The sequence below is a fragment of the Thermobia domestica genome, chromosome 4 (genome assembly GCF_964235325.1).
Source record: "Thermobia domestica chromosome 4, izTheDome1.hap1.1, whole genome shotgun sequence".
Lineage (NCBI taxonomy): Eukaryota > Metazoa > Arthropoda > Insecta > Zygentoma > Lepismatidae > Thermobia > Thermobia domestica.
The window spans coordinates 172,206,502-172,278,590 of record NC_137457.1 but is presented as its reverse complement, the minus strand read 5'-3'; positions in this window follow the sequence as shown (position 1 = coordinate 172,278,590).

Genomic DNA, 72,089 nt, shown 5'->3' with positions numbered 1-72,089 from the left:
AATATACGGGCAAACAACTTACGCCGCACTGCAACATACCTCCTACTATATGGCTTACCAAAAATACATACAGCAGGGATATCCTGAGACAAATTGATAGTTGCATAGGAAGCCCAACCTACTTTTTGGGCAAGTATCTTACAACATTACTCCAACCATACGTTGGCAAGTGTGAAACACCATCTGTAAAAACTCACAGAGTTTGTAAAAGGCCTGAAGACGATGAAGATCTCTTTCAAAGATATGGTTAGTTTCGACGTGGTATTGTTTACCAGAGTTCTGATCAAGGATACAACACTGCTTTTTGGGAAACTCTTCCGCCCTGAGATATTCGAACTCTTTCAACATGTTCTCACTTCAACCTTCTTCCTATACTGTCATCAGTGCTATGAACAAAGAGAGGGTGTCGCCATGGGTTTTAAGCTCTCACCTACAGTAGCCAATTTTTATATGGAGCACTTCGAACAGGAAGCACTGAAAAAGCACCACTTGCACCCACATATTTCTATAGATATGTTGATGATTCGCTCACCATCTGGCCACATGGACGCAACTCCTTACAGGAATTCATGCAGCATCTCAATGACTAGCATCCAAATATTAAATTCACGATGGAAGTTGAACAAGAAGGACGTCTACCATTTTTGGCATCATGATATACAGAAGACCGGATGGCAGCCTAAGCCATAGGGTATACAGGAAACCAACACATACTGATTTATATCTGAAAGCAAACAGTTTCCATCACAAAGCTCAACTGCTTGGAGTTCTCAACACTTTAGCACATAGAGCATTCTCCATCCGCGTCAAGGATTGTTAAATAGAGGAACTTAATCACCTTCGCAGCCCTATACTACACAATGGATACTCAATGCGAGATATAATTATGGCCCTGAAAAGGACCAGAACGAAGGACACTAACAACAAGGACAATGGTGCAGAAGAAACTGTGAATGAAGAACGGAACAACAAAATCTGCCTCCTATACACCGGGAACACTTCTGGAAAGCTCAGTAGACTGTACAACATCAGGATAATACACACACCTCCAGGAAAAATAAAAAACATAATATGACCAACCAAAGACGACCTGAGCCTCCGAACTCATTCCATGTGAATGTGGTAAGTCATATGTTGGACAAACAGGACGAACCATTGAAGCCAGATGCAAAGAACAGAACAGTTACATTAGACTAAACCAACCAGAAATTCCGAACTAGCTGAACATAGCATCAAACAGCAACATAAGATTTTGTTCGCAGATGCCCAAAAATAGCAAAATGCTCAAGAGTTTGGGAAAAGAGGATAAAAAAAACCGTCCCAATCACCCAAGAAAAAACGAACCTTAACAGAGACACACGATTCCAACTGAGTAAAACATGGACACCAGTCATATCGCGCCATTTCAAGCACGAATCAGAAGCCGCCATTTCAACCACCAATCAGAAGAATCCAATCATACATACATGAGTATATATATTCCATACACTCTATTGCACCATCATATTCGCCTGAAGATGAGGACGATGACAGCCCTCGAAACGTCACAAGATATCCTAACTATATATAAAACTACATGAGCTGACATAAATTATTAAGCACTTCCTGTAGGGATACAATGATTAAATGTGGCACTATTGTAGCTTTCAGGAACTAACCTACAGGAAAATTGTCAAAAGTGAATATTTTTAATTTTTAGGGGGTCTAAAGAGGGGATGAAAAATGTCCCCATATTATTTAAATGGACCTTTTTTGGACATATAATCTCATGTTTTAGGTACTTAGAATTAGAATAGAAACTTGAAATTCGGTACGCTTACACATTTTCGTTAGCACTACCTAAGTAAATCAGTACAAGTAAAAAATTCCGACCTTAAGTGGTTTTATAGGGAACTGAAAAATCTTTCCCATGTTATTTATATGGGACACCTTTTACAAACTCAAATTATTGAGTACTTCCTGCAGGGCTACAATGATAAAATTTGACATGATTATAGCTTATCGGGACAAACCCACAGGAAAATTGCCAAAAGTGAATATCTTTAATATTTATTGGTTCTAAAGAGGGGATGAAGAATTTCCCCATGTTATTTAAATGGACCATTTTTTGACGTATAATCTCATGTTTTAGGTACTTTGAATTGGAATAAAAGAATGAAATTCGGTATGCTTGTACGTTTTCGTTAGCTTTACCTAAGAGAATCATCAGTATCGAAAATTTCTAACCGTAAAATGGTTTCATGGGGAACTGAAAAATCTTTCCAATGTTATTTATATGGGACGTCTTCTATACCCCAAAATGTTGAGGCACTTCCGGGAAGATTAGAATGATGAAATTTGGCATGATTGTAGCCTTCCAAGACTAACCGACAGAAAAATTGCCCAAATTAAAAAATTCCAACTTTAGAGTGGTTTTATAGGGAACTGAAAAATCTTTCCCATGTTATTTATACGGGACACCTTTTACACCCTCAAATTATTGAGCATTTCCTGCAGGGCTACAATAATTAAATTTGACATGATTATAGCTTTTCGGGACAAACCCACAGGAAAATTGCCAAAAGTGAATATCTTTAATTTTTAGGGGGTCTAAAGAGGGGATGAAGAATTTCCCCATGTTATTTAAATGAGACTTTTCTGGACTTATAATCTCATGTTTTACGTACTTTGAATTGGAATAAAAGCATGAAATTCGGTATGCTTGTACGTTTGCGTTAGCTTTACCTAAGTGAATCATCAGAAATGAAAATTTCTAACCGTAAAGTGGTTTCATGGGGAACTGAAATATCTTTCCAATGTTATTTATATGGGACGTCTTCTATACCCCAAAATGTTTAGGCACTTCCGGCAAGATTAGAATGGTGAAATTTGGCATGATTGTAGCCTTCCAGGACTAACCGACAGAAAAATTGCCAAAAGTAAAAAATTCCAACTTTAGAGTGGTTTTATAGGGAACTGAAAAATCTTTCCCATATTATTTATATGGGACAATTTTTACACCCTCAAATTATTGAGCACTTCCTGCAGGGATAGAATGATTAAAGTTGACATGATTATAGCTTTACGGGACAAACCCATAGGAAAATTGCTAAAAGTGAATATTTTTAATTTTTAGGGGGTCTAAAGAGGGGATGAATAATTTCCCCATGTTATTTAAATGAGACTTTTTCTGGACCTATAATCTCATGTTTTAGGTACTTAGAATTGGAATAAAAACTTCAAATTCGGTATGCTTGTACGTTTGCGTTAGCTTTACCTAAGTGAGTCATCAGAAATCAAAATTTCTAACCGTAAAGTGGTTTCATGGGGAACTGAAAAATCTTTCCAATGTTATTTATATGGGACGTCTTCTATACCCCAAAATGTTTAGGCACTTCCGGCAAGATTAGAATGACGAAATTTGGCATGATTGTAGCCTTCCAGGACTAACCGATAGAAAAATTGCCAAAAGTAAAAAATTCCAAATTTAGAGTGGCTTTATAGGGAACTGAAAAATTTTTCCCATGTTATTTATATGGGACATCTTTTACACCCTCAAATTATTGAGCACTTCCTGCAGGGCTACAATGATTAAATTTGATATAATTGTGGCTTTTCGGGGCAAACCCACAGAAAAATGCCAGAAGTGAATATTTTTAATATTTATTGGTTCTAAAGAGGGGATGAAGAATTTCCCCATGTTATTTAAATGGACCTTTTTTTGACGTATAATCTCATGTTTTAGGTACTTTGAATTGGAATAAAAGCATGAAATTCGGTATGCTTGTACGTTTTCGTTAGCTTTACCTAAGTGAATCATCAGAAATGAAAATTTCTAACCGTAGATTGGTTTTATGGAGAACTGAAAAAATCTTTCCAGTGTTATTTATATGGGACGTCTTCTACATCCTAAAATGTTATGCACTTCCGGTATGATTAGAATGATGAAATTTGGCATGATTCTAGCCTTTGAGAACTAACCGTGAAAAAAATTGCCAAAAGTGATTTTTTAATTTTTCAGGGGTCGAAAGGGGATGAAGAAATTCCTATGCTATTTAAATGGGCGTTTTCTTGGGATAGAAAATCTTATCTTTCAGATAGTTGAGATAGGAAACAGCGAAAGTCGGTATAATTCCGCTCCGCTGCAGCTGCCTTTGTCCCAACTTTGAACTCGTATTGCATACACCCCCTTATGACGCTCTGTGGAGGTCTCATTCACTCTGTTCTCACGCAAGTTCACAATGTAACTGAACTACCATAACCAGGTAGTATGCTGCACATACGCAGAACAACAGCTGACCTTCGTCTTATCCTCATTCGCATTCAACTCACGGTGGGTGTCCAATTGAACACAGACCTGCACAAAAGCGACAGAACTTTCTTGCTTACCTTTATAAATTAACAAAAATAAAAATTCCTGCTTTGGTGGGGTTTATTTATAGGAACTCCTTTTATATCTCAAAATTATTGGGCAATTTCTTTAGGATTACAATGATTTAATTTTGCATGTCAAAGGAAAATTGCCAAAAGTGAATATTTTTAGTTTTTAGGGGATTTTTGAAACGGGTATTACGGAACATGTTTGTTACAGTTGCTTTATATGTTGTATTCTTGTTGTTCTCTTGTTAAAATGCACGGTTATTGTTACCTTAAGTTATCATTATAGCGGTTGCTGTTAATTGTTTAATTTCATTTAATGTTATTTGTTTTAAACAGTTGTGCACTACATATCAAATCAGTACCTCCGATAATTGTAATCGTTCCGAGGACAAGAACCTGCGCTCTCTACAAAGCGCATCATTCGCATATGAGCATGAATCTCCTTCACATTCCTGGAAACATCTGTACATGTTCATTACAGACAAAAGTTATAGACGCCGTGATAAGAATTGGCAAATTATACTATAAAAGGGAGATTTTTTCGATTATTTTTTCAATATCTCGGACCGTTTGCAAGATTTGAGACTACTTCCGTTTGAAGTTTCTAATTCATGTGTGATAAGTGTATTCTTTCTTCTTGCATTCAGTATTTAATAAGCAAACAGATTACATACACAATTAATTACAATGTCAGTTATAGATGGTGTTCAATGGACAAAACACTGAAAAAATAGAAGTTCGTCTTAGACTGCAGAAGTGGTTATCGTTCTTTTTCAATTATTTGGCCATAAAACAAACGTCTGAGACATATACAACCCCAATATACAACGATGTGGTGTTTCAATGCATAATGCTTAGGATATGATGCTCTTTTTTTAATTTCAACACTTCCAGTGTACCCGTAAAAATGTAATAAAGAAATAACAACTATGCTTTTTAAATATTCAATCGGAACTGGACAATCTACAGAAAATTTGCAATCGATCAGTGAAAATGCCATCTATTTTGAGCCTGCTGTTTCCGAGATCTCATTTTCGAAAGGTTTTAGCACAAACATATAAAGTGCACTGCACGAACATATGACATGCAAGGCCGTAGGCGGAGCAAATACGGGGATCTGTTGGCGAAGCCCCAGCTGGCCAAAGGCTAGTGACAGTATATACCTGGCTGCTAGCCCGAGATGACCTGTTCACAATACGTCGCCAGGAAAGCTTCAATAGATAATCTATCCAATTGTTTCAGACTACAAATGTGTACATGATTCTTTATTTTAAACGTGATGATGGTCTTTACTTACTATACCGCTCTTTTGATTTATATTTGACTCAATCAGAATTTTCCGATAAATCGTCTTCTGAGTTTAAAATGGTCACAGTTAGGGATGCCAGACAAGAGACACTTGGATTTGTAACTTTTTCAAGAATCCTCGTGTTTTTTTCTTTTTCTTTATTTCTTGCCTTCTGATGAAATAACTTTACTTCTTTCTGGAGGTTAATTAGATTACAACTTTCTTTCTTCATCTACTCTGCTCTTGAAATGATGTTTCACGATTCATTTTGGGTACCAGCCACACTTGTTTTATTTTTTCAACATCAACCATTCAGAGTAGTTTCACATTTTTATCAACACAATGTTTTGTCAGTCTAATAGGTATAGGGGCATTTTGCACACTGAATTAATTCGTTTGCGGCGCATTGGCTTGTATTTATAATAAATTTCTTAATATAGGAAAATTGAATCTGAGAAGACCTTGCTTTAAAGTTGGTAACTCATTAAATCTAGATATAGCTTCTACGTCTTTCAGAGCTATCACAAATGCATTGTCCACTTGATGTGTTGAAGTTGATGGCAAACCTGTATTTTCACAAACAGTCCATATTCTATGTTACACACGTTACATGTTACATGTACATATTACATGTTAGAAGAGTTACATGTTACACAACAGTCCTCACTGTGAAATATTGCACTTCTAAGTTTTTCACTTGCTTATACAGTTGGCTTCATATTTATTTCACAAAAACAGCATCTGGAAAAAGAAATTAATAATTAGAAATTTATGTTTCAAACATAAAGAATTTAACGCAATTTTCCAAATTTGAAAGACGTTGAGCACTGCCTTCTGTTCTACTTAGAACATTGAAATTTAGGCAATTTACCACTATCATTTGCAGTAAAAGAATGAGATGGTGTCCAGACGGGTATGAGAAAATTTGAATCTTTCAGGCCACAAGCACATGTTGGCCAATTTAATGCGGAAAGTAAAAGTTTTCCTTTAGCGGGAATATTATTAGTTTTCTGCGCTAACTTACACATATGGTTCTCGATAATGACAAATTTATTTTTGGTATTTAATAAATTTTGTAAATGACTACCACAAGATTTTCATTACGTGAACATTTAAAACACTTTTATTTCCCATTTTATTATTATTTATAGAATCAAAATTGAATAAGTTTCGTCTTCAATTTTAACATGTGCATTTCAAATATAAATTAACGCTTTCATTCGGTTTATTAAAAAAATACAAATTGTATTGTAAATCTTTTTGCAAGAATAACTGAATAATCAATTTAGCATATTCGTTACTTTTTAATATATTATATATGGCATATGCAAACTCTCAGTCATTAATATGAATATGGCTATGAGGGGAAAACAATAATTCATATAACACATTGAATGTCGTATGAATAATTGGACACTAACCATGGTGAGCTAAACCTTGCAGCACAATATCTCTTTTGACATGTAAATGCATTCATGTTCATTAAAGTCACTAGGATTTTCAAAACTTGCAATACACAAAAGTGTATACTAAGGTCGCCATTTAGAAATACATAGTAACGTACATTGTTCACTTACAGAAAAAAATACACTGATATTCACATTGACTATACACATTAAGGAAACACATTGATGTTAACATAGGTTAACATATTCTTGATGTTTTAAAAATGCGTTTGCTCTAAATCAGAAATATGCGTCCACTTAAACCTGTAACATAAATTGTTTATAAGATACGGAATGATTATATATTTATATATTTGCAATGCGTTTTTAAAATTATTTTAATATTAGTTGACAGGTTTTTTCTTAATTAAGCAATTCCATACAATGGTATTATTTGTTTCATCTGTTATACTCACAAATGTATGCGTACTGTGAATTTCACAACGAATAGCACATTCTTCACAAAATAATGGGTCAAGAAGTTTGTAATCTTGTAATAATAGTAAGAAAAATGAGAGTTCTGCGCCACTGACCCTGTACCCACTTTTTCAGTCCCGCCTGAAGTAGACAATGAATTTCCCAGTGCCACCTGACACACTATGCCGGACGACACAGGGGGGATATGGGTAATCGAGCATCTTGAACCGTCCACCCACGGTCTTTTACGACCTCCATTTTAGGGGTGTTTTGTTCCCTTTTATTAGCACTTTTAAGGGGTGTATTCGTTCCCATTTATGAGCACATTTAAGGGGTGGACTCGTTCAACCCCTATGAACATAGAAGAGCTAATAACCAATATTTAACACATAGCTGAACAGATAATAAGGTGTATTCGTTCTCTTTTATGAGCACTTTTCAAACTCCTATTTTAACATAGCAGAGAATCCATCCCTAGTTGAACATACGTAACATAGCAGGGGTGTACTCGTTCTCTTTTATGAGCATATTTTCCAACTACGAACATAGCATCGTTCTTTCCAATACATAGCAATTGGCCTATTTTTCCACCCCTATTTGAACATAGCCCATTTTAGGGGTGGACTCGTTCTCTTTTATGAGCATATTTTACATCCCCTATTTTAACATAGCATCGTTCCAACCCCTATTCAAACTTAGCAGAGAATACATAAGATTCGTTCCACCCTTATTTAAACGTAGCAGAGTATGACTTATTTTCCAACCAGAAGAAATGGTGTCCAGACATGTATGAGAATACACAAAACTACGAACACACAACTATTTAACATAGTAGTGCTGTATTTGTTCCACTCCTATTTAAACATAGCAGAACTAGTAAAAGTGTATGGCCAGTGCCGCCTGACACACTATGCCGGAGGACACAGGGAGGATAAGAGAAATTGAGTCCTCTGTGATAGGGATGTATTCGTTCTCTTTTATGAGTTCACTTTAGGGGTGTACTCGTTCAACCCCTAACGACTATAGCAGTAAAACAGAACACATAGCAGACATAAGACTACGAGGAGGTATATTCGTTCTCCTTTATGACCACTTTTCCACCCTTACTCGTTCCCTTTTATGAGCTTAGCGGAGAATACATAAGATTCGTTCCGCCCTTATTTAAACATAGCAGAGTATGACTTATTTTCCAACCCTCATTTTAACATAGCAGAGATCACATAAGACTACGAACGCATAGCAGAGCAGAGAATGCATAAGATTTAACCCCTATTTAAGACAATGAATACCTATGTAACATAGCAAAGGTGGTGTACATAAGGAAACATAGCAGGGGTGTATTCGTTCTCTTTCATGAGCACATTTAGAATACATAGCAGTTGGCCTATTTTTCCACCCCTATTTGAACATAGTCCATTTTACGGGTGGACTCATTCTCTTTTATGAGCATTGTTTTTAACCCTTATTCGAACACAGCAAAAACTAGAGAATAATGGGGATGTACTTGTTCAGTTTTTAACCCCTATTTAAAATTTGGCTTAGCAGATTGTTCACACCACTATTTCCCACAGAGGCTACGGACATAGCAAATTTTCCAACCCCTCTAGCAGAGACACATATCAAAGGGGGTGTACTCGTTCCAATCCCTACTTTAGCTTAAAATAGTAGATAATGAAAGTAGCAAAGAATTCGTTCCACCCCTATTTAAACAGAGTAAAAAGGGGTTTAACTGGCAATGGCGGGGTTAAAAGGTCTTTTTAGCATTGACCTTTGACTTCAATGGTCAGTACTTTGGGTTTTGGAAACCGTATACCTATAGCTGTACCAGTGAGCCAGCAATTGTCGATTATTTGAAATTTTGTCAAAAAATGTTCTACCCCTGTCGTGGCAATGTTAAATTTGGCGACGTCGAAATCCAATAGTGATATTATCTTATGTTGGGACCCAGGGTTCCAAAGCTACAAGAGCTGTTGGTAATTATAAATCATCGCAACAGATGGCAGTAAAATACAGACAGAAAATAATGGTTGATAGTTTTGCTAATAGATGGCATTGCTTGATTACTCTGCCGGCAGATAGGAGAAAAGAATGATTAATAATTCTCCTAAATATCTTTTATTCAGAGATTTTTTGTCTTTCCAACTGTGGCGCAATTTGTAAAGGCAGCAATCTAAAGAACAGAGATTCGGTCGATAATGTAGGTTCGAATCCTGTTCGGAGCCGTAATAATTTATAACTTTGGCCGGGTTATAAAGGATTACATCTCCATAGATTGTCGAATAAAAACTCAATCTTTCAATTGGGAGATTAAGAGCTCCAATGCAGTGCCATAGCAGGGAGTTTCAGTGCCATAGTTACAACCTGCCCCCAGGCAATCATCTCCAAGTTATGAGAGATAGCGTTTCTCCGAGAGGAGTTTTGCAAAAATTTACAATAACTAATTATTATTATAAGTTATTAGGAAAAAGATTTTTTATTATAATATAGTTAGAAAATCCATTTACAAAAAATAAGGGACTTCTTTGATACAGTAGAAATGCTATAAACATTGCTTTCAATATTGCGTAAACGTTATTAGAAAAAACACTATTTGTCGTTCTATAGTTGGAAGCCCCAATTAAGATGAAAACAGCAAACATTAGTTGGTGATCGTTGTAAAAAACAGTGAGGGTTAAGAATAATACGTTATTAGAAAAAAATACTATTTGGTATTCTGTAGTTGGAAGAGATAACATTAACGATATAATATGGATTCAAAGCAACTGTGTGGTATGTGTAACAATTGGATAACAAAGACAAATTATGGCAGACATATGAAAAGTATTCATTCATTATCATCATCAGGTAATATTGTGAAAAAACCAAAAAGCTAATCAGGGGATAAAGACTGTATTCGAGCGTACCCTTAGAACATATTTTACCAGATGAAAATACTGAATACTATTTATGTGCCACACCAACGTTTTTAAAGCGTATTAAGCCGCAATTTGAATCAATTATAAAAGAAGCTTTGAGTATTGATCATTCAGTTAAAGTCAATTGCAGTTTAACAACAAGATTTATACAAACTTCATCACCAGATGTTATAACATTTTTTTTGTTGTATCCGGATATCAAGTAATCCAACCGATTGATGGTATCATCAAAAAACTGAATGAAATATTCCAGGCCTTATGCCACTTTCAAGAAAAAAGATGTATTCAGAAATCAGGCTGAGTCTATGTTCTGAGCCAGAACATAAATTAGAAATTGATGTTGATAAATATATTACATTGAGAGCATCAAGTTATATAGATTTGCCAGATTGGATTAAAGCTAAAAAATGCGTACTTAATGTAAAAAAATTACAATCATTGTTTTGTATTGTGTGTATTGGCAGCGTTACATACAATTTCACGACAAAATCATCCTGATCGTGTGTCTTGCTATGTTCAATATCAAAATGAACTCAAAGGTATATTTCAAGGTAAAGAGTTTCCTATTGTATTAAAAGATATTGATAAGTTTGAGAAACAATATTATGAGCATACTCAAAAGACTATTTCGGTAAACTTATGTGGATGTGACAATAATATTTATCCATTTCGTGTAAGTGATGTTAGCGAACAATGTGATTTACATGTTGATCTGCTATACTTGACTCACGAAGATGGTCGAAAACATTATTATTTAATTCGAGATTTTTCACGTTTAGTTCATAGTCAATTAACCAGTCATAGTTGTAAACCATATATCTGTCGACGATGTTTTCAATTCTTCAATACAGAAATGAAATTAGATAATCATTTGGCTCTATGTACAAAGCATAAAGTATCACGAATCGAAATGCCTAATTTTGATGAAATACTTAAATTTAATAAACTTCTGGCCACTTTAAAATTGGATGCAATAATTATAGCAGATTTTGAAAGCATTTTGATACCAATTAGTAATTCTGATAATAATCCTGATATATCGTATAGCCGTCCTGTTCAACATCATGAGCCTTGCAGTTTTGTTTACAAAGTGTGCTGGAATGATAATACACCAACGAAACCTGTACTTTACAAACGAAATAAAGACGATGATCGATCTGCATCCGATGAACTTTTGTTTCGCATAGAAAATAAATTATATCGGGTGTTGCAAAATAAGTGTTACAACTCTTGGGAGGTGGCTCCTGCCACTTAGACCAGAAAAAAAGTTCTCTTCAACTCTCGGCTATCGGACATAGTTTCAGATCTACAAGGTGCCGAAAGCGTTGGAAAATTACTTTCGGACGCCTATAGTTCGGAAACTATCCAACATAAAGATTGCGGGTAAAAAATTCACTGAAGAAGTCATACCTGGTCTATTGAATTTTGCATGTTTCACAATCCTACCATGCAACGCGCAAGGGATTCCCCAAAGGAACGTAGGGAGTCCCGGATAACCTGCCAAATGAAACTTGGTCTAAATGGATATGAATTGATAGGCTTTCTACCAGGTAATAATAATTCGTTTGTATTAAGTCTATATCTGGAACAAATACAAAATGGCGGACACCTTCAAGCCCGTTGTGTGTGGTTGCATAATCGCCAGGTACGAATGCTGGCCAACAGTGAAGTTTTGAGTATTAAGTGTAGCGAATTTGTACCAAATGCTCTACAATGACATCTGGAGTGTCGGTAGAGCATAACAGATGAAGCAGGGTGATTCACATGTGTGGTAACACTTTACGAAAAACGCTCAGAAATGCACTCGTACTCAGTAAACGGGAGTTCTAAGCGTCGGAAATGTAAGGATTAGCATCAAGAACATGAAAGCCATTGCCAATTCACCAATAATATTCCTTCAAATCTATGCAATATGATCTACACAATTGCATACCAATAAGGATGCAAAAACTAAGACCAAATTGAAATTGTGCAATTGGACTCACTAAGAAACTGGGTAAACTAAAGGAATGTCACTAGTGGGATCGCATGATCGATATTGAAATGTGGCCAATGTGTGTGTTGATATCAACATGTAGCTAATGGACAAATGTCAACATGTCCCACTACTGCTGGGACACCGTCTCACGTGCGAAAACTAGGAAAATAACGTTGTACATTCTGCTATTTCATCTGGTGCACCTTTTTGTATAACGTAAATAGAACACGATTGTATCATGTCCCTCTTTGTTTGGGACATTGTCCCACAGTCAACACATATGAAAGAGATATCTTAATCCATGGTTCAATTTCTGATAGAGCGTGAAAATAACAAATCACGTTCCACGTCTTCTGGGACATATGACGTACTCGAAATATAGGAAAATACCTCCAGAAATTCGTATCTTACACACAGTGCACATGCCAACACAACGACGAAAATGAACCATTTTGGCCCATGTAACACTACAGGTGGAACACCATACATATGGAAAATAAAACGACATGAGAAACAGGAAGAAACGTCTTAAAGCTCTGATTGTTTACTACTGTGCAGTAGAGTAACAAAATGAAACACACAAGCATTTCGGGAGGCTGTACAAGGGCGCTTGCCAAACAAAGTGGGTACTCCTCAAAGAAATGAATACAGAGAAAGTGAGGCTCCTTCGAACCTTACGGCTAGAGCACTCGCTTTTGCTCGCGTGGTCGCAGTTTCCAATCCTACTGGGAACCCACGGCCTCAGATTCAATACCCGAGTAGTTATTTTCCTATTTTTCGCACGTGGGACGGTGTCCCAGCAGTAGTGGGACATGTTGACATTTGTCCATTAGCTACAGGTTGATATCAACACACACATTGGCCACATTTCAATATCGATCATGCGATCCCACTAGTGACATTCCTTTAGTTTACCCAGTTTCTTAGTGAGTCCAATTGCACAATTTCAACTTGGTCTCTTTTGTTGCATCCTTATTGGTATGCAACCGTGGACATCATATTGCATAGATTTGAAGAAATATTATTGGTGAATTGGCAATGGCTTTCATGTTCTTGATGCTAATCCTTACATTTCCGACGCTTTGAACTCCCGTTTACTGAGTATGAGTGCATCTCTGAGCGTTTTTCGTTAAGTGTTACCACACATGTGAATCACCCTGCTTCATCTGTTATGCTCTACCGACACTCCAGATGTCTTTGTAGAGCATTTGAGTACAAATTCGATACACTTAATACTCAGAACGTCACTATTGGCCAGCATTCGTACCTGGCGATTATGCAAAAACACACAACGGGCATGAAGGTTTCCGAAATTTTGTATTTGTTCCAGATATCGATTAAACAAACGAATTATTATTACCTGGTAGAAAGCCTATCAATTCATATCTATTTAGACCAAGTTTCATTTGGTAGATTATCCGGGACTCCCTACGTTTCTTTGGGGAATCCCTTGCGCGTGCATGGTAGGATTGTGAAACATGCAAAATTCAATAGAGCAGGTATGACTTCTTCAGTGAATGTTTTACCCGCCCCCTTTATGTTGGATAGTTTCCGAACTATAGGCGTCCGAAAGTCATTTTCCCACGTTTTCGGCACCTTGTAGAACTGAAACTATGTCCGATAGCCGAAAGTTCAAGAGAACTTTTTTCTTGTTTCAGTGGCAGGAGTCACCTCCCAAGAGTTGTAACACTTATTTTGCAACACCCGATATATAATTATTGAACGGATTCACGATAAAAAACAAATGAATGTATTGACATTTGAAGAAGAGGAAATGTATAAGAAAACCACTGAATTTCCTTTATGTTGTAAGGAATTTACATATGAAAATTACAAAGATAAACACCACAGCCACCTGACAGGTAAATATATTAGTCCTTTATGTAATAATTGCAACTTACAAGTAAAACGGCAACATAATTTCGTGCCTATATTCTTTCACAATTTCTCAGGATATGACAGTCATTTATTTGTAAAAAAAATTAGGGTGTATGCCTGGAAATATCAATGTAATACCACAAACTGAAGAACGATATATATCATTTTCAAAATATTTTACTTTTGGCAATCAAACTGTAGATCTTCGCTTTTTAGATATGTATCGATTTCTGCCGTATAGTCTGGAGGCTCTGTCATCAAAATTGGTAGCAGATGTAATTTACTAAATCTTTCTTTTGGGTTGATAAAATTGATATAATCACTCGTAAGGGGATATTTCCTTACGAATATATTACATCACTTTATAAATTTGAAGAAGAGGAATTACCCCCTAAGGAAGCGTTTCATAATACTTTAACTGGTGTAATAAGTAATGAAGATTATTCGTACGCTCTCGCAGTATGATATAGATTTGATTGCAAAACACTGGGTAATTATCCTGACCACTATGTATTAAGAGATATATCACTTCCTGCTGATATTTTCATTAATTTTCGAGATGAGTGTATGCTAACGTATCAGATCCATCCAGCACACATGTTTACAACACCTGGATTAGCATGAAATGCTATGTTAAAATTTACTAAATTGAACTTGAATTGATTTCAGACATAGATATGTATATGTTTTTAGACTTGAATATTCGTGGGGGAATCACACAGTGTTGCCAAACATATGCAAATAGTATTGAAAATGATTCTTGGATTACGTATATTGATGTAAATAATTTGTATGGATTTGCAATAGCGGACTATTTACCATATGGAGGATTTCATTGGGATAAATATCCTGAACAATATACTGTAGGAGATATCTTAAGTTGGTGTATAGATAAGGAAGAAGGGTGTTTTCTTGAAGTAGATTTGATGTGTCCAAATTATTTACATGAGATATATAGTGATTTTCCGATGGCACCCGAAAAGAAAAATAAAAAGTTAATGTTAACCCTTGATAATAAATCCCATTATTTTGTTAACTACCGACTTTTACAATTTTACATTTTACAAGGTCTTAAACTTACATAAATTCATAAAATTTTATGGTTTAAACAGGATCAATGGTTAGGCCTCTTACCATTATCCAGCGATTTGCCGGATCCGTTTCCGGCTGTTTGTCGAATCGAGTTTCGGCCCCTTTCACATTATCCGGCGTTTTGCCGTGGATGAAAAATAAGAGAGCAGGGCTGCTGTGCAACTGAAGAAACAAAACTCTGTGACTCTTGTCGTGTTGTGGTGGTTGTAATGGACAGACGCAAAATGTGTTTTCTACTCGCTTTGTTAAGACACAGGCAGAGAAAAGACGTCAGAGACACATATGGTTTCACCCTTTTTTAGAGAAGCGGTATGTTGAAGGAGATTTTTCTATACTGTTTCCACAATTAAGGAAAGACGAAGGAACATTCTTTAATTTCTTTTGTATGGGCTACATCCTATTTCAGAGTTTAACATTATTCAGTTGTACCCAAGTATATATATAAGCACGGTTGTTATACAATTTTCGCAGTAGAAAAGGAGGAAAAATCTCTGTTGATTCGAGTTTTCAACCTCAACTATTGTCATTCATTGGTTTTGTTAACGTGGTTGCAGTGGGCATCTTTGACGATTTGCTTAACACGCAACCGAAAACTAGTGTGCGTGGAGAAAAGGAGATACACACCGCAGAACCGTATATTCCAAAACCAAACCGAATAGAAGTAGAAACTGCTATAAAGAAATTAAAGAAACACAAATCTCCGGGTGTAGATGAAATTCCGGCTGAGTGAATTCTAGCTGGAGGCGAAAAATTGTGGAACAAGATACACAAACTCATTCTCCTTATCTGGAACAAGGAAGAATTACTACAAGAATGGAAAGAATCAATCCTTATTCCAATTCACAAGAAAGGCGACAAAACCGACTGTAATAATTATCGAGGCATCTCTCTTCTGTCAACATCCTATAAAATCCTTTCAAATATTCTATTAGCAAGACTGGCCCCATACGCAGATGAAATTATTGGAGATTATCAATGCGGATTTAGACGGAATCGATCAACTATCGACCAAATATTTACAAATCGCCAAATACTCGAAAAAAAGTGTGAATACGATACCCCGGTACATCAACTATTTATTGATTTTAGAAAGGCGTACTACTCGGTTAGGAGAGAAACATTATACAACGTTCTTACAGAACTTGGAATACCGAGAATTCTAATTAGATTAATTAAGATATGTTTAAATGAATCCCAAAGTAAAGTTTGGGTAGGAAAATGTTTGTCCACGAGCTTTCACGTCGAAAATGGCCTGAAACAATTAGATGCTGTGTCGCCATTATTATTTAACTTTGTTCTGGAATACGCTATAAGGAAAATCAAAGATAGCAACCAGGGCCTAGAGTTGAACGGTATTGACCAGGTTATTGCATATGCTGATGATGGAAATTTAATAGGTGATGATAGGACAACAATAGAAAGATATGCAGAGATCTTATTAAACGCTTGCAGGGACATGGGTTTAGAAGTAAAACTAAATACATGGCGGTGCGTCGAGACCGGAATGCAACAAATTATGGATGCGTTAAAATATTAAATAATACTTTTGATAAAGTGGATAGTTTCAAATATCTAGGATCAATACTAACAGAGGAAAATCATATTAACGAAGGAATTAAATGTCGACTAAGAGCAGGGAATTCGTATTACTATTCGGTTCAAAATCTCTTGTCGTCGCGAATTCTGTCGAGGAATTTGAAACTTAAAATATACTAAACGGTAATCATGCCTGTTGTTTTGTATGGCTGCGAAACATGGTCCCTTAATCTGAGAGAATTACATAGACTGAATGTATTTGAGAACAAGATCCTAAGACGAATATTCAGACCCAAGAGGAACGGGAATGGGGAATGGCGGAAACTTCATAACGAGGAACTACATAATTTATATGGTTCACCCAACATTGTTAGGGTCGTCAAGTCTAGGAGGCTTAGGTGGGCGGGTCATGTAGCTAGAATGGAAGAAAGTAGAAACGCTTTCAAAGTCTTGACTGGAATACCAATCGGAAAACGACATTAGGAAGACCTAGGCGCAGATGGGAAGACAATATTAAGATGGATGTCGCAGAGATTGGAATTCAAAGTAGAAACTGGATGTAGTTAGCTAAGGATAGAAGTCAGTGGAGAGCTTTTGTGAACGCGGCATTGAACCTCAGGGTTCCATAGGCCATAGAGTTAGTTAGTTAGTTTGGTTGCTGTGGACAAATTCAAAATAATATGCATTGTATTCGCTTTGTTTCCAGGTCCGTAGCCAGCCCAAAAATTTAGAGGGGGCCCGGGAGAAGTTAGGGGGGCCCGACCCAAACGTAGTTTACTTCATCACCATATTATAGTTCATTTGCAAGAATACCGTGAAACTTTTAGAAGGGTCTGACCCCCCTAGCCTCCCGTGGATACGGGCCTGTTTGTTACCGAATGAGAGAACATGCCACATACAGAAGAGACGTGGACTTTTTATTAGAGAAGCGGTATTTTGGAAGACATTTTTCTATACTGTTTCCACAACTGATAAACTTGGGCAAAATAGCGGCCCGGTTCTGGATATTTAAAATATCGTTCCGGTATTCAACTGTTGTGACTGAGAAAAACAGGCTAAAGTCCTCTCAGGATAGTCAACCGTTGAGGTCTATCCGAGAATCTCAAGCTAACATTCAGCCACTTATCCCAAGACTGGTCTGTAGGCATTATTATTGTTATTACTAGCTGTTATGCCCGTTCTTCGCATGGGTCAGATAAAATATCAATATAAACAAACTGAACAATGAGAGAAGAATTAAGAACATGATCCCTTAAGAATTAAGAAACATTTCTAAAATTAGATACATTTTGTGTGAATATATATCCAACAACGTACGTGTTTTCATTGGGAAGGCCGATGGGGGCTGAATTTGAACGTAAACACTATCGGGAGTATCAATATACATCTGAGCGACCTCGATAAATATGAATTCGACACAAATATTGGTCATTTTCTACTACTTTTACATGTCCCGGTAAGCGCCCCCTGAGACCCCTCCCTGGTTCAAATTGTGAAAAAATCGCCTCTTGTCTTCAGCCGATACCGCAAAATCTATGTGACACTAACATCTGTCATTTTCTACTACTTTTACATAGAAAGTAAACGCCTCTGTGATCCTCTGGTTCCAATTTTGAAAATACAACGCCCCTGGATCCCAGTCGACGGAGGCTGTATTTCGAAGTCAACGCCTTGGGAGAATCACCATTCATCTCAGCGACAGCGAAAACTATTGATTTGACACTAATATTGGTCATGTTCGATTATTTTTACATGTCTCGCAATTCTCCATTCCGGTGACTCCCGACCCGCATACAATGGTAACTTAATTTGAAAATAGTCGCTAATGAAAGTATCACCGTGTATCTCAGACCGCGAACACTGTGAATTTCACACTAATATCGCTCATTGTGGAATATTTTTTACATTTCTCGGTGATCTCATGGGACAAGTTTCTTAGCTGATGGGGACTAAATGTGAAAGTAAACGCTATCCTGAGTTTCAACATTGAGCTCAGTGACGCCGAAAGCTATGGATTTGACATTAATATCGGTCATTTTCGATTATTTTTACATGTCTCGAAATTTCTCCTCCCCCCTTCTGGTGATCCCCGGCCCGCATACAAATGGTGCCTGAAGTCATCGCTAATGGTAGTGTTACCATTGATCTCAGCGACCGCGAAAACTATGGATTTGACACTAATATCGTTCATTTTCAACTAATTTTACATTTCCTGGTAAACGTCTCCCTGAGACCTCCTGGTTCGAATTTTGAAAAAGAACGCATTGGTTTGATCTGGAGCCTGGACCAAGGTACCCGTGACCAAATTTTGGTAACTTTCGGTCCACTCGTATGGTCCCTAGGCCGCACAAAGACAGACAGACACATAAACTCTTTATTTTATTTATATTAGATTATTATTATTATTATTATTATTATTATTATTATTATTATTATTATTATTATACTATTTCGGGTTTATTCTTTTGTTTTAAGCGTTCCGACTATTGACTCAAGTCTCTTTAAAGCACTGCTCTAGTCTCTGAATTCAGACGACTATTCAGAAATTATAGCCAGATAATTATAAAATATACATCAGTACGGTATATTTATCAAATATCACATCATGAATTTTCTCTTGCTTTGCGTAGCAAAATAGTACATAAATATATAGCAAAAGACTGTATTGCTGATATATTTGATAGTGTATATTTCAATTTTGTATCACCACAAATTTATAGAAGGTCATTTGTCCAGTGCTACACGGACATCTCCCAATCTTCTATTACACAGAAAAATAATAATTTATATTGATTTCGACAATTCGGTAGTATTGGTCATTTTCAATTGATTTTACATGTCATCATTCCCCATACATTGTATATACAGGTTTGGTTAATTACTCCAGATGTACTGGGCTGGAACATAACCACATACACAAACACACTCCACATAACACACAAAACCACACGCTCCCATATTATAGCCGCCACTTTCTGCTCTTTCCTGGCAACACTTGCTTCCTCCCCCAACGCTCATCCGGTAGTTTGCCGCGTATATGTGAAGAGCGTCATTGCTTGCAATGTTCCGCTGGGCTATACACGGCGATTTGCCGCGCCGGATTCTAGCAGGGAGATCCGGCTGTTTTTGCTCGCCGGATGAATGTCCGGCGACCGACGGACATATGTGAAGAACTTCATTGCTTGCAATGTCTTTCTACCTCGGCCGGCAATTCGCCGGAACCGGATCCGGCAAATCACCGGATAATGTGAAAGGGACATTAACATCGTATATTGAACATAACACAAAATTACGAGCACAAGCCACTACATCCTTTGGTAAAGATTTTTATAAACTAAGAATAACTCACCCTACTGTAAAACAATGGAAAATGTACGAAATAGGGTTGACATTCAGTTGGTATCTGATAGACTGAAAGCTCAAAACTTTTAACATCATCTCGTTTAAAATCTAGAGTTATTTATAACGAGGATTTGGTAATGTTTAACATGGAGCGTTCGAAAATTAAATTATACAAATCTATTTATATTGGTGTTGCAATTTTAGAACTATCGAAACTTGCAATTTATAACTTTCATTATAATGTAATGAAAGCAAAATATGGTGATAACATCAAAATTATGTACACAGATACAGACAGTTTCATTTACCAGATATTTACAGATAATTTATATAGAATGATATGAAAGAAATGTCTGATTATTTTGATACTTCTAATTATTCGGAAAATCATGCTTTATATAGCAAAAAAATAAGCAAGTTTTAGGTGAAATGAAAGATGAATTAGGTGGACTCCCCATTATAGAATATGTTGGGTTACGTGCTAAAGTATATGCAATTCGCACTAAATCTGATAAAGAAATAAAAAAATAAGAGTATAAGAAAAAATGTAAAACGTATGATTTCTATCGAAGATATTAAGGATTGCTTAAACAATAATCGAACTATTAGGAAAAAAACAAGCACAGTTTCAATCTAAAGAACATGAAATCGTTCCAGTATCTGTTAGTAAAATTGCTTTAGATCCTCATGATGGCAAACGATGTATTCTTAATTTTAACATTCATACATTACCATGGGGTCATTATCAGTTACCATTGAAAAATTGTGATAAGTGCAAAATGTAAAATATATATTTTTTAATTTTTTTTACTGAACTTTCTCCTACGAACTCCTTCTATGAAAGGCTCAATACCTGAACCGCAGGATTCTATGGTGGAATATGACCCCTCTGGTTTCTCCAAATAAAAATAGAAAACCATAAAAAATACAGTATGCGCGGAAATATACAGTACTGGTCTGAAAAGACGGAAAGAGAATTGCCTTCCTCATCTTCACGAAATAGGGGCCTAATAAAAGATGTACTGAGATGGTACACCATATTGTCACACGTGATGTCTGTAGTTGTTTCTCGACAATAACATCTGGCCGCTCAAAACAAAGGAAGCAAGTTGTCTGGCGTTTGAATCAGCCGTTCAAATGAATCTGACGTTACTCGGAGAATCACACATTCTTCAAGAAATCTGGATCCTCGTACACGAGGGAAAAAATGTTCCACAATACAACTTACTGGCTTGCATATTGTCTCTCTCAAGCGTTGTTCAATCTATATCCGGTACGGAAAACCACTTATGTTCTTAAGCAATCTTCAAACGGATGTACCGCTGAAGTTCACTGTAGACTTACAAGGCCGTTCGCTGTAGATTTTGTCAGGGCGAATGCAGAATCTGCTGGTGAGCATGTGCGTGTTTATCGTTTCTCGAAACAGTTATTGAACGACCAGTCTTGCGCTTCCGTTGACACAGTATCCAAGCAGAACACTAATTTTGTAACAATAGATAAATAACTGTATTACTTGATACCGTATTATTAAACTGCTCTTGGAATTCTTCTGCCATCTCTTTGAAACTCGGTAGATCTTCGAGACCACTTCCGTATGTGTGGAAATAAAGCTCAACTATGAATACACTTTCCTTCGTCAAAGGACCCAAATCCAACCACCCCACACAGCAATGAAATATTTTCAAAACGTTTCTAAAACGTACCATCATTTTCCTTCAAAAAATGTACCCTACTTCCCATAAGGAAATATATTCCACATGTTGTTGAAAACATTTTCATAATAATACTGAAAATATTTTCGCAATATGCTCAAAAACGTTGTAGAAATATTTTATACGCCGTTAGAAAGTTTTCCAAAAAACGTTTTCTGTACCATTTCCACACATTACTGAAAATGTATTTCAAACGTTTCATACAATGTTAACGGAATGGTTTTTAAAATGTTTCTCATGGAATATTTTAAAATCATTTGACAATAACAGTGAAAATCATTTGTCTAAAATAAAGAAATATTTTCTAAATATTTTTACAATGTATTGGGTACTTAGTTGAAGTGTTTTCTGAAGATTTCTAATCAATTTTTAACAAAAATTAATGTTCAGTAAAATAATAATTTTAAAATATTTTCCACTCATACCAAAAAATATTTTCTATGCATGACAAAAAATATTTAGTGAATATTTTCCGTACATCACAGAAAATATTTAGAGAATATTTTCTGTACATGACAAAATATTTAGAGAACATTTTCTGTACATGACACAATATTTAGAGAATATTTTCTGTACAAGACAGAAAATATTCAGAGAACATAAGGTAGAAATATCAAAAACATTTTCAAATTATTTTCCTTTGTTTATTGTAACAGTAGAAAATGTTTAGAAAATATTAAACTAGTTTCAGATATGAATTTGAGGTAAGAAAGAAAAATTTACGATTCATTTTTCAAATAGCAATTGATATGTTTTTGATTTGTTATTGTATGTAGTTTCAGAACGTATTAAAATACTTTCTAACGAATTCTGGTTTTCACATAGAATATTTTAAATTATTTCTGAATATTTTGTTCGTCATTACCACGATAACACCTACAGTTTGAAATACATTTCTTTCTTCAATACTGAAGGAAATGCATACTGAACAGTTTTCCAACTCTTGTAAGTTAAAACATCTGGATTTCATTTTTACTAATTGATGGAGTTTTAGATGTATGTGTATGTTGGAAGCGGTTTAGAACACACGGAAACTTCTATCATCACATAAATTTGTTGAAAGAAATTCTAGTATTCTAACTTATAGGTTGAAGAAAGAGATGTATTTCAAACTGTAGGTGTTATGGTGGTAATGACAAAAAAATATTCAGAAAGAATTTAAAATATTTCTCTTCGAAAACCAGAAAATGTTAGAAAATACTTTAAGTACGTTCTGAAACTACATACAATAACAAATCAAAAAATATAAATCGTAAATATTTTCTTTGTTAGCACAAATTTGTCTGAAACTAGTTTAATATTTTCTTAACATTTGCTACTGCTACAAAACACCAAGAAAAGTAATTTGAAAATGTTGTTGATTTGCCTACCTTATATTCTCTGAATATTATCTATCATGTACAGAAAATATTTTCTAAATACTTTGTCATGTACCCGGGATCGCTTAATATTACAAGGCGACACCACAGGGGGCACTGTCCAGTACAAGTAGAGAAAACTAAATTATCTCGGACACACTACATTCTATATCTATGCCAATATTCATTGAAAAATGATATGGAGGAACAATAACAATCGGAACAAATCACATGCATTTTGTGAAAAGTGTTCTTAATGGAACTAAAAGAATGCTATAGTACAGTTTCTTACAAAAGTATTAAAAATGTACGAAACTTACAAACAAGTGTATATAATGTTTTTTTTTATAAAGAATCACTATAAAACGTCATCATATCACCATGAAACTATTTTATTGCACCATGACTCTTAACACAAGGACGACGTGGACCACTCAGATATCCAAGGTCGAGGTGTCTTAATTGTGCTCTTCGTTGTATGTTTTACACAACACTAAAACAGCTATTGTAGTGCGTAGAATAAATGACAGAGCACAAGAAAGACATCCCAGTTATCAACATGTGAGTGATTCATGTCGTCCTTGTGTGGAAAGTCATGATGAAATAACTCGAGTATAAAGAAATCAGGTCTACTAAGCTAAAGTACATAATTACAAAAGGAAAGAAAATGCAAGACTGGACTCAGATTTGAACCTGTAACTTCAACTTAACGTGTCGATGAATTAACCACTAGGCTACTCACTGTTTCCGAATAGTGATTGATTCTACCACTCCTGAAGTGAGTGCTCAAGCAACCAGACCGCATCGACTATACCGCAAGTTGTCAAGTACTTGGGCAACCAGTGTCTACACTACAGAACCCCACTGGTGGTAAGATTTATACATGATAAGTGTGGAAAATAACTTATTTTATATCATGTAAATATTTAATGCGATATACAATCGATTATTTCTTTGAGTTATCGTATATAATAGAGAAATTATCCTTAAAATGATCTAAATTCCACCATCCTACATTATTTATGATTACATAACAAACCGAAAGCCAAATAAAGGAATGAACCTTTAAAGAGAATACATAAAATAAAATCCTGTAGATTTATTGAGAATAATTACAGTATTAATTTATTAAATTTTACATTAAGTATACATTTGTAGTACACAATATATTTAATGTGAATACATAAACAAAAAGTGTATATTAATTTAAGTCTACTAATTGCATACTGTATAATATAATAGTTCGAAATGTATATACACCTCATGAGTGTATCAATTTTAACAAGTTTTATTTAACATTAAAAAAAACACTTACTTCGTAAGAAAAGTACGAACAGAGTTGCACCTTACAAACTCTTACCCACACCCTAGTATTGTAGTTCAAAAGATGAATCTACCAATCACCGAAAACCAAGCAGCAGAATCATGCGTTTACTTACGTCCCCCATCCCCTCAACACACACAAAATAAGTTAAACTATTTCTTGAAAAGTTCTCTGTCACCTTCATCTAAGAATATATTTAACGATACGAAGTAGGTATATTATATTTAATACATTACTTTAGAATCTGAAGTGTGATTTAATTGCCATATATTAAAACTGAGCATAATATGCACGCAAATTAGCTTAAATGAGTACCATACACATTTACGCCAATAAAAAATCACAGTCAATAAGAATTAATTAGACCTTCAGTCTAGATTTTTAAATTGGTGTTATGTTCACGCTATGAATTTTGGGCTTCCTATACTAAATGTCTCTATGCCAAACTCTCTCTATATAAAACGTTTTCGTCGAATCTGCAAATTGAGCAAGCCGCGCGCTAATGATGGGAGGCTAATGATAGTTCATCACATAGGAAGACACTTTGAAATGCTAGGTGAGTCACAACAGTTTCTTCTTTTTTTCCGGGATTCATCCTTACTTACGGTCAAATTTGGTACCGTCTATGTAGTACCTGTGTGCGGTGTACCTTGAAATCATCTCGGTTGATAGCCTCCAAACACAGTGAACTCCTAAAATAAAGCAATTGTTGTAAAATTACTATTTGTAGCATGTGTGGCAAAATTTAAAAACTAAAGATATCTCAGAATCAAGGTTAAGTCAAACGAAGCGTTTTATGCGGGTTCTTTTATCTTACCTCAGGCTATCCAAAATACTAAAACATTGTTTCCTATATTTTTGGAAGTTATATAATGAATATCTTAATAACTATCACTCAAATTTGGTACGTTGAAAAAAGTTATAGTGTAGATATAGAATTGTAGCTATGATCCAAACTTAAAATAATGATATTACAGAACACAATAAACTTAACTTAGAATGAAAATGGAAACTGTAGATGCATGAGTATTACTGAGCGAAGGGAGGAAAGTAACTCAGCTGGATTACGAGTTTGACAGAGTTCATACACAGAAATCGTTCGGTGGTTTACATTTCCTGCTTCGACTTAAAAGATAAAGAAGATAAGCTCGCTTTAAAAAGAGTTAAAAAGAAAAAAAACTTTTAAAAGATTTAATTTATTCTGAATTTTTGTTCAGCATTTGTAAATAAATAATGTAGAAAACCGACACAGAGCTTGCCCGCTGGACTCTGGCCCCCAAATCCCAACTCCGCTATATGCGTGCCTCCCATAAAGGAAAAGAGATATAAACTATTTTAAAAAAGTGCAGATTAAGCCTAGTTTAATATTTACATTTTTTTAACGATAACTACAGTATGGCGCTAAATTCGTCGTACTAAAGCAGAGAAGTGTTTCCAGAGAGTAAAACAAACAAAAAAGTTCCAATCAACTTAGGGCGAAAAGCCCATCGTTCACGTGTTATAGGCAGCCGAAAACATGTAAAAATCAATTCTAAAGGTCCATAGCTCCAAAACTATGGGACCTACCAAAGTCGGGTCAAGACTTCACTTAGGAACTAATATGTGCTCTATCCAAAAATACATGTTTTAGAATCCTAAGGTACTCACGCAACAATTTTTATGGAGGTAGTTGGAGAGTACTTTATATCATAGGCCCGTAGTCAAACTCCCTCTATAAACATTGTTGTGGAAGCACCTCAGGATTCTGGAACACGCATTTTTGGATAGGGAACATACTAGTTTCTAAGTGAAGTCTTGACCAGACCAAGGTAGGTCCCATAGTTTTGGAGCTATGAATCTTTAAAGTTAATTTTTTCATGATAAACGATGGGGTTTTCGCCCTATGTTTATTGGAACTTTCTTTTTACTCTCAGGAATCACCCCTCTGCTTTTGTACACCGAATTTAGCGCCATAGTGTATAAATTAATAAGGTAGAAGTATATGTGGTCCTTCTCACTATGCTCACTTATATATACAGGAATAGTCCGGAAGATAATAGGACTGAGTCGATTGAAAAAAAATATTGAGCCAATCGTTACAATTCTTTGAAAACTTTCAAAATAGGCTCCTTCTGCGTCGATGCAGCGCTGCCAGCGCGATTTCCAAGCATTAAAGGCGTCACGGAAGTCATTCTCCGGAATAGCCTTGAGAACCGCGGTGCAAGCTGCTTGGATCCCCTCTGTCGCCTCAAAATGCTTGCCTTTCATCGGGCGTTTCAGGCGAGGAAACAAAAAGATGTCCGGGAGGCCACATCTGGGCTGTAGGGCGGCTGCGGAAGCGTTGGGATGCCGGCCTTGGTCAGGTAGCTGTTCACAAGAAAGGTGGTGTGAGCCGAGGCGTTGTCGTGGTGCAGCTTCCAGTCGGCTCCGATGTCTGGTCGGACCCGATTAACCCTACGTTTGAGTCTCTTGAGCACTTCCACGTAAAACTTGGAGTTGACGATTTGTCCAGGAGGGACAAATTCATGGTGGACGATGCCTTTGATGTCAGAAAAGACAATGAGGATCGTTTTCACTTTGTATTTGCTCATTTTTCCCTTTTTCTGGGCGAGGAGACGCCGGCGTGTGCCACTCGGAAGATTGCCTCTTTGTCTCGGGATCATACTCAAAAATCCATGATTCGTCACCTGTGATTACATTATTCAAAAATTGGGGGTCACTTTCACACATGTTCAAATTTTCTTGGCACAATTTCACTTGCCGCAATTTCTGGTCGTCAGTGAGCACTTTTGGGACAATCTTCGCGCACACCTTGCGCATGTTCAAATGCTCCATCTCAATTTCATGAACCACTGTTTTTGGTAAATTTAACATCTGGGCAATTAAACGAATACTTAGTCGACGGTCTGAGTTCAAACTTCGCGCACACGAGTCACATTGTCGGTGTTTGTCGAAGTCGAAGGTCATCCAGCACGGCCTTCATCGGCGACCTCTTCCCGGCCCTCCGAAAAGGCCTTGTGCCACCGAAACACACCACTTCTTGCTAAAGCATCATCTGGTTAAGCTTGCTTGATCATATCAAACGTCTCTGTCGCAGATTTACCGAGTTTAACACAGAATTTAATCGCGTACCTCTGCTTTGACGAACGCTGCATTTTCGGATGCACCACTCACAGAAACACGTCGCGCGAAAAGGTCTGTCCTGACTCTCCGTGTGCTCGGAGACAACTGACCAGCCGCTCATTCGTTAGCTAGGAACGCCCTCTACCAGATCCAGTCGGTGCGCGCACGCTCCAAAGTACAGTCATGGCAGAATAACACCAGTCCTTTTACTTCCGGGACAAACTTTGTATATCTTAAAGGCTAGTGATAAATAACACCAGCCTTCTGCTCCTATACCACCCTGTGATACCGGAGCAGGACGTTTTGGCGCGAGACATTTGGACGCAAAGCCGTATATCTAAATAGGTTGATCTACTTAAATGGGTTATAATGTACTTCAAAAGTAGAAACAGGATGATTACGTACTAAAAGCCTTAGAAATATGCATTAATATCACTAAAACTCAAAAAATAACTGCACAACCTAAAATTAAGATGTTCGGAAAGATTAAATTTGATCCACATTTTCTTTAAAATGCCATGGGAAACAGTCACTGAAAGTCTCAATTGCAACAAATGCTTAATTTAGTTCTAATATTTTTTGTATAATGCAGAAAAAAATGGGTCTAATTATTTTGTATTTAGAATGATATATCCTAATTTCAGGAAAATCGGAGACAATGACCTGCAGAAATTTTTTTCAGCATGAATCTATATTGGGCTAAAATAAAATTTGCTGTAGACATCCTACAACACCCCAAAGTAAGCTTCTGTGAAGTTATCTTTACAATATCTCTAACGTAAAGCATATTCATAACTTCATAGCAATTCATAACACTGCATTACTGCTTATTACTACGTATTTGCAACACAGATAAATGGAAAGGAAACAACAGTGAAATCTAATATACCTATTGAATAATTTACTTTGTCTTATGCTACAATTACCATGACATTAACATTCCATGACGGAATTATGGGCCAAATCCAGCATTATTCTGCAATGTCAACAGTTTAAAAATTCTGTACGGCGAATTCTTTTATCAGCTTGAATATATTTTCTTCTTTCAGTTCAGTTGATTTTGAGTTTAACGTCCCGTGAACAGCGAGGCTATACAAAACTTGAACCTACTGATTAACGTAGAATCCGAACCACGACGTGAGCTCTCGTCGGGAATTTTTTTTTCTTGGGCGGATCATCTTCTCGAAGCATTGCCTCGTGTCCTGCTTCTCTTTTTTCCTTCGAATTGCATCAATAAAGCGCCAAATCAACCAATGTCGTTCCTTTACGTTCGATATATTATAAACAAGTTTGTTTATTTTGGGGTGTCATTGGCTGCCTACAGTAAATTTTATTAGACCCATTCTTCCTATTTAAATGTATAGTTAGTGCCTATTTCTATGAAAGTTTATTAATATTATAGTCTCAACTTTCTATTAATACAATAGTCTCAACTATATGATTTAATGGGCATATCGAATAACAATAATAATAATAAAACATTCAATAAATACTAACATCCTGAACTACCCAATACATAGCATAAAGAACACCATTTTCATTCCAAAACCAGTTCGTATTCATTTTTTCTGATCTCTCGGAACAGGTCAATACTTAATAAACATTTTTTATGTTTTGTACCATGTGTTTTAATAATCTATTATAGAAAAAGAAAATGCAAAAAATTAAAATATGTTCAGTATTTTACAAATTTTAAATCACATCTTTATAGTAACTAAAATTAATGAGAAACGTACATTGTTTTTCAATTAATTTAGATATCTGGTTCCTTCCATTTCAATTCAGGCAAAAATAAATAAATAAATAAATAATAAAATTGTACCATCACCATCTCGGATATTGTTCAAACTTTTTTTTTATAGGAACTAGACATGTTTTTAAGGGATCCCTTTTTTTGTGGGACTCCACATCAAGGACGGGGAGTACAAATCATGAATTGTAGAAAACGTGGAAAATGGTCAAATTCGGAGCCTCACAATTCAGCAATGGAGACATGTAGAGTTATAATTCTTGTTGTGGTATGCACATAGGGATATGAATAAACTATGGTTTATTATAGCTTGGTTTGTGCATGCGTATCTTTTTGTACATAAATTAATAAATGAACGTAAGTTTATGTGAAAAGTCGAAGTTTATGCTTTTTCTCGAGCACTTCCGGTTCAAATTTTAAATTCCGTTTTCACGGTTGGTAAGACCTAGTTACCCGTTTCCCCCCCAAAAAAAAGAAAAAGTATCGCTTCTGCGTCCAACCGTTTTATCGCAAAAAATTCGAGAAATCGTCAAATTTTCAAAAATCGTCATTTTCTCGAAAACATCATAATTTAAAATTCTTAAATGTTCTCAGATGGTTCAAATGTACATGAATAATAAACACACCAAATAGCATTCTCGACCAATGCTTCACGAATGAACTACAGCCTTTTTAAGTTAGCGAACTTTCGTTAACTTTGAAGTCACAGTTGTTAACAATGAAAACAATTAAAGTGTAAAAAAATGCTACCGCAAAGCATTATGTAAAATTTCAAGATACTAATTCTATTTTACTGCATGTGGACTTCGCTTAAATTGGACTGTTATTCTGCAAAGGGAAGTTCAGAGTGATCATTGGAGAAACGAGCAAAACTCCTTCTTTACGGGAGTGATACATTTTTATGAAACAACTAACAGTTTTGCCGTAATACGCGATGACAAAACACACGATTCGGCTCGTACTTATAGCCATGAATAAGATTCTAAAAATACTCGAAGAAAAGAGAAAATATACGTTATAGGAAAAGTTTCGAATACGGGAAAATAAGTGTCTACAATTTAATAAATCGTTTCAGTGATTTCTGATGGTGCTGCATTCCACTTTAAAAATTGCTTTCAGATGTCCAAGATGCAGACAGGTCCGATAAAGCAGTTGCTTTTCAGTTAAACCGGCCGTGGTAAGGGTCTCTGCGACGTATTGGGAAGAGGGAGGATAAGAATGTGGCAACACGGGAAAACGAAAAACAGATTCACAGTATTAAACCTGCAGAAAAATTCGTGAGTATAGTGCAAGCACCAACTCCGGGTATTGCTCTCGTCTTGTTGCCAAAAGCCGAATTCGACAACTAAAAAAAAGACCGGTAACTGGTATTTACCGAAGTCATCTTTGGCTTTTATGGCAGTAACGGGTCACCATGGACTAACTTCATGCTTTCCCCAAAATCGAGCTTCTGCAATTGAAAGTGTAGATTTAAGAAATCTGCAAAAATTAAATTTTGTTATATATGATAACCAGTGATGGATAGCAGAAATATTATCAATAAATCACAAATTACATGAAATTGCAGTGTTCTTTGTGTTTCCAGGAGGCGCGGTGGCTCAGTGGTAGAGCGTTCACCTCCGGTGCTTGGGGTCCTTGGTTCGATACCAGCTCGCGCCCTGTGGACTTTGTAGTGCACAAACACCATGCTGGTGGGTTTTTCGGGGTTCTCCCTTTTCTTCCCACTTTCTTCATTTCACCATTTCACTCATTTCTCATAATCACTGTCTCCTTTAGCCTAACCGGCATATATGTGTGACGTAAACCTCCCAAGATTTCATTTCATTTTTTTCTTTGTTTCCACATGGACCTTCAACAGGGTACAGGTTTCCAGAAGAGAATAAGAGAAGAGAGTATAAGTGTTTTGTGACTATCGACAACGAGTTGTGAGTACACCAACACCTATTGGAGCATCTGCCATGGTTACATGCTATTAGCGAAGAAGACACTAAAATGGCAGATAATTACTTCAGAGTGAAAGCAAATAATTACTTTTTTCCGAAAACAAATTTAATTAAGTTTAAATTTGTTTCGTAATCGAAATTTTCACCTCAGGTTACATCGGTTTAAGAAAACGGAGTAGGGGGAGGCTCATCTTATTATTTTTAGAGAGCCTTTTTGATCAAAATAATGTTGAAGTTGATGATGAAGTCTTAGAGCTTCTGGATTTCTGGTGTGATGAAATTTGCGGTAAGATTGGCGCGATCGACGGATTAATGCTAGATATTGTGGTGGTAGTTTTGGACGGTATGGGGTTGATTCAGATTGAGGGATATGAAGTGCAGATGCCTGTTGAATGGAAGTGGTTATGAGATTGACCTGATGTGAAAGTTCGTCTGCGGTAGTAGGAGCTGGGGAATCAGCCAAGGTGTTTCCGAGATACGTACGATATTGTGGCCAGCTGGCTTTATATACATGGTGAAAGTGAGGATTTGACAGAAGCCAGATCTGAATGATAGATTAGATTGATGGGTGCATCATCACTTCCCATTAAGTATAAATCATCAATAGTGCAGCGATTAATGATGGTATTTAAGACTATTGCTATATCGGGAGTGGTGTTGCTGATAGGGCGAGTACAGAGAGGAAGATTGAGAAGACTACCAGTGGTATGAACTGTGAGGTAGTCAGTAAAAGAAAATTGATCGGCGTTTGAACGGCTATGAAAGTTGACATTGGCCAAAATAATGAAGTGTTTGTGCGTATTTGACATGTATGAGAAGAACGCATGAGGTATAGGAAGGCCGGGGCGCACATAGATAGTAACAAGAGTGATGACGATATTACGGAAATACGATGTGGTGATGAGATATTCAGGAAGATGTAAGAGGGGACACTTATGAGAGCGGAACGAAATAGGGTACGGAAACATATTGCAGCTCCAACATTGGTTCTGAGGCCTGGCATAGGGCTATCGTGGCAAAGTAAAGTGTAACGTCATATGGAGCAGGATGAAGTGGGTTTGAGAAAGGTTTCATTCAGGAAAGCTGTGACTTGTTCTTCTAGTAAGAGTGTTTCGAAAACTGCTTTGTGTTTAGGAAGACATCGGATCTTGAGAAACAAACAAAAGAAACTATATCCATATTCCCAACACCAAGCACGTCGCTTTATAGCATATCAAAAATACCTCGTTACTGCCTATGAGTATTTGTATTGTTTCTTTTATTGGCTGGTACGAGGAAGGGTTTGAGAAATATATTTCAAATTTGTGGCATGCAACTAAACACATTCTATGTTTTCTGCAATCAGTCACAATAATATTGTACTTTTGAATCATCTGAAAACAGTTACTCAGAGAGCAGTTACTTTCATCCGTTTTCTTTATCTGTTATTCTTGTGTCTTAACCAGTGATGTGCCGTAAACTATAATTTTACGTCTACGCGATTGTCTACTGTAATCTATACGTAATCTACATTACACATTTTCTCGTGTAGACTATGTAGACAACCACGATCAAATGTAAGGAGGAATTTCGTTGCTCGTTTGTTCATATTTCCTCATTCAGTTGTTTTACTTCGGTGCAGCGAAAGATTAGGGAAACGACTAACATATAAAAAGTAGAGGGAATTATCTAATCTGAAAGTGATACGGATGACAACGCTGAAGTTGCGCTGTCGATGCTGCTGTAGTGTTTAAGAAAGGTAGAAGAATGAATCCTATATCCTTTGTCTGTGCATATACCACTTCCTTAGATTTTCCACTTCGAGCACTGCTTTTATAATGAAACGTACAAAACTAATTCTCACCTGTGGGCTTTCAGTCTTGAAGCTGCTGTATTTGCCAATTTTTTCTTGCATATTTTACAAAATGCATAATATTTGTTATTTTCCTTCATCAAGACGAAACTAAGTATTCGAAAGTTACTATTCGCTGGACTAGGTATTTTATTTTGTACGCAATTTCGCAAGGTAACGACAAAAGAAAGCTCCTTTATTGTCCACGGCGCCATATTAAATTACGTGTTGTTGACATATTCTACATAGTCTACGTTGTTTACATTGTCTACGCATTGTTGACACGTGAACGTAAACTATCGTTTTTTACGCGTAGACGCACATCTCTGGTCTTAACACGTATGGACACAAGGTGACAGAACTGTTGCCTATATAACTCTTGTCAGACAAATTCACAGGTTTACAATATTATTGTGATCGATTACAGAAAGCATAGAGCATTTTCGTTACTTGGCGCAAGTGCTAAATATACTTCGCAAAGCCTTCCATATATTAAACAAGAAACACGAATGAAAATTCTCCCAGTTAAAAAAGAGTTATTTGTGTAATGCCAGGAAGGCGATGTGCTTGTGTTTGTCCTGGGAAGTACACCTCTTCATCATCCCTTCCAGACCCAATGATTATGATCACAAGATCATAATGTCCAATGGATACCAAAATAAAATGAAATAACGTCGAAATATAATAAAGAGCTACTTAAATAAATGACGTTCCAATTCTCCAACATCCCACAAACCAACTCCAATCTCCTTACTACCCCAATACTCTCACCACTCACCCCGGACAGAGGGCGTAACCATCGCAAGGGAGCTAGCCTTCGGCTAGCAACTAAAAGAATAAAAATAAAAATAAAAATTGGTGTTGAATTAACACGTATCTAACACACTTAAGTGGTAGTCATTTCAACACCTCATTTTTTACAGTCTATCTACTTATGATTTATTTTTTTTTTCCCAGATGAAAGAATATTTGAAGAATTACTTCGCCTTCAATCGTCGGTAGCAAATGTTTTCTCTAAAGTTACTAGGGGAGAAGATGAGCTGAAAGAACGGCAAATACCAGTTTGTCCTCTTTCTTGGTCGCGAATGAACAGCTTGCCTTCATCACACTTCTACTTTTGCAAATGATGGAGGAATTCACACTTGTCGATGGGAAATGTATCAAAGATAGAGAGCAGCGACTGAAGTTGGTTAGTAACCTATTTGCATAGTTCATTTACAGTGTCAACAAATTACTTTGCGGCTGACGATGGAGAAAATATTAAAATTTTTCAAATAACGAATTAATCACCGTTATTGACAACATGTACAAAAAGATATTTTGGAAGATACTTCTCCCTTCTTCAGTTTGTAATACAAAAGGATCGAACTTGGAAGACTAAAATTTATTTCAAATATTAGAAGTCCAATTCTTTTGTATTATTTTCAAACTGATGAAGAGAAAGCGTCTTCCAAAATATCTTTCTGTGTAATTGTTATCAACGACAGTGACTAGAAAGGTATTTGAACGCTTTCGATGCAGGCCTATAAACACAGGGGGCCTGCCTCCCGTAAACGTTTCGTGGCTCCTACAGACCTCAACACAGAAAGACAATTTAGATATATGTAATAAAATTTTTGACGATTTGGCCCCCCTAACATATTCATGACCATCAATTTTTGCTTTATTTATTTTTGTAATTAATATTTTCTCGTTCCTTTTCGTACCTACAAATATGTTGACTGTTATATATTTCACATTAGTTTTCTTGGTGACTTTTTCAGGATATCGAGTAGTTTGTTCTGGCGTTAGTTAATGCCGCGTATTGTGGCAAGGTAACGTCACTTTCAGTTTTTTGGCCATAATATAAGTGGTTTGCGTTCAAAAAGATGTTTGTGTTTGATGTGTTCTGTCCGGAGGTAGACCTTCTTTCCGGATATCCCTGGGAAAGGTAGTTTGGAATGAATTTCGTGGGGTGATGATTACGTCCTGAGGACGGGACCTACAGTTAAACGTGGGATTCAAACCATTGTGTCCCCACCGGAAATAGAATTTTTGACACCTTGATTACAAGACGACGAGCGCGGACAGCTTACATTATTAGAAGTGCATACTTTCTTTTTATAAAAGCCCTTAGTACTGGGTAATTCGGTGTCTAAACGCTTTATGTTTGTATTGTTTTCCTGTTATTACCTCCTACAGACTGAAACCACACGAGAAAAAATAAGGACAATATTACAAATCCTACTTATATATAGAGAATTTTTTCTTATCCTCTAGAATTCTAATTGGACGATTTCTACGATTGTGTTATGAAAATATGTATTTTCCAGGTGCAAATCCTAATGTCATAGGGAGGCACGGACGTCAAAACCCATACAAGCAACATAATGTGGAGAATTTTTAGTGACCAGTTAGCTGTTGAATTCTCCTCCAAAGGAATGAAGGGTTTCAAAGAGGAGAAAACTGAATGTTTCTTTAAAACAGATATATGCAAAGTTGTTTACGTTTAGTAACGTTGAAAGATAATTTTAATTTTAGGTTACTTTTAATACTTGAAGCACAAAAAATACTTCAAAATAACTAGGACAAGTATAGTAATCTAAGAATGTGCTGATTTGTTTAATTTCATATAATAACTCGTAGTTTTACTTAGTGTTAAGAGGCAATTCTTCGTCGAAATTAAACTAACGCTAAATTTACGATTTTAAATAATTATGTTGGTAATCATTAACATTAACCAGAAAGCAATTACAACAAAGTGTAGACAATACCATTTTATAAATGGAACCTTCACACCCTTGTATGCACTTTCGCTTTGCAGCAATTTGAAAAATACACAGTTATTAATGGATGCAAAACTAATCTGCGTGCTAAAGGCAAGTGACTATTTGATGGAAAACGATAGTGTCTATCCTTCTCAGTAATTGGATAAATGATTTAGAAGATCTAGAAGGAATATTAACGGAGATATGAATGAAATAAGAATCCTTTAAAAGGGTAGTTTAGGGTTGGGAGCGGATAGCGGGATAAGCAAATGAGGGCACTTCTGAGAAATTATACCTTTAGAAATGTACTAACGGCTAGAAGAAATTCCAGCTTGTTACGACGTTTTACGACATATTTTGGTTACGACGTTTTACGACATTAGGACGTGAAACATTTGATCATTAATTGTCAACATTTCATTTACTAGGTGAAAATCATCGTGACAACTTTTCTGAGAAACTGGTACAGCTCACTAATTTTAACCATGTCACAAATTCCGGAATCTATCCATGCAATTCCACTGCTCGTCATCCTTTGACACAAAAACCATCCTTTAATTAAAATATATACAATGCAGTATAAAGTTCATTCTGGAAGAACAAATTGTCGTAATTTTCAATCCAACCTTTAGCTCAAAAATTGATTATAAGTATGTTCGTAATGAATTCGTTATTCAGAATGATCGGATGAAAAGTTTCAAAGTAATTCCAGCTGTAAAATCTCTTATTTCCTCAATCATGAACCATTCACATCCGTTATAAAAATGTCTCTTTGTAAAACATTAGATGTGTCTGAATATCATTATCAGAATAAGAAATAAGAAATTATTTTTGAAAAGTGTAAATGGTCGCTTTTTGGAAATTTTTTATCCGATCATTCTCGCTAACGAACATATCCGCCATATTCTCTAAACCGATTTCTTTTAACGAAGTTTGTTTTCAATCCGTTCAAAATTTTTCTGCTATGCGGTTCAAAAGAAACGTTATACCGCTCGTATGTGCCAAGAGATGCATTTTTTTATATAAAAAAGTGTTCCTTGCTGATTGTGTGTCACTCTCTCCTAATTGTCGAATGTGATATCTGTGTATATAAACTTCAAAGTCCTAAGTGACTGACTGATTGATCCTCAGACAGGCCAAACCGCTAAAGCTCGAGAATTAAAATTTGGACAGGATCTGTGACTTAAGGTACCTATAAGGACGAATTTTTGGAAATTCGACTAGGAAGAGGGAAAGAGGTGGGAAGTATTGTAGAAAGAAGGGCATATCTTCGAATCCCTTAAGCTGAGAAACTTTAAGTTTTGTATTTGGACTTTTCGTTTTAAATAACTAGAAATGTATTTGAATATTTTTGATATTTTGATAAAATATGGAGAAAAAGAGGTGAAATGTAATGTTTTTCGATTATTAAAATAAGATATCAATATGTGACGGTTAGACACATGGACTTTGGATTTCTCATTTAAAATAATTATATTCTTATGTCAGGTTCTTTTGAGAACGCGCAAGGGGAAAAAGGGGCGGATGATGATTACAATTATTATAATAAGACCTTGCAACTGCTTCTCAAAGGAAGCTCCCGGCCGTTCGAGGGGGTCAGCTTTAAAATCTTTTTACTCTATATATGATACCAACCTGAAATTATAAGTGAAGCATCAAACAGGTTTACTATAATACATAAACAAAACGAAATTTAGTCGTGACCCAATTTCAGAAAAAGTTATCTATTACGGGCAATAGAAATAATATTTTTTCGTATAGCTTTGGTTATTTGTCAACATTGTCCCTTTAATTAATGTGACATTATGAAACGGGCCCGGGAGCGGGTAGAGTGTGTCCACAGGGTCCGGATTACCTACAAAGTGTAAGAGAGAGACGGAGAAAATTGGTCCATTTTCGAATTTTGCTTAAGTACCCGAAACAGCTTTTCTAGTAGACCCAAATATTAATGCTAGCGCCCAGAACAAATCTAAGTTACGGCGCTCACAGTAACACTTCGAATGGAGTGAAGGATTGGGATTTCAAAGGACATGATTTTCCTATTACCCTGGCATTCCAGGCTTGTGCTTTCATATGTGTATTTCGATTATTTACAGTATGGGCATTTTTCACGTTTCGAATGTTTTGCAAGTACTGTCTCTCTCCCTTGTGGTACGTCGATAGTCAACTGACTATGCATTTTCCTTTCGTTTGCAGAATTTGCTACTTTGTGATTCGACAGCCTCCGACTCAGGAGATGACACTCAAGAAGATTTTTAAAATAGCAATCGAATAGAATTATAGAAACCCAGGGCTGTTCAAATTTTCTAAATCACATATGTCGCTCTCACATAATTTGCGAAAGATAATACGAAATATTTAAAGCTGCAACATGGGAAGGGATAAAAAGTAAGGACCAATCAGAATATTTATTTCGAATCACTGTAAACTAAAAACACATTATTTACCCAGATAACACGAAAGAAAATGTAGGAAATTTTTAAGAATTTGCGATGGCAAACCGAAAAGTTTCCAGGAAAATTTATTTTGTAAGGGAAAAATATGTTAAAAATTTGCTGCAAATAACAAAGTTGGCAGTAAATGAACTTTCAAAAAGTTTGCTTGGCAACGGAAAATATTTGCAAAGCAAATGAAACGGTTGTCATGGCAAAGATGAAATATTTGCATATAGTTTGCAGGAAACGTTTTTTGGCAGAAAAAGCAAACTTTTTTCCAAATTTAGGTAGAAACATTCATCAAAAATTGCGGAAAGTTTGCAAAAATTTGCAGTAAATTTGTTGAAAACTTTCTAATATTTGCAGATAAAGTTTGCTTTATATTTGCAAGGTATGTAGCATTTAATTAGTATATAACTCTATGTAATGTTTTAATATATTTTTATAATTCAATGGTATTTTAACATGTTACTTTTAATGACTGTTACAAAGTTGCCAAAAAAAACTCCGTTACGTGTTTTATATGCCTTAAAGTAGGTCCCAAACCTCAAGCAGCTATAAAAATATGATTAACATGAGTTTTATAATTTTTCTACATAAACTTTACATTACAAATTTCTAGCTAGCAACGCTTTGTAAATTGCATATTATACACTACAAAAAGTAAATGCAAAAAGATATACAAATTTTCCTGAAAGAAAATATGTGTAATTCTATGCTTATAATGTAAGTAAACAGCATACTTGCAATGCAATGGAGAATCTGCAGAATTCTAAGTACATATAATTCTAGGATTGTTGAAGAAATATATGGAGCTAAATCTATTAAATAATAGATTTTTTACACACGAAGAAAAAAGGATTTCATTATTACACTGTATTAAAATTATAACACTGTGTTAGAATAAATTTCAGATTGTATCAAGTAACACTTTCACTTTGTAATATGTCTATATAAACAATTAAAATGTATGATTTTCTTCAGAAAAATATTTCAATCCAAAACAAATCTTGTCGACACAAAGTACTCAATATTTCATTGAATTTTCTGTTCTTATAAATTGAAAGTTCCACACTAAATTTTGTAATAGAAAAAATGACAAATGAAATGTAAACCTGAACACTCACGATGTTCCTTTCATTTGAAATGAAATGAAATGAAATTTTGAGTTTTACGTCCCACGCTTATGCCGGTTAGGCTAAAGGAGACGGTAATGATGAGAGATGAATGAAATGGTGGAATGAAGAAAATGGGAGGAAACGGGAGAACCCCGAGAAACCCACGCACACGGTGCTTGCCCAACACAAAGTTCACTTGGTGGGAGCAGGGTTCTTTCATTTGAAAGCACAATCATATTTTACATTGCGTCTCACGATCCTTCTTCTGATTTGGTTTCTCGTTGACTTTCATTTTCCTCTGAAGTGTGTGTGCTACTTTGATATTCTCTGAGATGAAAACTCAACGGAAGATGTGTTTGTATTTATAACTAGCTGAAGGTAACCGCTTTGTTGCGTCAGACCAACAATTGAGCCCTTCCATCATGTGGTTAGTTTTCAGCATAATTTCAACGGGTTACCAGAACATAACAATCTTATATTTTATATGCTTGTTGGAGTTATTCTTGCGATTTGAAAAACATAAATGGAGGGTTTTTAAATTAAGTTTCTTTGCCGACGATTATTTACTCATTAATAAAGGAAGGCTGCGATAGTGATTGCTAAACAGAAAAGAACAATGACAATGAAAAACTGTATGTGATATGATTTGCAGGGTCTTATTATAATAATTGTAATCGTCATCCGCCCCTTTTTCCCCTTCTGCGTTCTCAAAAGAACCTGACATAAGAATATAATTATTTTAAATGAGAAATCCAAAGTCCATGTGTCTAACCGTCACATATTGATATCTTATTTTAATAATCGAAAAACCATTACATTTCACCTCTTTTTCTCCATATTTTATCAAAATATCAAAAATATTCAAATACATGTCTAGTTATTTAAAACGAAAAGTCCAAATACAAAACTTAAAGTTTCTCAGCTTAAGGGATTCGAAAATATGCCCTTCTTTCTACAATACTTCCCATCTCTTTCCCTCTTTCTCATCGAATTTCCAAAAATTCGTCCTTATTGGTACCTTAAGTCACAGATCCTGTCCAAATTTTAATTCTCGAGCTTTAGCGGTTTGGCCTGTGTGAGGACCAATCAGTCAGTCACATAGGAATTTGAAGTTTATATACACAGATATCACATTCGACAATTAGGAGAGAGTGACACACAATCAGCAAGGAACACTTTTTTTTATAAAAAAATGCACCTCTTGGCACATACGAGCGGTATAACGTTTCTTTTGAACCGCATAGCAGAAAAATTTTGAACGGATTGAAAACAAACTTCGTTAAAAAAAATCGGTTTCGAGAATATGGCGGATATGTTCGTTAGCGAGAATGATCGGATAAAAAATTTCAAAACAGCGACCATTTACACTTTTTAAAAATAATTTCTTATTTCTTATTCTGATAATGATATTCAGACACATCTAATGTTTTACAAAGAGACATTTTTATAACGGATGTGAATGGTTCATGATTGAGGAAATAAGAGATTTTACAGCTGGAATTACTTTGAAACTTTTCATCCGATCATTCTGAATAACGAATTCATCACGAACATACTTATAATCAATTTTTGAGCTAAAGGTTGGATTGAAAATTACGACAATTTGTTCTTCCAGAATGAACTTTATACTGCATTGTATATATTTTAATTAAAGGATGGTTTTTGTGTCAAAGGATGACGAGCAGTGGAATTGCATGGATAGATTCCGGAATTTGTGACATGGTTAAAATTAGTGAGCTGTACCAGTTTCTCAGAAAAGTTGTCACGATGATTTTCACCTAGTAAATGAAATGTTGACAATTAATGATCAAATGTTTCACGTCCTAATGTCGTAAAACGTCGTAACCAAAATATGTCGTAAAACGTCGTAACAAGCTGGAATTTCTTCTAGCCGTTAGTACATTTCTAAAGGTATAATTTCTCAGAAGTGCCCTCATTTGCTTATCCCGCTATCCGCTCCCAACCCTAAACTACCCTTTTAAAGGATTCTTATTTCATTCACATCTCCGTTAATATTCCTTCTAGATCTTCTAAATCATTTATCCAATTACTGAGAAGGATAGACACTATCGTTTTCCATCAAATAGTCACTTGCCTTTAGCACGCAGATTAGTTTTGCATCCATTAATAACTGTGTATTTTTCAAATTGCTGCAAAGCGAAAGTGCATACAAGGGTGTGAAGGTTCCATTTATAAAATGGTATTGTCTACACTTTGTTGTAATTGCTTTCTGGTTAATGTTAATGATTACCAACATATTTATTTAAAATCGTAAATTTAGCGTTAGTTTAATTTCGACGAAGAATTGCCTCTTAACACTAAGTAAAACTACGAGTTATTATATGAAATTAAACAAATCAGCACATTCTTAAATTACTATACTTGTCCTAGTTTTTGAAGTATTTTTTGTGCTTCAAGTATTAAAAGTAACCTAAAATTAAAATTATCTTTCAACGTTACTAAACGTAAACAACTTTGCCTATATCTGTTTTACAGAAACATTCAGTTTTCTCCTCTTTGAAACCCTTCATTCCTTTGGAGGAGAATTCAACAGCTAACTGGTCACTAAAAATTCTCCACATTATGTTGCTTGTACGGGTTTTGACGTCCGTGCCTCCCTATGACATTAGGATTTGCACCTGGAAAATACATATTTTCATAACACATGTGTAGAAGTCGTCCAATTAGAATTCTAGAGGATAAGAAAAAATTCTCTATATATAAGTAGGATTTGTAATATTGTCCTTATGTTTTCTCGTGTGGTTTCAGTCTGTAGGAGGTAATAACAGGAAAACAATACAAACATCAAGCGTTTAGACACCGAATTACCCAGTACTAAGGGCTTTCATAAAAAGAAAGTATGCACTTCTAATAATGTAAGCTGTCCGCGCTCGTCGTCTTGTAATCAAGGTGTCAAAAATTCGATTTCCGGTGGGGACACAATGGTTTGAATCCCACGTTTAACTGTAGGTCCCGTCCTCAGGACGTAATCATCACCCCACGAAATTCATTCCAAACTACCTTTCCCAGGGATATCCGGAAAGAAGGTCTACCTCCGGACAGAACACATCAAACACAAACATCTTTTTGAACGCAAACCACTTATATTATGGCCAAAAAAGCAAATGAAACTGACGTTACCTTGCACCAATACGCGGCATTAGCTGACGCCAGAACAAACTACTCGATATCCTGAATAAAAGTCACCAAGAAAGCTAATGTGAAATATATAACAGTCAACATATTTGTAGGTACGAAAAGAAACGAAAAAATATTAATTACAAAAATAAATAAAGCAAAAATTTTACCAATATACATAACATCGACTACTTACTTAAGTTGCTTTCTTAAAAAAATAAATATTTTCATTACCCGTATTTTCAAAGAAAAGTTATATATCAAAACAGGCCCGCAACAGCTACAAAGGTTTGCGGGTCATGAATATATTAGGGAGGCCAAATCGTCAAAAATTTTATTACATATATCTAAATTGTCTTTCTGTGTTGAGGTCTGTAGGAGCCAAGAAACGTTTACGGGAGGCAGGCCCCCTGTGTTTATGGGCCTGCATCGAAAGCGTTCAAATACCTTTCTAGTCAATGTCGTTGATAACAATTACACAGAAAGATATTTTGGAAGACGCTTTCTCTTCATCAGTTTGAAAATACAAAAGAATTGGACTTCTAATATTTGAAATAATTTTTAATCTTCCAAGTGCGATCCTTTTGTATTACAAACTGAAGAAGGGAAAAGTATCTTCCAAAATATCTTTTTGTACATGTTGTCAATAACGGTGATTATTTCGTTATTTGAAAAATTTTAATATTTTCTCCATCGTCAGCCGCAACGTAATTTGTTAACACTGTAAATGAACTATGCAATTAGGTTACTAACCAACTTCAGTCGCTGCTCTCTATCTTTGATACATTTCCCATCGACAAGTGTGAATTTCTCCATCATTTGCAAAAGTAGAAGTGTGATGAAGGCAAGCTGTTCATTCGCGGCCAAGAAAGAGGACAAACTGGTATTTGACTTTCTTTCAGCTCATCTTTTCCCCTAGTAACTTTAGAGAAAACATTTGCTACCGACGATTGAAGGCGAAGTAATTCTTCAAATATTCTTTCATCTGGGAAAAAAGAAATAAATTATAAGTAGATACACTGTAAAAAATGAGGTGTTGAAATGACTACCACTTAAGTGTGTTAGATACGTGTTTTATTCAACAGCAATTTTTATTTTTATTTTTATTTTTTTAGTTGCTAGCCGAAGGCTAGCTCCCTTGCGATGGTTACGCCCTCTATCCGGGGTGAGTGGTGAGAGTATTGGGATAGTAAGGAGATTGGAGTTGGTTTGTGGGATGTAGGAGAACTGCAATATCATTTATTTAAGTAGCTCTTTATTATATTTCGACGTTATTTCATTTTATTTTGGTATCCATCGGACATTATGATCTTGTGATCATAATCATTGGGTCTGGAAGGGATGATGAAGAGGTGTACTTCCCAGGACAAACACAAGCACATCGCCTTCCTGGTATTACACAAATAACTCTTTTTTACCTGGGAGAATTTTCATTGGTGTTTCTCGTTTAATATATGGAAGGCTTTGCGAAGTATATTTAGCACTTGCGCCGAGTAACGAATAATGCTCTATGTTTTCTGTAATCGATCACAATAATATTGTAAACCTGTGAATCGTCTGACAAGAGTTATATAGGCAACAGTTCTGTCAAGTTGTGTCCATACGTGTTAAGACACAAGAATAACAGATAAAGAAAACGGATGAAAGTAACTGCTCTCTGAGTAACTATTTTCAGATGATTCAAAAGTACAATATTATTGTGACTGATTGCAGAAAACATAGAATGTGTTTAGTTACTTGCCACAAATTTGAAATATATTTCTCAAACCCTTCCTCGTACCAGCCAATAAAAGAAACAATACAAATACTCATAGGCAGTAACGAGGTATTTTTGATATGCTCTAAGGCGGCGTTCTTGGTGTTGGGAATATGGATATAATTTTTTTTGTTTGTTTCTCAACATCAATGTCTTCCTAAACACAAAGCAGTTTTCGAAACACTCTTACTAGAAGAACAAGTCACAGCTTTCCTAAATGAAACCTTTCTCAAACCCACTTCATCCTGCTCCATATGACGTTACACTTTACTTTGCCACGATAGCCCTATGCCAGGCCTTAGAACCAATGTTGGAGCTGCAATGGATTTCCGTTCCGCTCTCATAACTGTCCCCTCTTACATCTCCCTGAATATCTCGTCACCACATTGTATTTCCGTAATATCGCCATCACTCTTGTTACTATCTATGTGCGCCCCGGCCTTCCTATACCTCATGCGTTCTTCTCATACATGTCAAATACGCACAAACACCGTTGTCAACTTTCATAGCCGTTCAAACGCCGATCAATTTTCTTTTACTGTCTACATCGCAGTTCATACCACTGGTAGGCTTCTCAATCTTCCTCGCTGTACTCGCCCTATCAGCAACACCACTCCCGATATAGCAATAGTCTTAAATACCATCATTAATCGCTGCACTATTGATGATTTATACTTAATGGGAAGTGATGATGCACCCATCAATCTAATCTATCCTTCAGATCTGGCTTCTTTCAAATCCTCACTTTCACCATGTATATCACTCCGTTACGATAAAGCCAACTGGCCACAATATCGTACGTATCTCGGAAACACCTTGGCTGATTCCCAGCTCCTACTACCGCAGACGATCATTCACATCAGGTCAATCTCATAACCACTTCCATTCAGCAGGCATCTGCACTTCATATCCCTCAATCTGAATCAACCCCATACCGTCCAAAACTACCACCACAATATCTAGCATTTGTCCGTCGATCACGCCAATCTTACCGCAAATTTCTTCAGAAGCTCTAAGACTTCATCATCAACTTCAACGAACGGTCCGCAACTATATTTCCGCTTACAAATTACGCAAATGGGTTAAAACTTGCAATCAACGCACCGATACAACTCATCCTACTCGCTACTGGAAACGCCTCAATGCTCTTTGTGGCAAATACTCTAAGACTCCATATCCGATTCTCTTACACGACACACCATTACAGTCCGACAGCGAGAAAGCAAATGCCTTTGCTGACTATCTCCAAACTATATTCACACCCTCAGAGTCCAACAACATTGCTCATCCAGTCGATTTTAACCATCCTTCACTTCAACCTCATATCTCTCATACACTACCCAACCATGCTCTTACGAATCCCATCACAGTCTCAGAAATCACCAGTATATTCAGAACAAACGCAACACCTCACCAGGTTTTATTCGATCACCTATGGGCATATTATAGAAAGCCCCGCTATATTACTCACTCTTCTGGCACTCTTTTATACTTTCGTCTTACGCACAGGGTTTTTTCCAACGGACTGGAAAGTATCGAAGACACTCATGTTTTCCAAACCTGGTAAACCGCAGTCAGATGTTTCTTCATATCGACCTATCCAGTTGACATCCACACTGAGCAAAAAATCGAGCGCATTCTGGTGGAACGCCTCCATCCATATTTACAAGACCGCCAACTTCTTCCGACTCATCAAGCAGGTTTCCGTCCCTCATTCTCCATTAATGATCAGCCCCTTCGACTAACCACGCTCATAACCAATCATTACAAATCCATTCAACCCTCGTGTCTCGTCCGTTTCGAGCTTGAGAAAGCCTTTGGCAAGGTTTGGTTTCTGGTGCTAAATCTCATTAAATTTCAGCTTCCTGTGGCATACATTCGCCTCATTTATCATTTTCTTGTATATCGTATACCTTATATTTCCATTAACTAACAGCTCTCATCCCATTTTTCCCATGTGCGGTGTTCCTCAAGGTTCCACCTTTCCCCACTATTATATATACTTTTTGTTGCCAACTTTCCACATCTTCCTTCTGAAGTCCATCTGTTTCAGTGCGCTGATTATGAAGCTATTCTCGCACTTGGCAAAACTATACATATCAATCATTCCTTGCAAATAGCCATCAATCGCTTCACGCACTGGCGTTCTAAGTGGAAACTTAAAATTAATGCTACCAAAACCCAAGCTATTGTATTCATACCGGCCTGTAAACGCCGCAACCCATCTTTTTTGTTACTCCATGTTCATAATGCAGCCATCGTTCCAACCCGAACCGTTACATACTTAGGCCTACTATTCGATCATCATTTAACGTGGAAACCACATGTCAGCCGTGCGAAAACTAAAGCTTACAACCGCCTCAACTTCTTGAAACGATTAACTGGCACAACCTGGGATCTCTCATCACACATAGTTCTCAAAACATACAAGGCCTTCCTCCGCCCATTTTTACTTGCAGATTTCCAGCGTGGATTTATCAGAAATTAGACATTCGGGAAAGACATACTTTCCGCATCGCCTTCCACATTTCTCTCCCGAGTCCAACTCGAGACCTATATTCTTTAATATCGTTTCCTACACTTACCTACCATCTCGAAACTCTCTGCTTAAAATTCATTACTCAACGCTACACAAATCGCCATCCTCTATTGTTTGAAACTATGCAATATCTTGCACTTTATTAATCTCCTGCACGGTACTATCATACTCCACTTCACCCCCTCTTTACTTTATATTTATACACAGTCTCTCCCGACCATCTCGATCTACAGATTCTCCAAGATTATCCTTTGCGTATTCATCTACCTCATATCTTTCCATCATATGCACAGTAATTTCATTTCACTAACATGGTTCACCACGTCTCCATTGGCCTAGAGCAGACCCAAAGGAGAAGATAACAGCATTCGTCGTTCTAACACTTCTTGTGTCGTGTTGTGGCGTCAATTGCACTTCATCTCATCTCTCATTTTCATCGTGACTTCTACATATCGCTTATCAATACCTTCACTTTATATTTTGTTGTCTGACTTCTCACGCTTGCTATATTATATATGTTCTTCACCATTCTTGCTATATTATATGTTGTATTCATCATCATCATAGGTATTCTGCCTTTTTTGGCAGGTCACTTGCCGCAGCTGAGAAGCTTCCATGCTCCACGGTCCTCCGCTAACCGTTTCGTCTTCCCGTATCATATTTCTGTTTTAATATCATCCATTAATTGTAGTCTCTTTCGCCCCCTCCCTCTCTTTCCCTCCACCAAACCCTCTAGGACGTCCCTCATGATACAATCTCTTCTTAGGCAATGTCCCAACCAGTTTCTCTTCCTCTTCCTAATAATATCTAAAAGTGTTCTTTACTCACCCACCATTTCTAACACTCTCTCATTCGTTTTCCGCTCGACCCAACTAATTCTTTCCATTCTTCTCCACACCCACATTTCGAAGGCTTCCAGTCGATTTTCGTCACCTTTACGTAATGTCCACGTTTCAGCCCCATACAGTACAACACTCCACGCGAAGCATTTTATTAGTCTTTTTCTCAACTCTTTGTTCAAGATCCCGCAAAACAGACTTTTCTTTCTTTTAAAGGCTTCTTTCGCCATTCATATCCTTGCTTTTATTTCACGTTCGCATTTCACGTCATTACTAAGAATACTACCCAGGTATCGCAAACTATTCACTTGTTCTATTTTCTCCCCTCCTACTTTTATATTTGACACAGACTCCTTCGTTCCAATCACCATGGCTTTTGTCTTTGTAACATTTACTTTCATCCCATATTCTTCAAAGCCCTTCCTCATTTTTTCTAAAATTTTATTGATTTTCTTTTCAGATTCTGCAACAAGCTCCATATCGTCTGCAAATCTTATACATCTAATCATTCTACCTCCTACCGAAATGCCATCATCACAATGTAGGCTGCTTTTCAATATCTCTTCTAGATTGACATTAAATAGTGTTGGCGAGAGGCAGCATCCTTGTCGAACTCCCCTTCCAATTGCACTCTCTTCCGTCAGTTCTTCCCCTATCCTAACAGTTACTTGTTGGTTCATGTATAAGTTTCTTATGAGTCTTTTATCTTTCCATTCCAACCCTATCTTTGTTAGAAATCCCACAACAATTCCCAATTCACGCGGTCAAAAGCCTTTTCTAGATCACAATTGTACTAATTTTCCTTTTATATCAACTAATCTTGGATCATATTTAATCCACATTAAACATATTAACTACATAAAGAGAAACTTGCTCTGAAAACACTGGTCAACATTGAAAATGCTTCGGAGATAAAACTAATCAATTCTTACTAATTTTAGGGTGCTGATAACGAATATGAAATTAGTTTTTGAAGATTGGTTCGGATTTCAAAAAAATTTATTATCACCCGATGTGCTCTGCTGGGAAAATTAAGGGTTGGTGGCAACATGAGCTGTCTACTTATTTCAATCAACTTCCATTGTTTGACGATTTGTTTCATTGCTATCCTCAGGGACATACGCAGGAGTGGATCCTTATGGTCTTGACACCCCGACTTGTTTGTAAATTTAGTCCGCGAATTCAGGTGAAATTTTACATATTTTAATATAATTTAGCTTCAAATTGTATTTGGACCCCCGAAAAGCTTAGGTCCTCTCCCGAAATAAATTCCTGCGTAGTCTCTGACTATAAATATTGCTCGCACTTTATCACTGACAAAGAAATATCAACCACTTCTCGGTTTAGTTTGTATTGAAGAGTTTGACTGAGAAAACATGTTGTATTATGTATGCTACATTTCTTGTATTATATATATAGTAGTTGCTTCTCACGTATAACCATGATCTATGTTTCAGTTTGCCTACAAGTATGTTTATGATCGCAAAGATCATACTGTCCTTCCAATAACATGTTAAAAAATAAAGAAAATAATAATAAATAATAGCTCATAGCCCAACCACCCATAGCTTTTCCCATAATGGTCCACTCAACTCCATTCCCTAAACGAGGGTGTAGTACTCTTAAAGTACCCTTCGGCTAGCCTTAAAAAATGGTATTGAGTTAACTGCATTCGTTTATTTGACATCTTCCTATTGTTGTGATATGTCTTCACTGCATGCCATCTATCATGCTCATATTTTCCTTGCCGAATAAATAGAATCTTAACGCCTTTTTTCTCTTCACTTTGCTTCACTCAGTGTTTTGTCCTATCCATCACCATGCATATTTCAAACAAATAACTTCTTATACCCTGCGCTTACATTATTTGTTATAATCTTTGTACCGTACTATAATATTTGTATTGTATTCGTAACATGTCTATGTTCTCAAATTCCTTCCACTAGTGATGTCATAATGATTATAATGGCAAAGATCGTAATGTCCATGTTATTTTGATTTAATAAATAAATAAATAAATGCGTATAATGAAACCTATAACCCAGTACTCTAGCCTCTCTTAGACCATCCACAAATAACCCATGCAACCAAATGTTTCTCTAGTTTCCCATCCCTGAAAGAGGGCAAGCCCCTCTTAGAGATATCTAGCTTTCAAACTAGCATTTAAAAAACTTGGTGTTGAATTGGCACAGAAGTAACACGCTAAAATGGTATATATTTTGTGTTGTGGCAACACCTCATTTTCCTTGTGTAATACTGCAAAGAAGTGCTTCTTACACACTTTTTTGTCACACTTTGCCCGCAAGAAAATTTAAGAAATGACGATATAAAATTTACATCATCAGGGCCTCGTAAGTCAAGGGCTATTAAAGGAAGTAAAGGGAAGTATTGTGTCACTAAGGTTCATTGATGTTCAGAAGATGCACTCGTTTCTGTGTATATTTTTATGAATGTCAATGAGCTCTTTCGACAAGATAGACTTAGATCCCTTTACATACAAGGTCCTTATTAAATAATGTTTTTACTATTGCTCAGTTAAAATGATTTTTGAGAGATTATACCCATTAAAGGCTACAATAAACTTAAGGTGCCCGGAAAAGGGTACAATACGTAGAAAGCTCTCCTTACAGTATAAATTACATTATTCTACTGAAAAAGAATACCGAAGTGCGTTACAAAGTCATGGTTATTGACTACAGATTGCCTCAATAACATGTTTGGAAATCAAGATATTATATTAATATATTTTTAAAAGAATACAATTTGTTACGCAAATTGATATGGCTCCTCTTCTCGCAGAGTATTAAATTGAATGTAATAATACTGACAAATAGTTGTAAAGAATACGAAATGAAAATAAATGTCCTAGAAATTAAGGCAATGGTACTGACTCGGAGGAAAATATGGATTAAAATCGGAGGAGTCGTACAACATCTTTCCTAAGCAAAATGAGGAACGTGAACATTAAGCTATAGAATAGGAATGGTAAAGGAAATGTTTAAAAATATACACTTATTTTGTGCAACTCTGAACACAGGATAGCAAATAAGGTTCGTAGTAGTGTTGTAAAAAACGGTTTTTTTCTGTGAGGTTTTTTTTTCAATAAAAAACATCGTTCTTTTTCATGTTTTTTTTAAATCTCTTTTTTTTCTATCAACTATTATTTATTGAATTATGTTGCAGATTATTGAAATAATCAACAGAACATGAGTCGAAGCCCTCGTAACTTACATGTCGTTTGTTTTTTTGTACCTGTATGAGCAAAATTGTCATTTTTCCTTTCGGACAAAGGTTATTTTTGTCGTTTTCCTACATTTTCAGTTAGAGACTTATTACTCAAAAACCATTTATTGCATTGACATGCTTAGGGCCTTGTTTTTTAGAAAATGGAAGTGCTAGTTTTTGGTGTAAGGTGCATTCCAGTGTTGCCAACGGGTGGGAAACTATTGAGGGAAATGTAGGGGAGAAAATTTACAAAAGATTCCATAACCGAATTCCAAATTTTTTATTTCTAGCACCTCTTATGATATATGGGTTCAAATCACCTAAAAAATTCTTTCAAGAGTTGGCAAGGTACAGTGAAATTCTGAAGTCGTTTGCTTCTATTCAAAGAGGGAAAGAAAGAATTCTCTATCATCATACACATAAAATTTTGACACTTTTTACGCCTCAGAAGCAAAAATCGACAGATATGCCTTGGCTACAGCTTCTCTAATTATTCTATTGAAACTTTTTATAGTGTGTTCTGTACGCCAAAGACGAAGCTTTCAGGTAGTGGTACATTTGTTTCAATGTAGCCAACAAGAGGGAAAATGGAAATTTTCCGAATTTTCACCTAAAATTGGGAATTAGTTGTTTTGGCTAGAAACACTTCAATCAGATAAACAAAAACTATCTGAAAACAAACCTTGGTATCCCAATAATATATCCTACAAGTACCATGGCGATATCTAACAAAGTAAGTATGAAATATTAAAAAGAAATCTCATTCTACCCCAGAAATTCACCATTTTCTTATCATTTACAGAAAGTGTTTTATTATAGACCTCAACTGTACTCCCCCTAATTACTCTAGTGAAACTTTTTATGGTGCGCTATGTAGGATAAGGACGAGGGTTTCAGCCACTGGTACGTTTGTTCGAATTTAGCTAACAAGAGGGAAATAATAGAAACAAAAAACGGATTTTTTCTAAAATTTCCCCCTAAAATCTGGAATTAAAATTTCCTGTATTTAGCAACACTACTATCAGACACACACAAACTATCGTAAAATAAGCTTTGGTATCCTTCTAATATATCCTACAAGTATTGTGACGATATCTAATAAAGTAAACATGTGAATAAAAATATCTCATTCTACCTAAAAAAAAAAATCACAGTTATCTTTCCAATTAGAGAACAAGGTCTACTGTAAACCTCAACTGTACTTCGCCTGATTATTCTATTGAACTTTTCTATGGGGGGTTTATGTAGGGCAAAGATGAGACTTTTAGATGCTGGTATGTTTGTTCCGATGTAGCCAACAAGAGGGAAATACTAGAGATCAAAACAAGTAATTTTCCCAAAATTTCGCCCTAACATTTGGAATTAAAATTTTCTGTAGCTAGCAACACTGTTTCCAGATAGATGCAAACTATCCTAAATTAAACATTGGTACACCACTAATATATCCTACAAGTATCATGGTGATATTTAAAAAACAAAGCTTCTAATTACTGAAAATAGGGAAAAACTAGAAAAATCAAGGGTTAGAACCTAAATACGAATTTTTCGTGCGCCCCCTAATTATCTGTATAATATATAACGTTTAAAACTAAACGTTAGCATCCAATAGCACGAAAAGATTAGCAACTATTTCCTTATTCACGCCATCAGATTGAAAGATCTGAATCGATTCAGTAGCAAGCGCCACACCACCTTCGCACAACCCACAATTACTCCTGTAAAATTTTTGAGTTTACACAAAATAAAAGAATATTCAATTATTACTGTACACTTACCAATTTGTATAGCACCTACTCGCCTCAAATACAATAACTGGACTAATCGCAGGAGAAAGAACACCAATCGGAAATTAAAATGGCGAAAATTTCGGGAAACTGCAAAGGGCACTGAATTGTGGGTAGGTAGGTAAAAGGAAATTTGTCCAAAAGTTTCTGTTGCAAATTTTTGAAATAACATTTGTATAAAATTTGTTGCAGTAAGTTTGTTGTTGCAAATTTTTGAAATTCCATTTGTATAAAATTTGTTGAGTCAAATTTGCTATTTCATAAAACTTGAAAATAATACCTTATTTGCTACTAATGTTCCAAGTTTGAAGTCGTTCTCATTATCCTCCACCAGCACGCCTTAAGGAACTGGACCATGTTTTCAAGGAACAATGGTACAAATTTACACACAGCACGATTCAGGAGCAGTATACATCCATTCTACTTCGAATTCAAGCTGTTTTGGAAGTAAAAGGAGGTCACACACCATATTACATATGATTTTTACACTTTTGCAACCGATTTAGATTTTTTTCTACCCCTGTATATCACGTTTTACCCAATTATCTTTTGCAAAATTAAATTTTTAGTTTACTTTAGATATAGAATAGCTCTGTTTTGAGGGACAGAGTTTTGATTTCCGCTGGAAGCTTATGAGCTTCTATACCGAGGTTACGTTCAGTTTTCATATAGTTTCAACGTTGAACGTGACAATAAATTAAAAATAAATCTGTGAAATGTTACTCAGTATCGATATAAGGATCTACGTATTTTCACTAAAATATTTTGTACTATTAACTTTCTTTTTCTCGCTTAAAAGGTAGATTTTTTCTCATTTCTGCAAAACGGACATTAAACGAACATCCTAATGTCCTCATCTTCACGCTAAATAACAAAAATACCCCATAAATTCTACTTTATTTTAAGAAATGTATAATCATTCTTTCGTCTTCGATCTCTCACAATATTTTCCAAATTTTCAAAATGTTTACCTTTATTTTTCTGATATCTTTTTTCTTTGCAGTATATAAAATACATAAATATTTTCTTCAAGATTTAGACTTCTTGACTTTCTAAAATTCTTACTCTGAAATAATGTAAATTGTATCGTTCAGAAAAGCCATGTGTTCCATTTACGTGGTCACCTGTTATACTTCATTGATTGGGATTTACACATATCGTTCATATGCTTCATATACCTCAGAATTCGTATCGCACGTTACTTACTCTATGTATGTCTCACATCGCTCACTTGTTCGGATTCTACATTCAACTATATATCCCGGTCTCATATAACCTCGATCCTTCTACTTAACAGTGTTAAAAATGAATTTACTAATAAATGGAAATTTTCATTTTTAAAACGGAAATATGTTAGTTTAAAATATTCAAAGTTTATAATAATAAATACAAAGAAAAACGGCGAAATTATGCAAGAACACACTAAATCACCTCACTCATAAACCAATCATTTTATTAATATATATATATATATATATATATATATATATATATATATATATATATATATATAAAGATATATATTCCACTTTTATATCATTTTAACATCTTCGTGGAAAGTTATATTTTAATACGCTAAGCCTCCTTCTCAATTTTAAGTGCTTCCACTTCTTTCTGACAGAGGGCAGGATGGGTTGCTGCTTTTAACATCTGTTTTGTCAGGATTGGTTGCTAATCCAAACACATCTGACCGTAACCAATGAAACCAATTTTCGATATTTTCAAATCAGTGTTTTAACTCTGAACAAATATTACCAAATATTTGTTACTCCATACCAAATGATAATTACATTACGTGCAAAAGACCACAAAAGATAATAGGGAGAACAAACTTACCCTGCAATTACTTGAGCATAATTTCAAATATAAGACGAAATCTCTTCCTATCTGGAATTAATTTGTGAACATACATAACACAATTGTACCTTTTCAAAATTCTGAACTACGAGTTTCCAAATATTTATCAGGGTCCCAATTTTGAAGAACGTGTTTTCAAAACGAAACGATAATGTCAAAAATGAGTTACAATTCAGTTTTATTTTCCTTTGTTTTACAGATTACTATGATTGTAAGTATAAGGTTTTTACTTTTATTTTGAATTTTTACAAAACTCTTCATAAAAATAGTTAAATATATGTGCTTAACATTAAAAACAGTGTCCTATAATTACAACTCTAACATAATTTGCTTCCAAAATTTTATGCCTTAATTATGCAGTAAAATGTGTGCAATATGATTTTTTTCTTTTAGTATTTGAGTTTTAAATCTAAACACTAACACTGAAACGTTTAATTCTTTCGTCTTCGTTTCGTGTTTTTAAATGTTAATATAATTTCAACGCGATTTTAGTTTTTTGCATGTCTAAATTCATATCCGTTTAAAGATAAGATATTTTACTCTTACAAATCTTTTTTTACTGTACGTTTCCAGTTTATTTAATAAATAATACTATATTTAACGAGGGAAGCTACGTCCAGTATCTACATTGATATTATCGAAATACTATTGTAGATATATTGAGTATCTGATATTGACAACCTTCAAAGAGTTTGACAACCTTCAAATAGAAACATGTCGCATGGCATTTGTTGAATCAGTATAATGAGAAATAAGTAATATCAATCTTCACTTTAAGTGTGTGAATCTATCATTGAACCTGAAACAAGCACGCAAGTGGGTCTGTGAATGTGTGGTTCAGTAAATTTCTCTGATGGATCCTCCTGAACTTCATGTATCGGTGTGTGTGTGTGTATGTATGTGTGTATGTGTGATCTTTCAAGCGCTGTGATTACACATATATGTTCATAGAATTCTTTCCTCTTAACCGTTTTATTCACGTTCTGTCACGTTTATTAATAATTCGATTTATGTCGATTAACTTCGTATGTATAAGTGAAACATATATAAAACTAGTGTAGAGGAAAATATTTCTTAGTCGTTCCTGCTAACTATATCGCATTCTTCTTATAAGTCATGAATTCTTTTCCTTTCACTATTACGATTCTGCAAAATTTCATTACACGCCGAAACCTGAGTAAAACATGTTAGGAAAAAATAAACAGCACAATGGTTCATAAGGGTACTCTATTTTTAGTAATTTTAAATCACATTTGCGTTAAGGTAACAACATCACTCTTGAAGGTCGGATAGTAAAACTTCTATAGATAAAAGAAAATTATATCTCTCAGTTTCGCGATTCTATATCTTATATACCTCGCTGATTTAATGTGACAGTCAGGACGAATATTTCAATAGAGTTAAAATAATAATTTCATACTACTGAAGTACTTACCAACCTCACCAAAGTAAGTTAAAACATTTGAAGTGTGAAGAGAGCGAGAAAAGCTCAACAGAGTTTGTAGAAATTCTCAAAACGGTGAATATCTTTTCCAATGAATATATGGTTAGTTTCAACGTGGTATCAGTTTTTACCAGAGTTCCGATCAAGGACATAATACTGCTTCTTCGGAAACACTTCCGACCTGAGATGTTGGATTTATTTTAACATTTTCTCCCTTCAACCTTCTTCCTATACCGTGGTATATACTATGAACAAAGAGACAGCATCACCATGGGTTCTCCGCTTCCACCCTCAGTAGGCAGTTTCATATGGAGCACTTTGAGCATGAAACACAGAAGGAAGCATCACTTGTACTCATACATTGCCAAAGATATGTTGACGACACCTTCACCAAAGGGCTACAGGAATTCCTGCAGCAGCTCATCATCCAGCATCCGAATATTAAGTTTACGATGGTAACTGAACAAGATGGCCCTCTACCATTTCTTGACATCATGATATACAGAATACCTAATAGCAGCGTATGCAATAAAGAATAAAGGAAACCAACAAAAGATTTATATTTGAACGCACACACTTTCCATCACAGAGCTCAAAGGTTTGGAGTTCTCAAAAATTAAGCAGAGAGAGCATTCTCTATCTCCGACAAGGAATGCTTAACACAGTAAATGAATCAGCTTCGCACCGCCATACTCCAGAAAGTATACTGAATGAGAGATATAAATATGGCATTGAAAAGGGCCAGAACGAAGGACACTGACAACAAAGAAAAAAGTGCAGAAGGAACTATCAATAAAGAAGGAAAGAACACATTCTTCCTCCCATATACCAACAACACTTCTGGTAAGCTCAGCAGAAGAAAAGGCCCAGATACTACATCAGGACAATACACAACCCTCAAGCGAAAATATAAAACTTACTACTACCAATCAAACACTATCTGGGCCTGCGACCTCCATGAGTTTACCGCATTCCACGTGAATGTGGTAAGTCAAATATTGGACAAACAGGACGAAACATTGAAGTCAGATGAAAGAAAGTGAACAGTTCCACCCGACTAAACCAACCAGAAATATTCGGTCTGGCTGAACAAAGTATGAAACAGAAACATAAGACTATTCAGAGATGCCGGATAATAGCAAATTGCTCAAGAGTTTGGGACACAAGGATAAAAGAAGATGTTGCAATCACACGAGATAAAACGAACTTTAACAAAACATGGACACCAATTATATCGAAACATTTCAACTGCAGTAGAGAACACTCCATTGTAATCACCAATCAGAAGAGTCCAATCACACATATATGAAGTATATATTCCATGCACTATATTATCTCATCACATTCGTCTGAATATGGGGACGATATCTGCCTCGAATCGTCAGAAGATATAACAGTGTTTACCTGGTTGCTAGCCTGAGAATATCTGTTCACAATACGTCGCAGGAAAATTTCAATAGATACTTTAAAATGACTAGTGTGGAAGAATATAAGTTTCCGTCAAAACTCTCTGTATATCTTTCACCACACACCAGAAACAACAAAGGTGTGCGCCTCGCAGGCTCACAAATTATTTCTTGTTACATTTTGTAACATTTCTAATTCCATAAAATGTCTAAAAAGATTGATATTGTCAAGCTTGACCCCATTCATCATAAAACGTACTTGCTTAGTTCTTAGTTCTTTTTTTTTTCATTTATAAATAAAGTGTTGTGGGTCTCAAGGGCTCCCTTCGTATTACTAAGGGGCTATTCACTTCATATGATAACTGTTGTATTCAAGTGTTCAGGCTATTTATTTTATTTTTCTTTGTAACAATTTCGGTATTACAGCATGCAGGAGCACTCTGATCTATTGCTCTGGTACAGTTTGCCAACTGCACATTATGGAAATTTATTATATGCATTTTTTCTGATTATTTTTTGGCACCTACATATTTTATTTTCTATTACTTTATTCCTTTATACCTGCTAACACCTAAATATGTCACTTTATATTATAATCACATACGCTCACACACACACACACACATATATATATATATATATATATATATATATATATATATATATATATATATATATATATATATATATATATATATATATATATATAAAGAAAGAAAGAAAGAGTAGTGATTGGAATGCTGCACCTTAGTTGTCATCAAATATCTTTAATCATAGACTATACAAGTAGCAGCCTGCGACACTGACTGAAAACGCATACTTCATAGGAAATTTTCAGTTCGATATTCTGTGACTGACTGTATCTGGGAATCTGCAGCAGCATTGGAACAATGACAAATTATGCTCTTCGGCAAAGTTTAAGTGAGAAAGAACTTAAAGAACTTTTAAATGAATCTGACATAAAACGTTGTGAGCTCGAATATAGCAACAGAAAAAACACTGTCAGATTTTGATGCAAAAGACAATGGTTTGAAAATTAAATTTGATAATTCAAATGGAACAAATAGAAGAAGTGGTGCGTTTCTTGCAATGAATCCGTTGTAATATTAATGAGTTGTAGTGATGTTATTTTACAAAGCTGACAGACAAATTGTAGTTTGTTTGCTTACGTTTTACACCCTTCATTCCATACGTGCAAGAACATTACGTTATGCTACTAGAAAAATTGTAACTTATGTTGTGTTAGCAACACTACTTAACTGGTGACATCCATTATAGTGTCAAATGAACGTACCTCACACTGTCTCTTTTCGCTGAAACAAAAGTTGGAAGAATTTCGCGATTTCAAGGATAACCGGGATGGAAATTTCCGCTGCCTAGTGCATCGCTGTGCAACGAACAGGCCCATCTCCTTGTTTGCTGTAGGTGTTAAAATTGCTTCGGACGTTTCACTCAGAGACCAAACATAAACGGCAAAGATTAATACTGAAATCATTGGAATATTGAAGTATACCCCACTCTTCCCCATCCTACCACACTTTACTGCACCGTCACCAAAATGATTTTAGAAGCTGCCTTTGTACACATACTATATAGTACGCAGTTTTATTGACCAGTTTGATAGTTTTCTGCACAAACAAATAAAATAAAATAAATAGGTGACAGTGATTGACAAAATAAAAAATGATACTTTAAAAATTACACACATATAGTTCGCAACACTGTATTTGGAAACTACTAAGAATAGAGAATAAAAATGTATGATGTCTTAGTCAATCAGAGTTCGTATCAAACAAGACGAATTATTTTCCGTGATAAATAATGAGCCTTATGCTGTGGGCCTCATTGGCCCCCCATGTAACCCACAAACACCATTTTGTTCCTAGGGTTAAGTAACCACTCATTTTGCTCCTGAAAATTACAAATTTTTAAACAGAAAAATTATTGAACATAGTCCTATCTTTGTCAGTTACCTAACAATAAAAACTTACCCTATTAAAGGCAACAACAAATTAATTGAAGATTGTACCTTATTCTGAACGAAGGAAAATGTTATATTATTTCCCGAACTAATTACACTGAAAAACGATCTGTGGATTTCTGACATGATATTTGCTTTTTCTCATGCAAGTTGTTATACGGAATTCAAATTTCGTAAAAGAATAAGTTCATATAAACATTTCATATGAGCTATAGAGATGGAATGGGAGATGAGATACGTATTTGTCATATGAAATAAAGTTATTTTCTACTTATTTGTTAAAATGACTTCATTAACGGAAGTAGTTGTTAAAAAGAGAATTTGTCAATTGTCTTACGCGTGGGTTATAAGATGAAGGATTATATATTTCTAGCATTGAAGTGATACTTAATTGTTAAATTTTAACGGAGTGTCTCTATTAATTAACTCAGTCGAATTTTCTACCTTTACGAAATAAATTAAAGATTCACATTCGTTCAAGAATGTTAGTACGAAATAACCGACGATCGACAAACTAACAATACAATCTTATAAATTTCACTGCGTGTTCCTAGAATGAAAAAGGAAAGTATTTCAATTTTTGTACTGTGTTTAACGTCAGCAAGTTTTGCTGTGGTAATTTTACTCTCGAACATTAGCGGAACACAGGATATCCTCTAAATAGTTCCAAGCATAAAGCACAAAATTTATGAAATAGGCGTGCTTATTATTGGACATGTAATAAATCGAATTTTTTATACTTTATTAATCTACAATAACGTTTTATGATTTAGCATTGAGAAAATATCGAACTGTAGCAAGTATGTGAGAAACAAGTGGAGTATGTATGAAAATGATAAGAAACGTTACCATAATATGTACTACTATGAGCAAAATAAATGACGCGTCTCTTTATTTTGAAGTTTTCTGAAAATATCTCCGTTTTCTTTATATGTTCGAAATTTCGGAAGGCTTCCCCAGCAGACGGGTTAATAACAAACCCGTTTTTAATATTTGTGTTAGATATTAGCTTAAAATAAAGAACTTAGAAGCAAAAAACATTAAATCGACAGAAATCTCGAGAATTACCAACTCTGCTAAAGTGGGAAATTTTCAAGAACGCGAGGGAATTCTGCAGTTCGACCCGAAGCAGCGATATCTATGTCATTGAGAGAAACGTGGATTAGATCTACAAACGAAAATCTTAACGAAGAATTTCTAATATGTCTTATTATATGCATTATCAGCGAACTCCAAATATATGCTAAGTATTAACGTATAGATAGAGCAAATAGTGGAAATTGTCTATGCAAAAGGACGAATTGTTAGCACAATCGTGATGAAAAATCGTCTTTACTATAGAACAGATTCAGTTCACGTAAGAAGACAAATAGCTCAGTGAGTTGCGCCTGAGTTGTCGTCGAGGCAACACGTCCTGTGTTGCTCGCGCCTTGGTGCTGATTCTGCCAGTAGTGATAATTTTTTTGTGTGAGTTTTTGCTGTGCTTTTTGGACTTGAGCAGAGTGAGCTTACCACTTTATTTGGGTGATTTTTCCCCGTTTTTGTTAGGTGAAGTGCAAGATTAAGACTGATTACGATGGCCGATATTAGGCTTAACACTCTTCGCATTAGTTTTCAACGTGTCTCCAAAGTTCCCAATTCGATTTCGCTCCATGAGTGGATACGAACCACCTTTGAGCTTGCACAAGATGCAGTATTAAGTATTGAACTAGACTTTCCACGTAAACTTCTATATATCAAATTAATTACTCAACAGCTCTGTGAACAGATCATTACTAAATTTGACAATAAAGTAACGTATGTAGATGCAGAAGGTACTTACGACCTTCCACTTGACTCGGTTTCTCATACAGTTAAATTGATACGTATCCACGCGGTACCTATGGACATTTCTGATAACCAAGTGAAACAAGTGCTTCAAGTTTATGGTGAAATTCTTAGTGTTAGTGACGAACTTTATACTGATGGTCATTATTATAAAGTACGTACTGGCCGCAAAGTTGTGAAAATGATTTTAAAAAAGAATATCCCTTCCTATATTACTCTTAGTTCTCTTCGTTGTTGGGTGACGTATCCCGGACAGACAAAAACTTGTGCGAGGTGTGACAGTGAAACGCTTTTGGTGTCCCAGTGTGATCGCCGAATATTTAGCGCCCGTTTAGATCATCGGTCCAGAGATCCTTCTGGAATTTCTACTTTGGGTAGCCTAATTGCTCGACCTATCCTACAACTGAAGGATGGGCCTGCTATTCACAACTATAGTGTGTTTCCGGTTTTGCCGACAAAAAGCGGGCCCGCTACTACTACCGTGCCGACAACTCTGGCTGACTCTACTCCGCCAGCCCCCTGCGAGGCAGCTTCTGTGTCCGACCAAGTGATACATCCTCACAGGTCCCGTTTCATGAAGAGGATATGGCCAGCCAAATTCTTTCTGAGGTTAACCCCGACGCAAATAAGGTACGTGACTTAACAAATAAGACTGAGTGTCCCGGACCCCAGCCAATGACTTTCGATACTTCAGCACCTGCTCAGCCTGAACCTGTTGTTAGTGATTTCCTTGACACGGTGCCTCCTCTCTCTCTCTGATGTGCTAGACTCGACTGGTAGTGGTTCCCCAGTTACGCCTACATCCAGTGTTGATGACACTCAAGAACCCCCTATTAGTGAACAACTGAAAAAGAAGAAACGTTCCAGTCATGAGGTGAATACTGGGAAAGTTCTGAAAGTGACCGGGAAGACCTATGATTCGACCAGTAGATTAACCCGCACTAGGTTACGACAGATGTCTCAATTAGATGCTACTACATGTAATGATGGGGAGGTTGTCCCCGAGACTTTGGACAGACCCGCTACGCAGCGATAATATGCTAGTTGTCTGTTTGGGACTTTTGTTTTTGTTAATATTGCATCTTTTTGCTGCTTTCCTTGGGCCTGCCGGTTTTATTGTGTGTGATTTTTCCTCCACACCAAGCCTTTCCTTGCATATCTTAATGTACTCTTTTAAAATAGGAACGGTCAATTTTAATGGTCTAACATCTCCTACCAAGCAAAGTTCTGTTTTGGATTTCATTAAATGTTAATCTCTTGATATACTGCTTGCTCAGGAAGTGACCTTGACCGACCTTCAAGGCCTTTAATCAGCACACTTTTTTTTCTAACGAAACTGTTAACGGCACGGGTACTGCACTTATATTTCGTAATGATACAGAATTTGAACAGTTATACAAACATTACACCGGGCGGATTATTACTGGAAATGTGGCCAATATCCGGTTTTGCAACTCGTATGCCCCTGCAGGTTCATACCAACGGCGTGAACGTCATAATTTCTTTAATTCCGAGGTAGAATCCACCTTACATGACAGTTCTCGTCTGATTATATGGGGTGGAGATCATAACGTTATAGTTTCCGCTCAAGATTCCACTTCTACTTCGAACTTCTGCCCTACGTTATTACAGATGATTAACCAATTTAACCTGGTATAACCTTGCGTTACCATACGGTCACATTGCGCACGATGACCTTCAAATTGTTTTTTTCTGGTTAGTTTCACAAACACTCACATGTAGCGCTGTCAACTCTCAGCTAATGATGTGTTTGACAAGATATCAGTATCAATCTTGAGATTTCCTTGTTTAGTGTGAAATTACGTGCATCTGAAAATCTTGCTACTTCTAGAGTTGCAACAATGGCACATAATAAAATGTGAGAATTCATTTTATTTTTACATTGTTTGCTAATATATTTCCAATTATTGTATGTTTTGATTCAGAAAGAAGTCAGACGTTGAAGTAAATAATGTATTGTGCTAAGAAACATCCATAAACGTTGTGCAGAGCCATGTACCGTTCATGTTACCACATGGTCACGCTAGGCTTTCGTAGTAGCAATAAGGCTTGGCAAATCATATTTTTTTCCGTCCTAAGAAAAACTTTCCTTCGCATTTCCAGATATTTAACAGTGTATGAAGTATTGGAAGAACTTCAGAAATCGGATGAAATAGGCCACCGAGAAATAGAGTGTATATTTATTGAGCCTCCAGAATCAAATATTTTATCTGACGAGGATTCGCCAGATGAAAATGTTGGCGGTTTGATAGACAATCTAAGTAGGAGACAACTTAATGCTGTGGCAGAAGTAGTATTCTCCAACGACATGCCTTTGGGAGGAATTGATGGGATGAAGGAGGGAGAGAATCTGGAACAAAGGAGTGAAAACATAGAGAAGGGAGAAAGTAATATTTCAAAGAAACGGAAGCGAAGTCAGCGTGATAACAGGGGAAAGTTGACAAAAAACGATATCAGCAATTCGCTACCTGTATTCCCAGAAGGAGATTATTCAAAATATACTGAATTCAAACCTGCTGAACTTTTTGAATTTTTCTTTGATGAGGCTATATTCGATTTAGCTATATGTGAAATCCAGAAATATGCTGTGTTTAGAAGCATGCCAGGTCCGAACGTCTCTAAAGAAAATTTGAAATTATGTTTGGGTGTTTTGTTTCTGTCAGGGTATAATACACTTCCAGGTAAGAGATACTATTGGGATTATGGGACTGATGTTAGAAATTTAATGGTACACAATGCAATTAGAAGAGATAAGTTTATTCAAATAATGAGGTTTTTGCATTTTGCGGACAACAAGGTGAGTGAATTAGATAAACTTTTGAAACTACGCTCACTAATGAATAAATTGAAAAGTAATTGCATCAAACATTTTGTTCCAGCGCAGGCAATAAATTTTGACGAAGCAATGATAGCATACTATGGCAGACATGGTTGTAAAAAGCTTATAAAAGGAAAACCTGTGCGTTTCGGGTATACGGTTTGGTGCCTGAATAGCCCAAATGGATACCTAATCAACGTTAATGTGTAACAAGGCAAACATCTGCAATGCATAGCAGAATATGAACAAAAATTTGGAAAAGCAGACGCTCCTCTGGTATATATGACAGATGAATTTCCAAGTGACGTTCAAAATTACCATTCAGTTTCTATTTCGACAATCTTTTCACAAGCATACCACTAATGTTACACCTAAAATCCTTAATGGATATGCTGTAACTGGTACTATAGGTGAAATAACGGTGACCAAGAAATGCAATTTCTCTTATGTCATCTTAATTCAAGAAGCAGAAAAGAGGTTACTACGAACATAGAGGCAGTGAAGATGGTGTAGTCATTTCAAGATGGCATGACAATTCAGTAGTCACAGTCGCATCCACTGTTCATTGTGTTTTCGCACAGGGAAATGTATAAAGATATACCAGATCAGCCAAGAAAGAGATCACAGTAACTCGTCCACGTTTGATCGGAGAATAAAATACGTTTATGGGGGGCACAGATCGAATGGATAGGAAAATAAAATACTATAGAATTGGTATTACGGGAAAGAAATGGTGGTGTTCAATCTTCCCTTGGCTGTTGGATGCATCATTTCATAATGCATGGCAGATATCACTCAATGATGGTTCAACTTTCAGTCAACTAGAATTTAGAAGAGAAATTGCTCAATACTATTTACTTGCATTTGGTTCGTCTCCAAGAGCTTCTGGACGTCCAGTTTATCCCAACTTTCTCTGGAAACAGATTATCCGATTCAGTAAGATTTGATGGTTTTGGCCATTTAGTTATTCCTGTTCCTGGCAATAATCGAAGATGATGTGCTGGAGAAAATTGTTCATCAGTGGGGCATACAGCATGTGTAAAATGTGATGTTGGCCTTTGTGTTCCTTGTTTTCTCAATTTCCATACTAAGAAGTATTACACACACTATTGTTGTCATTTTCCCAAGACAATGGGAATAAGATTGTATGAAAGAAAAGTAATTAAAATATAGTTTTTGAACCCTATCTGTAGTGTTATTTATTGCATTTATATATCACGAAGGCCTAGCGTGACCATATGGACACACCATATATATGGACACCAAAAATTATTTTCTCAGATGCAATGGTATTTTTGTGATGTATGAAGCCCAATTAACATATTCAAGTATAAATTAACAAAAAACTGCACATAAATGAATTCAGGTTCTATCACGTTAATTTATGTGATGTCTGGCGTCATTTTAATCCCTACAATCCTGGACACACTTTTTTCTACGCCACTGGATCTTCACGCCTCGATTCTTTGTATATCTCACTGTCATTACTTTCACATGTGCAATCTGTGGAAAGGATTGCTGTTTGTTTTTCGGATCAAATGGGGCTAGTTATGACTATCCAGCTACCGCTTCGAAAGCTTGTGAACCATAATAGCTTATGGCACCTCAATACCGACATCCTTTCTCAGCCAGAATTCCAGCAGTTGCTACGCCAACGCTGGAGAGAAATTAATCAGCAACTTTTGCGACGGAACCATATTATCCAATGGTGGGAACAACGGGGCAAACCAGCTTTGAAACAAATCTGTAAAGAACACAGCAGAGAACCGTCAGAGCGATTCCATGAACAATATAATTACTACCCTCAGCTTCTACGAGACTATGATACGGCATTCCTTAACGGTGAACCTGTACTTTCACAAATTAAACAGGTAAAGGTTTTTGGTTAACATTACACCCTCAAAAGACTCCACGGTTTTACTGTTCGCAGCAAAATCTTATCAATGTCACCCACTGAGCCTCCGAGTGTTGTACATATCAGTGCTAAACGTCGCAGAGGCAAGCAAAAGATTATTCATAATATACTGGATGATAAAGGTGTTTTATGTGAAGGAACTAATATTATTCCATACTTTGTGCGCTATTTTGCTGACTTATATCGCAACCATTATGTTCCAGCTAGTAATGACGGTGTTTTCGATACCTTGAACCCTCTCTTAGTTGAACTCCAGGCATAGCTTGAATCTCCCTTTACTGAAACAAAAATTTAGCATGCCCTCCACCAGGCAGAAAAGAATAAATCTAGTGACATTGACTCCCTACCTTACGAATTTTACCAGACATTCCCAGATCTTTTCATTTCTTTTTTACTGAACTTTTAAATGCCTTTCGTTCTGATTTACAAGTCGGCAAAACATTTACACACAGTATTATAGCGATCATTCCTAAGCAGCCCAAGAGCACCCTCATCAACCAATTTAGACCTATCAGTCTCGCATGTTGTGATTATAAACTTGTCGCAAAAGTTCTAGCAGCTCGGTTACGTAATACTTTAAGTTCAATTCTGTTACCTGAACAATTTGGTCACGATCAGCAACATCCTACATATCTGGCTTTATCGAATATTAGGGACACGATCGCTTATTTTGAAAGTCGTCCGGAATTAACTGCAGCGCTTTTGAGTACTGAATTTTCTCAGGCCTTCGATAAACTAAGCCATTAGTACTTACTCACAGTTCTTGAGAAGCTTCATTTCGGGCCAGTATTTTTAAATATGGTTAAGACGTTATACTCCCAGCGTACTGCCCAACTTAAACTGAACGGGGCCTTAACGCGGGTCTTTCCAATTAACCGGGGGCTTATTCAGGGCTGTCCCTTGTCCCCCATGCTTTACAGCATTGCCGTTATGCCGGTTTTGCATAAGATCCGGAATGAAATGACGGGATTGTGTGTTCCTCCGGGTACTATTAAAGTTCAGAGTTTCATAGATGATATTTGCTTTTTCTTTCGCTCCCAGCGCGATTTAGATACTATCCTTACTAATCTCCAGATATTTAGTCAACTATCTGGTGCGGAATTACATCCCACGAAAACCAAATTACTTGTTTTGAATCATACGTCTTCTTGCCCTTTTGTCTCCCCCTTCCCTGTCGTTAACACTCATAAAATTCTCGGCTTTACTTGGCATACCAATATAAAAGCATCTATTCAGGCAACATATTGTGTGGCTGTTCCTAAGGTCATTAACTTGCTTTATAAACACAAAGCTCGCAATCTTACATTACATGAGCGAGCGACCTTCTTAAATATTTTTGCCTTCAGTCTATTGTACTATATAATGCAGGTTTTTCAGCTTTCTGTCTCAGACGCTAACACACTTAACAAACATCATTGCCTTTTTGTGGTATCAATCGACACTGCGAGTACATCGTCGAACTGTGTGTAGACCAAGCAAGTAGGAGGGTTAGGTATTAAAGTCGTGGCTCTTCAAGGTCGTTGTCTACTACTACAACGCAAATGTCAGTTGTTAACTTCCTTTTCTGAGTCTTTCTCCACGTGCCATATCATGCGTTGCCTTCGGCATGTGACTCTCAGTTCACCTGTTTCTATTCTGAACTGGTCCCAACCTTACCATTACCTGCGCAAAATCATTCTAGACATTTCGTATGCTCTTATCAGTCACACAGCTATTGAAGATATGACTGTGAAGAAATTGTATACTTATTATGCAAATTATCTCTATACCCCCACTAAATGTGTTACTCGCCATCCCAATTGTTCTTGGGCGCAAATTTGGCATAACATTAATTCCTCTTTTTTACCCTCTGGAATGAGAGAGTTATGGTATAGGTTAGTGCATAATGTATTTCGTACTAACCATCGAGCATGGGAACTCGGTTTTCCCAGATGCTCAATGTATCCGATGTGGACAAGCTGACACACTCATCCGTCGCTTGCAAACGTGTCCATCCATCCAGCATTTGTGGCGTAGCTATAGACATATTATAGCATGAATACTTCGTGTTGATCAACGGATTATTAATAGTGAGCCGATTTTTCTTTTGCCTGATTTCAAATACTTCCCACGTCCTAAACACAATATCATAGTGTGGTTAACTATTCACACAGCGGGTATCCTACTTACCGAAAATGAGCTGGTGACACAAGCAATGTACATTTTTAGACTACAGTGCTCTTTAAAAACAATGCCTTCAGATCTACGCTTGCGTCATTTTGCCCACTACCTGACTGCTGTTTACTATTTTTTTTCGTGTGTGTGTTCTTGTGTATACTTCATGTGATTGATTTTTAATTGTATTGCAGTGCTATCTTTTTTGTAATTTGTGATTACTCTTTTATTCTTATTATATATACATATATGTAATGTAATTTCTCGCAATAAAACTGACTGTTCAAAAAAAGTTAGATAAAGCAACGAGTCTGTATGCTAAAGGTAGCGGGTTCGAATCCCATGGAAGTGCTGTTGTCATATTTATCACTATGTTATATTATTTATTTTTTATTTGGGAAAGAATCAAATTGTAACATATGTGTAAAACTCATGACGATACCAAAAGAAAGTCATTTTCGTATCGTTGTCGCATTTGCATTAGTGTCTCTAATTTTTGTTTGCAAACAGTTTCGTAATTATCTCCCATGTGCTCACTACATCCTCACTGATGCATAACGAATGTTTTTCAGTAAATGGTAATTGTAATTTGGAGAATTTTATAAAGTTATCAATGTTTCTCACTAGATAGTCTTCCATCTACTTGTTTGGATATTTTAATAACAGATTTCCCTATTAAATGTTTAATTTTTAATATAAATATTTGTCTTAAATTGAAATTGTTTTGAGTTTACTACATAAGGAAAGTTGCCCGAAGGAGAAAAACTCAAGTAATTGATATTCTACGTAAAAGCAACCTATTGTTGAATGATGATGCTTCTTACCTTCAGCACATAATCTTAACGTTAGAGAGTCAGACAGAGAAAAACCCTGTTTTTTCCTCCCCTATGACCACTCATCTTAAAGCTTTAGATGTAATGATTCGTGTCACATAATTTCCGCTCCCCAAAAACATTCATACTTATTATTATTATTATTATTATTATTATTATTATTATTATTATTATTATTTCTGAATATGCCTCTCTTACATAATGTAGTAAGTTTAGATATCTTTGTTTAAAGTGCTTTCTTTAGTAATAATTCGAGCAACCATGTCACAAAATTTAAAATGTTAGAGGGGGCACGACGTTTTATATTCCCCTCTCTTTTCAGCACCCTCCAACAGAAAGTATATAATTTCTGAGAAGCAGGGCAGACAAAATAAATAAGAAATATATTTACAGCATCCTTTCCTCCTTCGTGAATTGAATATCACGTTTCATTTTTTATTCTACCGAAGACGACCCTAGGCCGTTATGGTTAGGTAACAATAGAAATACCTAATATATTTGTAGTGCTCCTTGACTGTAATATTACATCTTCTTTATTTGTTCGAGGCTGCCCTACACAACCAAGGGTGACAAAAAGAATAGGGAAAGTGTCTAAGGATTACAAAGCACTTTATATTTTGTCAGAAACACGGCAGTATATATAGAGCTTTGCTTTCGTTAACAAGTGTTTCACTCGTGAGTTGCTTATAAAATTAGGCAGAAAAAACTTTTGCCGATCATTTTTCTAGGAAGATTTGTCCAGGATGGTTCGGTGTCGGGCTAATAACGATGAGTATGTTTATTTACATCACCGTTAAAGAAATAGCAAACTTTCTGAAAGGAACTTACTTAGGAAACATCCGATCTTCCTTCTACTTACCCAGAGCACACACTGAAAAATTGCATTTAGGGGTCTGAGTGAAAGTTCTATGGGACTATTAGAAAAATATATATTCCGGTTTCCACGCTGATGGTATAATTTCTTAAGCAATTATTGAATTGCGTTTGAAGCATAGGCGTAAATACCGCCCCCGCAACCCTGTGGTGTGGGGACCGCACAAGCCGCAAGGCCAAAAAATATACAGAAAGTACGCAGGGGAGGGTCAGGCCAAATTTTCACACGTGCAAAGTGACTTTTTGGCGCCCTTCCTCTAGTACTAGGCTATATTTTACATTTTGTTATAGTGTTTTTAATATTTTAAACCCATTTTTCAAAAAGAAATTCATTACCTACGAAAATTTCACAAAGAATATGGCCCTCTGTAAACAATACGAACTCCGCCCCCCGCTTGGTCTAGTGGCTAGCACGAATGCCTTACTGTTGAACGATAAAAGTGGTTCGGATTCCACTATAATAAGTATCCACATCTCCCCTGGAAATTAAAGTATAACTGTGCAACGCTATACTCAAGCAAACAAACAAACAATACTTACTTCCCCGCCACTCTTTATTCTACATGCCCCCTCTCTATTTTTCGATACAGCCCCCTTAATACTATCAAACTCTCTTCTTCCATGGTGAAATGGAAAAAGATCATGTAATTGCCACTAATTTACAAGAATATAACCAAAAACGTCAGTAGAAAACACATTATAAAATTTATTTCTGAGGCTCATTTTGGCGCCCCTCTTTCTCTGGCGCCCCGAGCAGTCGCTCGGCTCTTGGTCCAACCCCGAAAGTACGGATGCATAACTAAGGACTGCGTAGGAGAGGTTAAGCTTCATGTTATGCCACTGGTTTCATGTGTTTGAAATGTTCAGTAAGTGATCGGTTAGAGAAATAATTTCGATGGTTACTGATGTTTAAAGTTTAGCTAAGACAAAGTTACCTAACTAAATACATTTGATATCGCGATGCCACAATTTGATTTTTCCTCACACAAAAAACATAGGAACAATAGTAATAAAAACACTTACTAATTCTGGGCTCGAACTAAAAACCTAATTCGTAAGACTAGTTGCTCTGACCAACTGAGTTTCGATTTCTTACGCGAAAGAAGTCTGTTACATTACGAGGCATGCTTTTCATTATCAAAACTGTTCGAAGTAATACGAACATGGCTTAAGAACAGAGACGTAACTGAATTACCACTCGATTGAACTTGAGGGCAAATCACCAAAAGGTAGCTATAAACGTAAGTTCAGCATGCATTTCTGTGGAGTTCTGTTCAGTATTCCTATCTGCCAATCATGCTTGTTCGTGGGAGTAATATTTGACAAACCTAACCTTTCGATAGAACACAATGGCAGAGAAAGGCAGGGAATTCTTGCCCTTGTGAACGTGGGATACCACCATGTGCAATAAAACTGTCGCGTCTCCTTGAACTGACATTTCATCGAAAACAACTCGTTTTCCTTTATATATCCGAAGTTTTTGAGGGTTTCAAAATGGGGAAACGTTACTGACAAACAAGGACGCATTTAGAGGTGGATCCAGGGTGTCCGGACTCCCTCTGAAATCCCAAATTTACTGTAAATTTAGCCTAATTTTGGGGGTTATCTTAATTTTATTATAATTTATACTAATATTGAAGTCGGACCCCTTCCGAAATAAATTATTGCATACGTGTCTGCTGACAATTTTCAATATATTTGTTAAATAGTAAAGTAAAATGACTAAATTAGGAGCAAAAAGCTTCAACATGGGCTAAATTTTGTCCACTGCCAATATTGTTAGAAGGGATATTAATAGCAAAAACTGCTAGTCAATGCTGAACCTTGGAATGTCACCCCGAACAACAAGCCTATTATAGAGTGAAATAGTAATGTCGTCATTTCCTCCTCGTTACCATGGTGATCGCCAGGTTTTTTCTAAACAAATGCATGAATCCAAAGGAATACTGTTAAGTGTGCTGTTAATAAAGACAAACAGTTAATTAGACAATTGAAAAATATTTTGAAGACAAAGTAAAGTTAATAAGAAAAGGAACAGATTAAGAATATGGGGCCACTATTTAGAAAATTTACCAGTGAAATCCAGTAATTCATGAAGGAACATCTAAG